Below are 60,948 nucleotides of genomic sequence, written 5' to 3'. Positions count from 1 at the left end.
ATATAGTATATATATATATATATATATATATATATATATATATATATATATATATATATATATATATATATATATATATATATATATATATATATATATATATATATATATATATATATATATATATATATATATATATATATATATATATATATATATATATATATATATATATATATATATATATATATATATATATATATATATATATATATATATATATATATATATATTCATATATTCACAGTTATTACTTTACACTTATATAATAGGACACCAATTTAACACCATTTGTAAACTTTTTACTATTTGAATGCTGAAACAGAAAATGGGAAAACTATTGTTTTATATATATTTTATGCAGATACCAAATCTAGGTGTTTACATATACATGTTTGTTTATTCTGCGTAACTAGAGCCAAGAAACGGATAGCAGTCCGATCTCGATAAATTAAAAAGAGTGTGCGATGTTTAAATATTGTCATTCAGTAACATCTAATTTTCATAGTTTGGATAGCATCGGGTGCGACTTATAGCAATGTTCGTTGTGTGTACATGACAATAGTAGATATGAAACGAAAGAAAATCCCTAACAGTATTATTGCAAATATTCTACCAAAAATTCAATAACAATATTGTTCATGATTATGTGCTAAAGGTATCTTGAATTTAAACATCGTGATTTTTATCGTCGTCATCTTCTTCTTCATCGACAGGAGTTCCAAACCGTGTTGATATCGAAGCCAATCTCATCGCTGCTTTGAATCTAGCAGATGCCTTTTGTTTGGCTAATTTTTTCTTCCACTGCAAAGAAAGAGAATTATCAATTACATTCACAAAAGCAGTTTGATTCAAATCACATTAGCATCTCTCGAAGGTAATTGCTTGAGAAAGTCTTGCATTTCTGACTTTTGCTGGTCGGCTATGGCCAGCACGGAAATGCAACCATCAACAGTTCCCAGAACTAGGCTTTTTCCATCCGATGTACTTTTAATGGCGGTCAACTCAGCCTGCATCCGGTAATTTGCAATCATTTCAGTATCATTAGTGCGAAAAACTCGTAGCGTTTTACGACCACTGTGATAGTACAAAACGTACTCGTCCGTATCTGTGAACATGCAGATGACAGTGAAAACGCCTTCTGCTACTTTTGGAATAAACGTCTTTACAGTAGATCCTTTCTTAAGTTCTAGTAGCTCCAGTCCTCCACGTGATGGAGCATAGAGACCAAACTTCCCATCCTTTGTACTAGTTCCTCCCCATTTAGGTATAGAACGCACATGTTTTCTTGTTTTTATATCAATAATACTTCCTTTCTCATTGGTAATAACTGTTACTTGTGACGACTTATGAGGAAAAGGTAACAAAGAAGCAACTTCTTTAATATTACAACTTTTCAAAGAAATTTTATGTTCGTGAGTTCCGTTGGCTACGTTGTATACCCACAATGAATCTTTGTTGTTTTTATCCACGGCGGCGCAGACTATATGCTGACCATCGGCTGTAATAACAGCACATCGAAATGGTAGTCCAGGTACCACTCGTATTGGGTAATCAAAATTGAAAATTGTCTGACCATCAGGAATACTACGAACAATTGCCAACGCCATCATTTTTTGCTCATCTCCACTTGGTGATGAGGTAGATGTGTTCGTCGTATTTATACAAGAAACTGATAAAAATTTGTCTCCATTTTCTAAAAAGTTTAGCTGTTGTATTCCCGGTTGGGAGTCTCTTGAGAGGACTTGTTCTGTCACCCGATTCCAAATAAGAATCTTTCCGGTTTCTGATGAGATAATATAGCGTCCATCTGGTGTAATTTCTGCATGTGTTACAATGGCCCCGAGAGGGCTGTCTGCAAGTTTGGATAGGAGTCTTCCGGTCCGTATTTCCCAAACCCCAACGCAACCACGTGTCACAGTGACGGCTAATTCACCATTTTCGGATAGGCTGAAATTTAGTACTCAATTAGATCAATATGTCCGTAAACTTGCATTCGTAATATATTATACCTAATACTATCAATTTGAAGTTCGTGTCGATCTATAACGTGTACCTGTTCAAAGATATTATTGATATTCCATATTTTAACGGAGCGATCAATACTGGAAGTGATCACACTGTTCCAGTTTCCAATAGTAAGTGCTTCTAGTTGCATTATTCGTCCAAAGTGCGCATCTAATACTTTCATCAATTGTTTTGTTCTGATACACCACACGTACAAATTTTTTCTACAAACCAGTTTTCATAATCACTCTGATCTGTTGAGATTTAGAACATTATTTACCTCACGCCTGCAACAGCGTAATCGATTTTTGAACTGATCATAACTGAATTTGATTGAGTTATCTTAGTAGAAATGTTTCTAACTCCATGAGGCAATGCAAGATAAATGGCTTCTTCTGAAATTATATCTTCAGTAGAAAAGTCCCATACTACGAATCCATTAGCTGTACTGGCCAACAGAAATCGATCATTTTGATCCATCTTCAACTGGAGAGCCATTTCCTTTTCATCATTTTCATAACGAGGTAGATCTCTGACGTGCCTCCATTCTGCTGTTTTGTTTTGACTGTCTTCATAGTATTGGAATTCACTTACCTGAAAGTAAACACTTTTAAATTTTAGTATATCTGTAAATTTGTGAGAATGTAAACAAACTTGGTATAAGTTTTCTTGATGACAACAATAAAAGTATGATCTATCTTTTTTCATTGTTATAACACTGTGCATGTTAACCGATGGAATGCTGTAGCCATCTTTGCTAGTGTATAACATCAATCTTGTGTCGCTAATAACACCGGACCACAGAATAGCGAAGAAATCTGTGAATTCGGTAAATTCCATAACTAGAAATAACATATGTCAATTGTATATTTTCAGTTATATTCAGGAAATGTTATCTAGCTTACACAAAAGCTCCCAATCGTCATTAACACTATCGAGGTGGAATTTTTCAATCAATGTACCCCGCATGTCATAGTAGGCATAACGAAGTTTCGTGTGTAAAAAAAGATTTTTGTTCAACAAATACAGCCCGGTGATTGGTTCATTTTCGTCAAATGGATTATTTATAATAGCCAATTCAGCGGACAGCATATTCAAAAGTACGCTTTGACTATTGTTAGTGTATGCCGCTGCCCTGAAATAAAAAAATAACAATATTATTACCGTATACAGTCTTTAGAGACATACAAAAAAACTATAAAAAACAGCCTTTTAGTATAAATGAAGGTTACTCAACCATTTATTTGCCTGAAGCTTTCGGATAAACTCAACAACCAACAAGAGAAGACGAATCACCCTCCATCATTACAATGCGAGCTCTCACACATCAGCGCCTATTTTGGTCGGTCAAAACATCGAATTGTACCAGACAGGTTTATTTGTACCACAGAAACGGAGCATCTAATGTCATACACATAACTGCAAGATCAACGTAGAACTGCATACGAATTATATACAAATAGTTTGTGGATTGATACTAATCATGTGTGTACAGATTGTGTTTTAAATTTTAAATAAGTTTTTGTTTTTCTCATATAGTGTCATATACCATTCGACTCAGTTCGTCAAGCTGAGCAATGTATGTGTATGTATGTGTGTGTATGTGTCAAATAATCTCACTTGATTTTCTCGGAGATGACTGAACCGATTTTGACAAACTTAGATTCAAATGAAAGGCCTTGTGGTCCCATATGGAATTCCTGAATTTCATCCGGATCCTACTTCCGGTTCTGGAGTTATAGAGTAAAGTGTGTTAAATATTGTACACCGTCACTTAAAGCGGCGAAACAAAAACCGTGGAAATTTTTCTAAACTGGATTCAGAACTACACAAATCGATAACCATTATCAGTAAACAACCAAACGAACCGATTATGGCTATCCGGTTTCTCGGTTTCCGGTTCCGGAAGCAACGGAATTAGTGGTCATATATTCCAAAAAGGATCTAACTCACTTTTCTCAGTGATGATTTGACCGATTTTCACATACTTTGATTCTTACTTACTTACTTATGTGTCCTGTGTACCGGCAGTGGGGCAAAGGGTCAACGATAAAGATTTCCATCCTGGGCGATTATTTGCCTTCGCCTTGACCTTGAAATACTTTGTTCGTCATGAGTTCCTAGGTCTTCCCTGCTGCGATGTCCGGCTGGATTCCAGTCCAGCGCTTGCTTGCATATTTTGTTTCCGCTCTTTCGAAGTAAGTGTCCGACCCACCTCCACTTACGTTCCCGAATTTCAGTCAATATCGGCTTCTGATGACAACGATGATGGAGCTCGGCATTCGAAATCCAATTGTCAGGCCACCAGGCACGAATTATATACCGCAGACATCGGTTGATAAACACCTGCAGTTTTTGCGTGCTTTCAGCTAGTATACCCCAGGTTTCGCTGGTGTACAACAGTATAGATTTCACGTTTTTGTTAAAATTCGGATCTTAGTGCGTAGACGAATCTGATTTGATCTCCAGATATTTCGTAGACTCGAAAAGGCAGACTTGAGATCCACCGCCGAGGAGCGTTCGACGAGATCGTTGAGCTTACTCTGCATGTCAGAGCGCACAGGATCTTTCGGCACGGAATCCTGCCTACTGCTGTCGGACAGTCGCATCGATCTTCTCCTGTATCTGGTTGAGGATAACTTTACACAGAACTTACAGAACAATACACAGTAACATCATACCTCTTCAATTGTCGCATGCAGTTGAGTCCCCCTTCTTCGGGCCCGGACGCCCTGCATCCAGTCGACCGCAAATGTCGCAGTGTCGCAGATATTCCGAAATAGTTGATGCAACATTTGAGCAGATAGCGTGGGGTCAGCTTTGAGCATCTCCGCTGATATGCGATCGACTTCGACTTGTTGGATTTCATGCTTTGGATGGCGGCTTTGATCTCCGGTAAAGATGGCGCCTAGGAGCTGATACGAGAGATGCGTCCCACTATTGGCGGCTCATACCGAGATGTTGATGGCTGGTTGACCGTCGAAACTTGAAGAATTTATTCGAAGTGTTCAAACTAGCGATTGTTTTGGCAGGTCTCTGTAAAGGCATTCTTGAACGCCGCTCACTGTTCCTCCACGCTGCCACCACCAGGAATACCCGCAGCTCTGGTTTCCAGTTCTTCCGCGAATGACCTCTTAACTGCTGGGTCTTCTAATCGGCGTGTGTTGAATCGTCGCCCGAGCCTCTTCTCCTGTCGCATCCGCGCAATACGTAGGCGCACGGAGAACCCTTCGATCATAAAATTGCGATATCGCAGTTTTTGATTTTTGCGATAGTTGATTTAACTAATTTCTTTTTGATTCAACCAATATGGTTTTTGATTTGCACATATTCAAGTAGTTGAAAAATATGTTGTTTTGAATGCTGTCAAATGCCGGAGACAGTTGAAAGCAAAACAATAATCGCAATGCAAAATCAACAACTTTTTTAGTTGTAATCTGTTCGCGTCGCTTCAAAATGTCAATGAAAACAACATCGATGATTAAAGCGTTTGGTGAAATTGTGCCCATTCGATTTAAATTAATGAAAATTATGATTCTATAACAAGTGTTTATCTAACAGCGGTGTTGTTAGATAAACACTTGTTATAGTTAACCTTGTTTAAGATAAAAAAAGATTTGGTGACAAATTAGAAAATGTTAATGTGAATAATCTCGTAATCTTTCAGGTATGCGCAAAAATTTTATGCTTCAAATTCGATCATTGATTTACTTCCAGCAGACTGTTTTACTTCCAGCTGTTTGATACCGATGATGATGTTCATGCATTAGCAATAAAACGCTTTTGGACATGAATTTAATTTATAAAAGTAACAGGAGCGAAGGGTTTCAAACACACAGAACGCGCTGCTATTGAATGGTGCGTTCGAATTGCCGTCGCAAAATTCCAATTCCCAGCGGTTGATGCACCCAAGCTCATATAAATTGACTAAGTGCATAACTTTAGTTCAACCGTTTGAAGGCATCATCTTTCAATACTCATTCTAGGTTAATTTAATAATTTCGCTAATTTACTCGCCCCTCCGGGCACTTTTGCTGATTAAAAACGTTTTTCTACATCAATCATTTCGGATCGAATCAGAAGTATTTTTTTAGAATTAAGATCTTTACTGATCTCGACTTGGCATGATCATGATCATACAAAAATCAAGATCACTTAGAAATCAGATCAGTTCTGATTTCGTAATGATAATTTATTCCTTGGTTAAGATCACTTGAAATCAGCAGTGATCGGTGGTTTTCCCAGCCCTAATGATATTATATGTCAATATAAAATACTGTTTATATTTTAACAACGATATTTATTTCATGAATCTCAACATACCGAACTTATTTCAAATAGATCATGACGTGTATCAGTAAGTACATTTTGATTATTTTCGCAAATCAATAACATTGTTCGAGTTGATTCAACTATTTGCAATGTCTAAAACAAATGAAATCGATTTATTTTTCAACTAACAGAATTTTGTGTCAATAACAACACCAATTATTTCAACTAAAATATGAGTTGAAATTGAAAGGTATGTGTCCTCACTAATTGACAGCATTTTTTTCAAACAGTTAAATTAGTTGTTTCAACCATCGTATCTGCTAATCGAAAAACAAAAATGACAGTTTAGTTAGAACAACAATCGATTAGTTGTACCAAATTTTAACCAATCGAATTCAGAAAATCAACTAATATTCTGGTTGAAATGGGATCGCGGGTGGTTCCGTGTAGAGATCAGATCAGTTCTGATTTCGTAATGATAATTTATTCCTTGGTTAAGATCACTTGAAATTAGCAGTGATCGGTGGTTTTCCCAGCCCTAATGATATTACATGTCAATATAAAATACTGTTTATATTTTAATAACGATATTTATTTCATGAATTTCAACATACCGAACTTATTTCAAATAGATCATGACGTGTGTCAGATTTTGATTATTTTCGCAAATTAATAGCATTGTTCGAGTTGATTCAACTATTTGCAATGTCTAAAACAAATAAAATCGATTTATTTTTCAACTAACAGAATTTTGTTTCAATAACAACAGCAGTTATTTCAACTAATATATTTGTTGAAATTGAAAGGTATGTGTCCTCACTAATTGACAGCATCGAAAAACAAAAATGACAGTTTGGTTAAAACAACAATCGATTAGTTGTACCAAATTTTAACCAATTGAATTCAGAAAATCAACTAATATTCTGGTTGAAATGAGATCGCGGGTGGTTCCGTGCATCCAGAATTAGCAGAGGACATCGACAGACAACTAGATGAAGTTGGATGTGCCATCGCCAGAGCTCGTGAAGTAAACATAAGAGGAATACCAATATTCCGTAAATCTATCACCATTGATTCTACCACTAAAACATTGATTAGCTTAAGAAATATTTATTGAAGGCAGTACCAGAGAACAGGACTTCAGCTAATAATCTCTCTAACATAATTAGGCAAAAAAACGATATTAAGAACAAGGATTTTTCAGACCATATCAGTAAGCTAGATAAGGGGCTGTCCATAAAAGACGTCACGCTTTGACGATTTTTGACTCCCCATCCGCCCTTTGTCACAAATTGTCACAGAAGAAAAGACCCCCCACCCCCCCTATGTCACATGTCACGAATTCAAAATAAATAAAATTCATCTCAATACATTCTCAATATCTATGACAAACCATACAAATTTGATGGAAAATGGGATTTATAACATGCTGTCATTAGATTAAAAAATATCCCTAAAACTACAAAATCATTGGAATTATTTTATTATTATCAGTTATATAAATTAACAAAAGTATTTCGTTGGAATTGATGAAACATTTAAATCATCTGTTTTGTTCTTCCTAGGGGTACACAGATATATTATTGTATTAGGTAAAGAATAATATTTTCTGAGTGTAGCATACAGGGCTGAGAAAATGAAGACCAAAACCTCATCAAAACGAGATCACTGCCGGAGATTCTATTCATGATCAGTTGATCAGTGAATTTTAAATCACATCGATCAATATCGGTATTGATCTTCCGTCACACAATGGGTAGTGATTTTGAGCTAAAATGATTCTTGATTTATGTAAGTTCAATCATTGGATGATTCGATAAGCTTTGATGTTGATGGAGGAAAATCACATATGATCAAGATAAGACATGACATGATCAACGTCTGAAATCGTTGATCTCCCGCTTTTTTTCAAATAGAGTACAATTGAATAAACTGCATCAGAATCAGATAAGAGAAATTCTTATGATATACTATTATCAATGCTAGAAAATCAAATTACTGAAAAAATTGTCAGTGCATAACTTAAATTAAACCGTTTGAATTCATTTTTTTTTACCCATATTAGGCATATTTATTAATTTCGCTTATTTACTCGCTCCTCCGTGCACTTTTGCTGATCACAACAGAAATGATTTCCTGCATCATTCATTTCCGAATTTACAAGAATAAACTTTTACATTAACAAATACACGTTTTCCTATAGAATGTAAACGTTTATTGTGGAGATTTTTTCAGGAAATAGCGCAAAGCAGTAACATAATTAGGTATTTAAAAAATGCGCTCATTGAAAATATTGGACGTCACATTCCAAAAACCTCCCCCCCCCCCCTTCCCCCTGTCACAAAAGGTCACGTTTTATGAAACACCCCCCTCCCCCTTGCGGGTGACGTCTTTTATGGACAGCCCCTAACTATTCTAAAGCTTTTTGGAAATTGTCAAACTTCTTAAAAACAAGCTGAAACCGATACCACTTCTTCGTCTGGATGACTGTTTGCTCATAACAACGGTTGAAAAAGCTACTGCTTTAGGTCAATACATTGTTAGTTCCCACCGTCTCGGTCAAGACATGGTCAGTCCTCACGAAACTACTGTTTCACGCCCTTATTACCGGTATCACTTCACGGTAAAAACCGAGTAAAGTAAATTTTACCTTATTGTCGTTATCACTTCACGGTGAAAACTAAGTGAAGTGAATGTAGGTCTTTATTCACAAAAGTCACTTCAGAGAAAAAAGTAATTACTTAGATGAGCTTGTTGTTATTACGAACATAACATCAACAAAATTTTGTTGGAAAAATGTTTTTTTTTTGCTACGGTGATTATTTCACTGTGTGTGATACTGGTAATAGGGAAAATCAAGTGAAGTGACATGTAAGTGAAGTGAATGTGAAAGTGGAAGTGAGAACGGTAATAAGGGCCTCAGCCACTGTTGAAACTGTTGATAGAATTCCTTCTATATTTGCTGCTAATCACAGAATCACAGAAAAAGAATCGAAAAATGCATCAAAAGGTCAGAAAATATGAAAGCTCCGGGTGCTGACTCTATTTTCAACATAGAGCTCAAACACCTTATCGTTAGATTTTTTCAACATCTTGCTTTTATTTTTAACCAATGTTTGGTGCTTAGCTACTTTCCCTCTAGTTGAAAAGTGGCCAAAGTAATCCAAAATAAAAAAGCCTGGAAAGGATCCTATCTGCTCGAAGAGCTATCGTCCGATCAGTGTCCTATCTGCACTGTCCAGAATGTTCGAAAAAACAATATTGCTCCGTTTGTTAGAGTTTGCAGACACCAATAACACTTTTCCTGAAGAACCATTTGAGTTTAGAATAGGTCGTTCTACTATTCACCAGTAGGTCAGAGTCAACAACACCCTCTCAAGGAATAAAGCTGTTTCGAAAACAGCTGACATGATTTTGTTAGACGTTGAAAAAGCGTTTGACAATGTCTGGCACGATTGCCTAATTCAAAAAATGCATCATCTCAACTTTCCAACCTCCCTGGTAAAAATAATTAGAAACTATCTGTCAAACAGAAGTTTCGAAGTCTTTGTTAACAACTTATCATCAGATAAATTTCATGTTCCCGCTGGTGTTCTTCAAGGTAGTATTCTTGGCCCAATATTATTCAATATTTTCACGTCAGATATTCCGGCCCTTCCGGGTGATGGCGTACTCTCACTGTTTGCCAATGGCACCTCCGTCATCTACAAAGACCGCGTAATTTGTTCATTAGAAAACAAAAATTCAAAGAGGAATGGATTTATTGGTTGATTATTTCAGCAGTTGGAAAATATGCATCAATGGAACCAAGGATGGCTTTTATCGTATCAAAGAATGCTCACTCGCAACTCTTCCACGATTAAATCGGTGCCATCAAAGAGAATCGGAAATCATCGCAACAACAAAATAACCGGCATGGTACATTTAACATAGAATAGACACTAGTGCGAGAGTGAATTTCTTTCGGTGAACCGTCTGAGAATCAACGGCTAGCACACTGCTGTGGGGATTCTCTCTGAAGCAACAAACGGTCGCTTATTCTCGTTTCGCGATCCGATTCTGTATGGGCAGTGGATAATTGCGATAGAATCATTTTACTATTGCCGCTTATTCTAACTATGTGCTTATGACCTTTGTATAATTTGTGTCTATGAAAATGTATGTGAATGCTCCACACAAGGGTTTTTAAATATTGCAACCAAGGATGGTTTTTATCGTATCAAAGAACGTTCACTGGCAACTCTTCACCGATTGAATCAGTGCCATCAAAGAGAGTTGGAAATCATCGCAACAACAAAAACCCGGCATGGTTCATTTAACATAGAATCGACACCAGTGCGAGAGCGAATTTCTCTCGATGACATTTCTGAGAATCAAAGGTTAGCACGCTGCTGTGGGGATCCTCTCTGAAGCAACAAACGGTCGCTTATTCTCGTTTCGCGATCCGATTCTGCATGGGCAGTTGATAATTGCGATAGAATCATTTTACTATTGCCGCTTATTCTAACTATGTGCATATAATCTTTGTATAAGTTGTGTCTATGAAAATATATGTGAATGCTCCACACAAGGGTTTTGAAATATTGCAACCTAGTATGAGAATCATCAAGTTGAATCATCGACTCGATTTTCTGCGATAATTGTCAACTTGCGATTCTCTCTTGGTAAATTCCACACAGCGGCGATCATTATCAGACTGAAATTTTTTTTAAGGGCCATGAAATACCCAGAGTATGATGTGGAGCGAAGAAATGTAGAAAAATTCTCTCGAGGTTCATGCATTGAGAGACTCGAATTCTTGTAGCATCTTCTACCGGATTGAAAATGTTGTATACAATATAGATAAAAATCGAGCAGCTTCTGTTAAATTTTCAGCAATCACCAACACTGAATGGAACTAAAACTCAAGCTGTCATATTTCCCCACTCTAAATCTCCCTTACTTTTTCCACCTGTGAATAACAGAATTGAAATAAATGGCTCCGAAATAGATTGGTTGAATGAGGCAGCTTATCTAGGACTGACCATGGATAGCAAGTTTCTCTTTAGGTGGACAAAATAGTGTTAATATGCAACATTTTATTGAGATGATTAACAGAAAATCTAAATTGTCACCTCAAAACAAACTAGCTGTTTTTGGTAAATAGTTTATTTAGTCAATGAGTATGCAGTTTCAGTTTGTAAAAATTGCGCAAAATGTAACAAAAACAAGCTCCAATTCGTTCACAACAAATTTTTAAAAATGATTCTGAATCTACCTCCATGGACTAGAATTTCTTATGTACATACATACGATTGCTGAGTAAGAAACAATCGAGCAGAAATTTTAAAACACACACACAACAGGTTCAAAACTAATTGTTCAACTTCTGAACATGCCATTATTAGAACGCTTTACAGATAGAGTTAGGTTAGGTTAGTTTAGATTAGGTATACACATATACAAACTTAGATTTATATGAAAGAATCCTTCCAAGACAGGACTCGAACATACGACATCTGAATTAATGAACCAGCGCCCTAGTCTATGAATCGTCGACCTAGAACAAGGTAAGTTGGGCTCAAAACTATTCCAATATGTTCGTCATGTTAATTCATGGCGATGCGAGCAGTTTTGGGTTACACTGAATAACGGTTCCGGAATCATTCTAAATAGCCAATGAACCAAACCTCTAATGCGGAACTTACTTTGACATCTTAGGGGAATGCTTATTCGGTGTTCACCGAGATTGGCGTTTCATGCGAAGGGCATTGGGCTTATAAGCCAGCAGTCATATGTTCGAATTCTTATCTGGAAAGATTCTCAGTGTAAGTAGGATCGTAACACTAGTCATGCAACGGTTCTTTACACTTAGAATCGGTTGCGAAGTCTGTTCCAACAGAAGGTCAAATTCCAATAAAGGAATATTTTTTTTTCATTTTCTTAATAAATATTTATTGGAATATGAATTAAAATTAAATTATTAAGATTTAAATTGGGTGTTCAGTCACAAGTGGAGACATTTCAGCCCTATTATATACATGATTTGGTTATTACCATTAAGCATCATTTACTTCAGCAATTCTGTGATTTTTGTGTAGGAACAAAGGAATATAATACCGAAGCTTTGCTTTTAATCGATTTGCACACACCAAGATTCAAAGGGATGGTTTTATGGTTTCAAATATAGAGTATTCTCATACTTTGTAGAAATAATTCGAAACCAGGTGGGCCGAGTTTCGTATGCCACTCAATTCTGCTGGTTCTTCGCATTCGAGGAAAAGGCATGATGACTTCGATTGTGGAGTACTGGATGAACATGATCAGAACCTTTCATCATTAACCCCAACAAACTAAATGGTCCATTTCAGGGCATTTGATATTCTCAAAAAATTTTTCTCGAATCGATATTTCGCATGGATATTAATAAGTTTACATGGAATATAAAAACTGCTGCCTAAATATTCTAAATTTTGATGAGGTATCATCTCACTGCTAGGTGAATTAATCATGTTTTTGCATTATCGCTCTAAATGACGGGTTGCAATTTCATACACTTTTAACTCTATAGTTCCGGAACCGGAAGTAGGATATGGACAACATTTTATACTGACTTTGGGAACATAATACCTTTCATTTAAATCAAAGTTTGTTTCTGAGAAATTATAGTGATTTCCGGTTTGGGGTACACGATTATCTTTTTCGGTACTTCCAAAACCGGCAGCGAAGATCCGGTATACCCAAATTAGTGTGTTTGGTTCAACCCGTTTAATTGAAGTATTATACAGTTAGTTGGAAGTATTTTGCTCTATTTTTCTGTGTCATGTATAAAAACACGCTCCTGAAAATGAAATTTTTATATTAATCAGCCTATTATTCCGTAATTGGAATTTGTATCTGAATAAAAATTATTAGGGTTCTATGGGATTGACCTTTCATTTGAACCTAAGCTTGTAAAAATTGGTTTAGCAGTCTCTAATAACATCGAGTGCACATTTTTTTTTTATTTTCTGCTCATTTTACTCCGTCATTTAGGAACCGGAAGTCGGATCAGGTTGAATTTATATAGCAAGCTTTGGGACTTAGGGCCTTTCATTTGAATCTATTTTTATATGGTATAGAGGGAACCTTAGTACTTGATTGTTTCAAGAAAGGAATTAGCTGTTAGTCGAATTCAGTCAATCTATGACATATTTTTGTATATGAAAGTTGATTACGCCTTGATTTTTTATATTCGTTTAAAATATGAACTAAATGGATTCAACCGGAAGTCGGATCAGGCTGAATTTATGTAGCAGGGTTTGGGACTTAGGGCCTTTCATTTGAATCTATTTTTATATGGTATAGAGGGAACCTTAGTACTTCATTGTTCCAAGAAAGGAATTAGCTGTTAGTCGAATTCAGTCAATATATGACATATTTTTGTATATGAATGTTGATTACGCCTCGATTTTTTTTTATATTCGTTTAAAATATGAACTAATTGGATTCAACCAGCTGTTGCACAATTCATGAAGACAACGTAAAAGTTCGTAACTAAGTTAGTGAATCGCTATAAAATGTTGCTAATGTCAATGATTTTAAATCGCTGAAGGGCAAGCATAGTTACAAAAAAAAGAAAAATAAAAAAAATCTCGTTGCTATTTCCAAGGATGTAATTTTGATTCTACACGAAAGTGTGAAATAGAAGGCAAAAGGTACTGTAAAATTGAAGGTGAAAGGAACACATACGTAACGATTCTATGGTACTGGCTTATGACATGACACTTTCTGTACATGTAGACTTTGTCACAAAAAGCCACTTTGCAGACATTGTTTTTCTAAAACTGATCTAGACTGTCTTTTGGAAAAGGTCAAATTATTTCACCTTATTTTTGAAAAGGCGATTTTGAAAATGCAAAATCCTGCAAAAAAGTTAAGTGATTTTTACAAAATTAATAAAATATTCGAAAAAAAATATTTAAAAAAATCCTTATCGACTTCTACACTAAAAAAAACGATTTTAAAAATTTAGGTGAATCCCTAACTAAGGGAATATAATTACCTATCTTGAAATAAAAGATGACTAAATCAAAAACACTCTTTTTTCGATTTTAAATTTTAGGTATAATTTAATACACATTTTAGGCTTAAACACGATTAATTTAATTTGAACGAATAAACAATTGGTTAAACTAGCATATTTTGTTAAAAATCAGAAAACAGATTGAACCGGAATATTTGAGAAAGAGTGTTTGAAACACTAGTCTTGCGAATATGAATGAAATGTCTTGAATTTAGCTTATATAATGAATCCACACAAAAATCATAAGGGGAAATGAAGGCGCACGAATCTCAAATCATTTAAAAAAAGTTACCACTCCATTTCACTTTGACAGGGTCTTCAGTTATGCCGATTTAACGATCAAGCAAAATATCGAATTCAGTATCTGAATATAGATCAAAACATAGCTTTGATTTAGTTTCAATAGTATTATGTTTGTAGGAACTATTGTTTAACCCTTATTTGCACGATTTTTCCAAAACAGCCAGAAAATTATTTTTCGATAGTTTAAGTGGTCCTGAACACGGGAAAAATACTAAAAAAATTCCCCGACAAAACTACCCCTTTAGGGGTGTAAAAACAGTCTGTCCTATATATGGGACACTGTGCATTAAAAGTTCCGAAAATCACGAGGTTCAAAGTTTTTTTTAATTATTAGTAAGATAAGTTACAAAACAAAAAAAAATTCAAGTTATTTCATAAGTATAGAGTGCTTCTGGATTTTTTTTTTGAAAATAGCAGAAATCAGCTGTGTGCGAAATTCTCGATTTGTGTCAGGTAGATGCCGCTAACTTCTCTCGATATGAAGAAAATTCTAAGAAATTTTTTTTGTGAGTTGAGAATGCGTCCCAAATATGGAACATCATGCAATCGGTGAAAAATATACATTTCAACGCTTTGTAGAATTATTTGAAATGTGTGTCTCATATTTGGGACCCAATGCAATAGTTTTAGAATTAGCCAAATACATGCAATAATAATGTTATGCGTGTCAATGATAAATTGGAAGATAATCGCAGTTATGAAGTACGTCATCGTACCTAGTACTCACCATTTATTATCCGGACTAAGAAGCAATTGCTGCATGATTCCTTCTACTCCAGGATTTACATCACGTGTTAGGTCGGAAGTGGACAAATCCCAAGTGATAAATCGAGTCGAGATTGAAACCATATAGCGATAATCACTAGTAAGACAGAATCCAAACACAGCAAACTGATGCCCTTCGAGCGAGTACTGTGACATCAGATACGAAATTTAGCAGAGAGATAAACAGAAATGATTATACATTCCGATAACGACCGTATTACCTTTAGTGGACCGCCCGGTGTGTGAAGACAATGGTTCAGTGGAATCAAAGCAGAATCTTTTGGGCCCGATTTATCGCACGCTTCTAGTAACATCTTTATATTAGGATTTCCACCAATTTCCGGTAGCAGACGACCGACCAATTGGGCCGCCAGCATGTTGGGGTAAACACCGAGTATGGCGCCACCCAAACGTAAAGCATCAGCTACTAGCATTAGTTCTCGCTTGGCATCTTTATCATCGATGTTAATTGAAGCGTCTTCGAAATCTGCAAGTACAGCTTGCAGAGGGCAACTAGAAAGTTTGGCATGCAACCAGTCATAGCTGAATAAAACATTCTCATATAAATCTGTAAATCGTCGTGACCTGACCAAGTGGAACGGTAGCTCACCAAACTAATTGAAAGATTAGTGTACTAATATAGAACATTATCAAACAAAGTATACCTTTCTCAAATTGTATCTTGTAACCTTTCCTTCCTTATTAGTAAAAACTAATGGTTGAATCGGAACTTTTCTGTCTGCAATACCTTCTTTATCGGTTAAACCGAAACGATGTCGCTGGATTTCCGTATATTTGAACGGTTTAGGCCTTCCACCCCATATACCAAGATAGTAATCGGCTATCATCGAGTGAAAGTAAATTGCCATGTTCATGTTTTTAAAATAGCGCTCTTTAGCTGCATCTCTAAACTGCCTGTGATACCAGTTCATAACGTTCACTCCGTCTGCCTCACGTTCACTAAGATAGTTGGGAAGATCGTTCCGAATACGTGTCCAAAGAAGTGGGGGAATTCGGCGTACGGGTGGAAGATGATATTGATAGACATCATCTAGGACTCGATCATCAAGCGATATTAAATCTTCCAACTCGCTCTCCGATAAACCCGATTTAGCAGCAGTTATGTAGGCTAGAGCATGAAATACTAGAATCCGTCCATGTTGTATTTCGATCCGTTCAAAGAGCATCATTATACTGTCCATTACTGTGGAGGCAAGATGAGTATCTTGTGGTCGAGTGTAGCTTCTCCATCTACAGATTTCGGCAAAAACTAATTTCACGAAAATCGGAAGAGAACATTTTCCTATTGCGTTCGCTACCAATCGCCACTGATAGTTTGAAAGATCACGACATGCTGTAGCCATCCACATTTTAATTACGTTCATAGCCAGATCTTCCCCTAAAGCGGTCACTTCAATGAAGTTTTCTTCGATATCAATCATGCGGCGCAACAAGTGGTATTCTTGAGAAACAACTGGATTGGATTCCTCAGCCGCACATGACACGATAATCTATGTAAGGAGTACAAAAAGAAAACTGACAGTTTTTAGCACGTGAAGCCAATAAACATTTACCTTGCATAGCGGTGGTAATCTTGTTGGTAACCACGAAACTTTGCTTGAGTCTTGTGTTCCCGTAAGCTGATCAACTGAATCAAGGAAAAGCAGCAGGGGTTGCTGCTTACTGGCATATGTCAAAAGTTGTTTAAAATGGGCTGTGAGTGGTACTAGATCGTCAGGAATTTGGTCAAATGGTAACATAAAGTTATAGGATATCTGAAAAGAATAGGAACATTATAAAAGTTGATGTCAAATTATTGCTTTACAACAAGCCTGTTGACAAATTGATATCAAAGTAGGAGTCAGTGCACTAGAATCAGGTGTTGTTCCAAGGAATCGTATGATACAAATAGGTCTAACTTTCGCGAACCATTCGGTAAATGTTAGAGCGGCACTTTTCGATAGCAGTGACGTCTTCCCGCAACCACCTTCTCCAAACAAAACCAGCGGTTTGTCACTAGGTCCTAGCATATATTGTTCAATACGCTTTAGTTGATCCTCGCGGCCGTAAAAGACTTTAACTGAATTATTGCATGCGTGTAGATGCTGTAAAATCTCTGTTACTATCTGTCCTTGTGCACTGGAATCTTCCTTGCGCATAGCGCGGTCTACAAGCTTGACAATATTTTTGTAAAAATGAGTTATGAAGTGGTTTAGATATTCCTCGTGAGTTTCCACGTCCAAGCCTTCTCGACCGATCCACTCAATTGTATACTTTTGTAGATTGGATGCTTCGATCCTATTCGGTACACGAACATCTCGTAGATCAGCCAGAAGCTTGCATGCTTCCGTGTCTAAACTTCTGTTCAGAATATCAACATAAAGGGATGCCTTCTTAAGGTTTTGTAGATTGATATTGTTAATGTATCGGAGATAGGCAATACAATGATTCTTGGTATTCTTTACACTTAACAGACCGTTAATGACTTCCCTTTCCGTCACTAAAAAAATACGGCTATTGGTAGTTATTAATAATATTTTCGCATATGTAACGTGAAGTTTACCGGACATAAAATAGTTATGTGTTTGATCTTTATCCAACTTCCCCTGTGCATAGAGAGAAGCTGCACCTTTGCGGAATAGCTTTTGCATTTTCGTTAAAGTATCCCACCATACCGCTTGATCTTCTGCTTGTAACTTCGGTACGCGCTGGTCGTAGGAATGTTTTCTGTCACTTTCTGTGCAAATCTCAAACGTCATCTACGTACCTTATTGATGAAATTGGTTAGAATTGACGATATCGGTTGTAGTATTGAAATTGGCGGCACGGCATTGCTATCTTTTTTGTACCACATGTCTAATAAGGTGACATCGATTCCCATGGAGGCAAGATCGTCACTTAAAAAAAAACAAAATCATTATGAAGATTGTTTTTTAAATAAACTAAATAAAACTGAGAGGGTTGTTAAATCATGCGGAGGCCTAACGAACCGTCATCGATGACATGCAAACTGTTTCTGACCGGAAGAAATGTGCAGGCCTATAATTTGACCGAAATGTCCATCCATACCGCAATGCGAAGGACCGAGTTTTTAAGAGGCGTATGCTTGATACCACGAAAAAAATGATGAAATTTACAGGACTTGTAAATTAATAGTACTACGAAACAGACATTAGTTGATTAGAAAAAATGATTTAAGATTATGATCAATGTAAAATTAGATTGGAAATGCATTGATTATAGAGCTGTTGCCTGCTATTTAATTTCATCTGAATCCGATTTTCGGTTCCTGAGTTACGGGGTAAAATGTGCAAAATCAACTCGTGAACTCTATTTCTCCAAAGTCCGTTCAGCCAATTTTCACAAGCTTAGGTTCGAATGAAAGGTTTTTTCTTTGTTTAGGTTACAGAGGTTTTAACCTTGGGATCATTCGGCTCTTCGGGTCAGAAAAATTTCTGACCCAACGTGCGGGGTCGGGAATTGAACCCAGGTGGGCAGCGTGAAAGGCAACGACTTACTCATTGCGCTGTACCCGTCCCCATAAAATAAAAATGAAATGAAAGGTTTTACAATTCCGCATAATCCAACCGAATATCATCTGGATGCGATTCTGGGACTACTGGATGATCATTTCAATTTCTCAGAAACGACTAGACCGATCTGTTAGAAATTGCAACTTGTAATATAGAGCGATAATGCAAAGACCTGTTTTAATCCACCTAGTGGTGTTATTATGTCTTTCTCATATAACTCATGTTTTCATTATAATTACTAAGGGATTCATCAAAGAAACTTTTCTTTGAATTTTAAATACGAACAAAAAAGTTTGTGTGGGCATACATTTCTACTACTATTTCCGGTACTTCCGGAACCGGGAGCTGGAAACCGGCATAGCTGAAATCGGTTCGTATGGTCAGCCACAACCTAGAAATCGAAACAGTGAACCAAATTTAGAAAAAAATTACGTTTTTTGCATTATCGCTTTTTACATGTTAGGTTGCAATTTCATACACACTACTCTGCATTTTCGCAACCGGAAGCCGGATCTACATCAATTTATGGAAACATAATACTTTTCGTTTAAATTTGAGGCTTGGAGCACACGAGCACTTTTCTGATACTTCCGGACCCACAAACGATGATACGGTATATACAAAGTCAACGTATTTGGTCATAAACTAACCATACATGAATAATTGAAGAATTATACGGGTATTTGAATGTAATTGGTTTTAATTTCTGTGTTATGTATAAAAACATGCTCCTGTAAATGAAGTTTTATATGGGAGTTTTATATGTAATATGTATTTTTGTTACATACACACATACATACACACATATTCACACACATATAGACACACACATACAGAAACACACACAAACAGACACAGTTCGTTGAGATGAGTCGAATGGTATAGACACTCTCGGGACTCGGTCAAAAAGTCGGTTTTCTCAGTGATTCCATAGGCAAAAAGGTTTTTTTTTGAAGAATACCTTAGTAATAATAATGAAAATATGAGTTATATGTGGACTGCATCATAACACCACTAGGTGGATTCAAACAAGTTTTTTCGCTAATAACTCTGTAAACTTGAGATCAGATCTAGATAACACTCAATAACAGCCTTTGCGACCATAAGACTATCAATTTAAATTCTGTAAAAATAGGTATAGCCATATCTGAGAAAATAGAGCTCACATTGAATTTCGAACACATGTAATTCTGGAATCTGAAGATGAAAAAAAACATATTGTTATCTCATTCTGTGACCGATTAGCTAAAAAGCTTAAATCTGTTTTTTTTTTCGAAATTATCAAATGAATATGCTTATTATTTTACTTGATTGCTTCTTATGAATAGTTGTCTTCAGTCGAATGGAATATTTTTTTCTACCGATTAGAAAATAAACCAACCGAATTAATTGTAGTTCCGACGACAAGATGTATGTAGGAATCGGACGATAGCCGTATTTTTGACCTAGAAAGACGACGAAGTTCGGACCCATAGAGAGGCGTTGACAGTTTTTAATTTCCCGCATGCAAAGTTCGGTCGTCATGTGATCATCAGTGGCTTCGTCTCGAACACCCCATCTCATGTCGACAACCTGCAAAAGTGTAATTTTATAACGTTATTCAATAATGCTAAACTATCTGCAGAAAATGGTTTTCAATGTGTATATTACATGTAAATTACCTATGATTAAAGTTTACATAACTAAAATATGAAATACTAGGTATTGAATGGAGTGGTAGATGTTATGTTTTTACGACTGAAGAATTTGTTTGATCAATACAATGTTAATCCACTCAGTAGTGTAATGATTCGTTTATCATATTACTCGTACAATTATAAATGAACAAAACAAACTTTTCATTTGTGAAACTCGGTTCAGCCATCTTGGAGAAAGGAAAGTGAGATTTATTTGCCAGTTTTTGACCACCAATTCTGGTACTTCCGAAACCGGATTACATCTATATTAAGTTTAAGATTACATCTATATTAAGTTTAAGATTACATCTATATTAAGTTTAAGATTTCGAGTGGGACCATAAGTCCTTTAATTTGAGACGATGTTGAGCCAGCGACTGGCACCAGTAGAGAAGGTGACAAGCGATTATAAATACACTCTCCTACTCAGTGCTTGAGCGGAAAATATGTATAAAGCGAGAAGACTAATGTTTGATGGTCAGAGAAGATGTTTGGATGTATGGTACCGGTCGGGTGACCGTCAGGATGTAGACCATGTTCGATGTACATTCTACCATGTCTAACCGTGTTTTAGAGCTGTGTCTATAACAAGGTTCAGAGTGGCGAAATGGTAGCGCGTATGCACAGAATGAATAAGAACGCATGTTCGATTCCTGTCTCTGAGCGTATCTTTTCTATTAAGGAGGGGGTAGGGTCTGAACGATGAAAAAAAATCATCATTTTTGCGATTTTTTTCCAAAGTTTTCGTACAACAAAATAAATTCAAATGTTTTGCATGATAAAAAGCATCATTTGAACAACATTTTGTGAATTTTTCGTTTAAAAAATATTAAGAAATAAATCGGTGAAGAGGTATTTTTTCGAACGCTTCTTAAAAATCATGATTTGCGGTGTCCACTGTATCTCAGCGCAGACTAATCAGAAGTCAACAAATCAAAGCAGCATAGTTAGAGTAGAAGTTTTTCTAGACCCCAACGTTTCTGTTTGATTTTTTAAATTTTTTTTAAATTTTTGGTGGTTGTTCAAAGTGAAAACTGTGATTTTTCACGAAAAAATCCGCCATTTTGTAGCTGTTAAACTCCCCCAAAGTAACTAACAACGAAAAGAACAAACGTTGGGGTCTGGTTTTTTATATGTAGAAAGTGTTTGCAAAATTTGAAAACAATTGGTTCAGTAGTTTTTGAATGAGCCCGTAGGATCTAACATTTTCAAAAAATCATATTTTTTCTTTTATAATTTATTATAACGAAACATTTTAAGAATGTTTTGTCAAGTTTTGAAGTCAATCGAAGTAGAAATCTTGGGCCTGTGCGCCAAGCTCTTGCTTCTTCGTTAAATGAGATAGCCATAGATAAAGGTCCATAACTTTCAGTTTCGTTCCAATAGCCTTGAAAATTTTACAGAAAATTCTTCAAATGTTTTACTATAAGAAAATATGAAGAAAATAATAAATGATTTTTCAAAAGTGTTAGACCCTACCCGCCCATTAAATCATCTTTTCTGTTAGTTTTTCATTCATTTGGCTTCTCCAATATATGTTTCCACTCAGTCATTGCAAAACTAAACTTAGTTATGGCGGTTTTACGTCAAACCAACTAATATTAATAAATCGAGTTTTCTTTTGTTCAGCAAACTTTTGAAAAGTAGGAACCGAAATTTCAACTTTGCTTTTAGGGGACGGGTGTAGCGTGATGGAATAGTCGATGCCCTTTACGCAGCCCGCCTGGGTTCGATTCCCAACCCCGCACATAGGGTCAGAAAGATTTTCTGGTCCGAAGAGGCGAATGACCTAAGATGTTAAAGCCATAGAGGCTTGAAATAATAAAAAAAAACTTTGCTTTTGATAATCTTTATAATTATATAAAACTAGCAGTCCCGGCGAACTTTATTTAAATTTACACGCTGAGAAATATGCCTGTCTTACCCATTACGCTTTATCCGTCCCCTGTATATTTGATATTTAAGACAACTTCAGATATTTGTTTGAAACAAATAAAACAATCTTTAAATTATAATTTTAATCAAATAAATCTGTCTTTGAATTGAATATGTTGCGGAAATGCATGATATACTGAAATATTTTTAGATTTGGATCAAAATTTAATAGTTTTATGGATAAAAATTTAAAAATTATGTTATTCTATTGATCTATTCAAATTATTTAGCTGTTTTGATCTCTCTGCGATCTCAGCTTGGAAAATATATTAAGTCAAATGGCATGATAAAATGCTGTTCCAAAGAATTCAAAGCATTCGAGTGATGGATGCATCATGACTATGGTTAAAGATAATCTCTGGAAACAGCGTACATCACTATTCTTTACTTTTCATTTTCGACTCGTCAGTGCAGAGCAGTTCAAACTTAGACAGTTGCTTAGTGCAAACTTAAACAGTTCAATTTGAACCGCTAAAAAGAAGTTTAGTTAACGCTATTTGCAAAACCTTTTTATATTGCGTCTTTCCAGACGTACAGAAGGAAACGAATAGGCGACTGAACTGGCCGAACACAGAGTTTGGTTATTTAAGGGTTTGATAAAAAGCCGTTTTTGTGCTATGGACACATAGTCGTTTTCATTATTCTTCACTTTCCGTCTTCGACTCGTGAATGCAGAGCAGTTCAAATTTAACTGCTAAGTGCAAACTCAAATAATTCAATTTGAACCGTTAAGCTTAGCTAATTTATATAAAGAATATTTAATATGCTTATTTGCTAAAAAAATAAAAGGTTGTATGCAAGACACGACCGAGCATGATTACATTAAAAATGAAATAATTCTAAGGTACCCATAAAAAATACAAAAAAAAGATGATCATGGATACACTAAACTGTGACAAATTACAAACTTACTCTACTTTAACCGTTTAGATTTTTTGCGATTGATAAAATTGACATTTATCTTGAGTTTATCTTTGATACTATATGATATTGAATCTAATAATTCTATATATGTGAGTCTGTGCAACTCATTTGTACTAAGCTTTGAATCATTTGAAGCGTTTAATTCCTGGTGGGACAACAACTGGTTCAAATTGATACTGCAAAAGGATTGGCATTGCATTGTTTTTGTTTCACTTAGTCTGGAGACCAAAATGTTATGATTTATAAGACTAAATCAATTTCTAACTATTCAATTAGGTTACACGATTATTGTTTGGTTAAGTATGCTGAGAGATAATTCATTGTGTTTAGCCATATTTAATGAAAAAGAAATATCTATGATTATCATCATAACACAACTTTGTACTGAATCCATTTGCGCGCCACTGTTTGATTCGTATGTAAATGGAGATTTCAGATGACAAATTAAAACATTTTGAAACGTACAATATTAAAACTTTCGAATCAAGTTAAATGAGGCAATTCCATCAACAAATCACTAAAATACAAGTGCTTCAAATTAGGTTCTCTGATAGTTCTAAATTGGCCTGCTAGTTACCAGAGAATCAAAATAAACAGCCAACTGGTATTCAATATACTCAAGTGAATATGGTATCGACACAACGCACACATACAAAATCCACCGAGAAAGGATGTAACTTTCAGTTTCGTCACCCACTCACTACTCAAAAAAAACCCTTCCTGGCTGCCAGAGAATTAACTAAAGCAGAAATGTGTTCTAGCTTATATTTATAGATTCCCGTTTAAGCGATAGTTAATACTGCGCAAATCAAACGAGAGGATGACATCATTGAGGCACTGTGTTTGCGATCGTGATTGGCTCGAGGTCTATTCAAACCAATTTTTCAATAGTATGCATATGAAATACTGAAACGATGTTGCCATACACATTTAAGTTAAATGTTTCCGAATCGATTGGTTGTTAAATTATATCAATCCATCAACAAATGACAGATTTTCTATCGTTCAAAATTATGACAGAAAAAGGTTACGCAGCTATTTTTTGAAACTTTGAATTGACTCCCAGCCACGTATAGTGAAGAGTAAGGCATTTTTAATGCCAAAAAGAACATTTACAATAATCTGTCAAAAACTAGTCAAAAAACAATATTCTACAATATCTAGCATCGAATCTACACACATTCCCACGGAAGCCTTTCCCTAGAAACAAAACCTTTTTGCTATGAATCAAATAACAAATGTATTTGATTCCAAGTGAAAATAAATTAGATCCAGATTTAAATAAAACATATTTTTGAATTCGAAGCACAACATACTAGAACTGAATATGGATTTTATTTACCTTTCTACTTGTAGAAACAAATAATTGTTGCTTATAACATATTTAAACATAAAATGTATTTGAATTGAGGGGAAATGAAAATATGCGCTGATTCTATAATATTCTATGCACAATATTTTCAAATTTGAAATCAATTTTTCTGTGTGTATATATTAATAATTTCGAGTACTTAGAGTTCCACTTTCGTAGTATGAAATGGGTGATCAATTTTGGATTTGTTTGTACGCGGAGTAAAAAGATTGAGAAAAGTGTGTCACGTAGTTCTGATGCGTTTTTGTAAACTATGTTTTTCGTATTGTTGTCTGGTGCATGAATAAGCAATGATGAATGCTTTCTAACACGCGTGCTGGCCACTTATAATGTGAGAAACAAGGACACTCGAGATTAATCCCACAAGCTTCCGTGACTGAGTGCAAATGAAAAAATATCCTTTTTGTTTATGCTGACCTAACCTAAGCAAGAAAACCTAGTTTTGAGTAGACCGGAAAAACGGGGCAGTTTCAGGTTTGTATGCGAGAGGCCGCCGCTTCCGACGATGGGTCGGCAGCTAACACAGCTTGCTTGTTCCAAAGTACAATTTTGGTTGATTTAGATTACCAAGCATGATCAAAACGGGTGGAATCTCTGCAGATGGGTCGTTTTCCAACACCACTCGCATATGTGTCATCTTTTCATAACGCCTCAAGTATTCACTTTTCTCCGAGATGACTAAACCGATTTTGATAAACATCGGCTCAAATGAAAGGTATAACATTTTCTCGAAATAACTTTCAAATTAAAGTTTGTATAGTTCCATACAGTTTTTCTGAATACGAAATCCGCTTCGACCCAGTCAACTCGTCGGGATTCCGAATCAAATGCAAATTGCTACTTATATCGGTTCGGAATCGTTTGTTTTATCTGATTTGGAATCGGTATGGAAATCATACTGTATTCTAAAAAAAAAGTTCAAGCAGACGATAAGTATATATATAAATATATATATATATATATATATATATATATATATATATATATATATATATATATATATATATATATATATATATATATATATATATATATATATATATATATATAAAAGGCGTACAACTTTGCTTCCGCCGTTTTCCTATAGGTGGCTGTAGGCTAAGGCTGGTCAAAATACATAGATGATAATACCTTTTAAGTGAGTGTGTACAGTGCCTAACGAATTGTCATCGCCGTTTCAGTGACAGTTGTTCTTGTTTTCGTATTATTCACGCTCGAAAATGTCTGTTTTTGTGCCCAATTTTCGCCATTTGCGGAAAGTTTCACTTTTATGTTACAATTCGAAAAAAAATGCAGCTGAAACACATCGAATGCTTTCAGAAGCTTACGGTGATGCTGCTATGTGTAAAAGAACGTGTCGGGAGTGGTTTCAACGTTTTAAAAATTGTGATTTCGATGTCGAAGACAAACATGGTGGTGGAAGAGAAAAAACCTTCAAATATGAACAACTAGAAGCATTGCTTGATGAAAATTCGTGCCAAACCCAAGAAGAGCTTGTCGAATCATTGGGAGTGAGTCAGCAAGCCATTTCAAAACGTCTCAAGGCCCTGAGCATAATTCAGAAAGAAGGAAACTGGGTGCCGTACGAGTTGAAACCGAGGGACATCGAGCGCCGTCTATTTGTATGTGAGCAACTGCTTCAAAGACAAAATCGTAAGGGGTGATGAAAAGTGGGTTCGATACGATAATCCTAAACGCAGAAAATCATGGGGAAAGCCCGGGCATGCTGCTTCGTCGAAGGCAAAACCGATCGATGGCACACGACCTGGCAGATCAACATTTTCAATCAATCCTTCGAAGAGTTGGAAAATGGATTGCTTCATGGATAGCGTCAAAAGAGGACTCCTTTTTTTCGAGCGGGATCCGAAAATTGCCGAAAAGACGGGAGAAAGTTGTCGCTAGCGACCGACAGTACTTTGAATAAGCACTTTTTCGCAACAAAAAAAAAACGGCGGAAGCAAAGTGGTACGACTTTACACTGATTCCGAAAGTACCGGAAATACTGGACAACAACTCGAAAACGGAATTCACTGTCTTTTCACCTCAGGAATGGCTTTACAGATTTTCTCAAACTCAGATTCAAACGATTGAGCTCACTCACTACTCTCCGAGTTGGCTTAACCGATTTTCTCGAGCTTAGATTAAAATGAAAGGTCTTATATATATATATATATATATATATATATATATATATATATATATATATATATATATATATATATATATATATATATATATATATATATATATATATATATATATATATATATATATATATATATATACTGCGAATCGTTCTGCATTCTTCCGGGAGTGCAGAATGGTGTCGCTTTTGTAAGATCTCTAAATCCTCTCGGGGGTTGGAGCTTTTATTAACAGCAGACTGTTCGGGACCTCGTTTATATATATATATATATATATATATATATATATATATATATATATATATATATATATATATATATATATATATATATATATATATATATATATATATATATATATATATATATATATATATATATATATATATATATAAACGAGGTCCCGAACAGTCTGCTGTTAATAAAACCTCCAACCCCCGAGAGGATTTAGAGATCTTACAAAAGCGACACCATTCTGCACTCCCGGAAGAATGCAGAACGATTCGCAGTATGTACGAGCAGAAGTAAATTCGGTACCCCCTAAAGGATGCCAAACAATCTGCTAAACCCTATTTAAGGTGAATACAGAAGGGATTCATTCACTCCACGAAGAACGATGAACCCCTCTGACTATAGCTCCTTACCACATTGGGTGAGAAACGAGAGAATATCCTTCAATTTTAGCTCCGCATACACAGACTCAACCATGTATGGAGAACCAAGAACCCGGATACGTAGCTGCGTCAATGCGGGACAGTTACATATCAGATGATATGAAGTACCATAATCGCATTCACACAAATCACACGAATAATACTCAGCACGTTGAATAGTAGCCATGTGATAATTGAGTTTGCAATGTCCAGTCAGAGCTCTGACCAGAATACTGCAATGATGCTTGGAGAAATGCAGTAGACACTTTGACATTTTCAGATTTAAATCTGGTAGAAATGCTTTTGTCTGAGCGCAAGTTTGCAAGCTGCGCCAGTAGCTGGCATGTTTGGATGCAGCCCAAGAACGAATCTTGTGCTTTATCCAACTAGTTGAAAGTGGTAAAGCTGGTTCAGGACCAACGAAATCATTCGTTGCACCAGCTCTAGCCAACTCATCAGCCCATTCATTTCCAGTAATACCAGAATGGCCGGGTACCCATAAGAAGTAAACAGCATTTGAAATGCTGAGGTCTTCAATTTGAGTTCGACATGCGATCACTAGATTCGACCGTGAGTCATTCGAACTGAGTGCTTTTAAGGCTGCCTGACTGTCGGAACAAAAATAAATTCGTTTACCACAGATCCTCTGCTGAAGTGCCGATTGTACTCCACACAGAATTGCGTAGATTTCTGCTTGGAACACAGTACAGTATCTACCAAGTGAATGAGACTGCTCCAGTCTCATTTCCTGACAGTAGACACCAGCACCAGCACGACCATTCAACAGAGAACCGTCCGTATAACAAACTATGTGTTCATCAAGTTGTCGTTCCAGACAACCAGACAACCATTCCTCACGAAGAGGATAGCTCACATTGAATGTTTTGAAAGGAAAACTGCATGTGAGAGTTAGGTCACTAGGAGCGAGTAAATACTCATCCCACGTAACCATTTGAGATCACAAGCGAGTGTGGTAGCATAATGAGTTACTGTTCCAAAGCCCTGTAACCCTAAGACGGTATGCACAAGATAATGCTTCTTATTTTAGGAACACTTGTAGTGGTTTAATACACAGTAGCGCCTCTAGAGCAGCAGTAGGAGTTGTCGTGAATGCTCCTGTCATCGCCATTAGGGCCATCCTTTGGAGATGATTTAGCTTTGACTGAACTGTCGCGACTTCTCCTTTCTGTCACTATACAAGACATCCATATGCTAAAATTGGTCTAACAATAGTTGTGGTGAGCCAAAAACTAAAAAATTGAGCTCACTCACTATTCTCCGAGTTGGCTTAACCGATTTTCTCGAGCTTAGATTCAAATGAAAGGTCTTATATATATATATATATATATATATATATATATATATATATATATATATATATATATATATATATATGTATATATATATATATATATATATATATATATATATATATATATATATATATATATATATATATATATATATATATATATATATATATATATATATATATATATATATATATATATATATATATATATATATATATATATATATATATATATATATATATATATATATATATATATGAAATTCTTGAATTTAGCCCGGATCGGACCGCTGGTTACGGAATCATAGGATGAAGTGTGCTTAAAATTTCAAACCTACTGCAGCGCCCTCACCAAAGTCTTTCATTGAATTTAATTGAACTTGCAGCGTTGCAAGAATAGCTACCCAGCCCTGAAGGAAAAACTCGTCACCGACGAGCAGCAACAAAAAATGTCTTTTAACGGGCACCGGTCACTGCCATTGACATAGTGACAGTGGTTTCGGTTCGCGGATCTCGGCATTTTGGTAGAACTTCGGGAGAATGTCGGATGAATTTTCTACTTAAGACCGCAAGCTCAGCTTGTACTAAAGTCTTCGGGCTTAATCCGAAAGAAAATGTTAGGAGTTTAAAAACTCATAGTTGGGAGGAGTAGGGGGTCAGTCAGTTTTAAAGAGTTCGCGGAGAGTAGCCGCAAGTCACGGACGTCATAGTTTAGAGCGTAGCCAGTGAAATTTTAGGACGAAATGAAAATATTATTCATTGCGCGATTAACACTAAAAAGAAAAAGGTCGTTCTCGTGTTAGTAATCGTTTTCAAGTAGTACCAATCCGTGTACAATATCCTTGTAAGAAAAGAATCCGCTGAGTGTGGCTGACAGAAAAGCATGAAAGCAGTTTTTGAATAGTGACAAATAAAAGTGAATATCGGATTTGTCAGCACATAGCCAGATAGTAGCAAGTGGAAGAAGAAACATTCACTGAGGGATAACAGCTATTTTTCGTGAAAAAGCACAAGAAGCGTAGATCCACTTTAGTGTTACCGAAAAAAGATAATAAGTGATAACAGTTTTTTTGCGAATATTTTTCTGTCATTGTGTAGTTCACCGCCATTGTGTAGAAACCTTAATTGTGAAGTAATAAAAGTAAATAAAAGAAGTTCAAAGAAGAACAGAAAAAAAGAGATTAGTATTTCTAATTGTGAAAAAGATCCTTCCAATCCTCGACGCACGCCGCTCGAACTGCGCGGCAGAATACAGGCGTTAAAAGAATTCAGTACAGAGCGACGATGTAAAAAAACGGATTTTTTTTTCTGATTGTTCAAAACTATTTCAATTTGTAGGTCATGTTAGTGCACACCCGAACAAATTTTTATGCTTTTGTTCAATGAACAGTTTTGCCACTATAATATTTATTATACGAGCAATATGAGAAGGCATCAACACACTAAAAGGTGAAACACAGAGTTATTTTTATATACATGCACAACGCATGTTGTTGTAAAAACTAACATGTGAGTTATAGCTAAGTTCGTCGTCTGATCAACAATAGTACTTTTAACTTCCTTGGTCCTTACTTGCATAGTAAAAGTATTTCCGTAGAATGAGAAGACAGTTCCCTAAGAAATAGCGATAAGTTCACTTGCCAGCAAGTGCGCTGTGATTACGATTTATTGGCTAGGATCAATCAAACTAATTGCCGCCAACGGATTGAGTAAAAGCAGTAAAAAGTTTCCTCCCCAGCATTACAGCAATCAGTTCCGTGATTGCCTCACGGTATATAAAGGCATAAACTTCCTCTTTGTCGCTTGCAAAGGTTTAGGTGAACCTTTTTTCAGACTGGACGTGCCCGTGATTTGCGATGAGAGTAAGTTGGTGCGTCAGACTGCGTGAAGTTTCCATTGCCACCTCCTAGGGTAATTGCACCAATAGTCATCTCATTAGTAGACCCACCGCTTTGTTTTGCAGATCACTTGACCTCGCTCTTACCAACAATTTGATATATAAAATGAATGGTGGAGCTGAGATCATCTGTGGGGTGCAGTTACTCTATTCTAAACGTAGAATAGTCGCAGGTATACATAGAGCAAAAAGCGTCTGTTCCACCCGGTGATAAAATGAATGTGAAGGTTCTCTAGCCTTTGCTCTTGGAAGCGAATTGGCAATTATGTGCTATGATTAGTTTGCTGCTATTATAGTTATTTGAGCTCATTTCGCACTTCCCAATAATAAATTAAGGTGAAGGTGAGGTGGATGAGATTGAATTCAATAATCAATAAAACAAGTATTATTGTAATACAAAATAGTAATCTCGTTGAAACATTGTATACAAAGTTCGTAATAAACGCGCCTAGTGCGGTAAGAAACATCTTCGGTTGCATGTAAAAATTGTTAATATTCTTCTACTCGAACTCTTCTATGCATTATTGTTGAAATCTATCGAATTTATCTGTAAATTGAAGATTTATAGTAGATCTCAATCTATTTCAAGGTTACAGAAAGCCTAAAGCATTTGTTCTTCATATCACACTCCGTTACTTCAAGGGTTGAAGTTGCTAGGCTTCAAATTACAAATACTTTCCGAGTCGATTTATCAATAGATGATAGAGTTAGATATCGAAATATAATGTTTTTCCTTCGAATAATGTTAAGCGTGTATAAATAATATTTTTTCTAAAAATTAAAAAAGATGAAAGGTAATCATTTCAATTAGGGATTGTATCGATTCCTGTTCTACATATATAATAGATCGAGAATATTATATGGTATGAATGAGCAATGGATTTTTTATACATTCAAAACATTTACGAATATTGTTTTTGTCTTGAGCGAGTTTTTCTACTAACACAGAAGTTTATTGTAAAGTTCTATCTAAGTGGCTGAATTTGTGACGAAAAGTTAAGTGTTATGCTTATTTGTTCAGTGTTTTAATTATATTTATTATATTATATCGATCCAGTATTGGTTTATGTCGCATTAAAATTGTAAGTAAGTGTGACTTTATGTTTTTGTCCAAAGACAAAAAATAAACATTCACAGAACCATCGCATGAAGATTCCTAAAATTGCTGAAAACGAACTTCTAAAATAAATTCCCAAAATCGAGCCTCCTGTAGAGCAATTCCAGAAATGCTTAGCAGATCATCAGACTCGACCTTCTCAGATTTGGATGAAACTTTACACATGGCTTCAGTATGGCAAACCATAAGTTTTGAACCGATGGAGAGGTCAATCCGACTCACGACTGATTTTTAAAAAGGGCGTATGCATTTTTGCATTTCACCAAAAGTGCCATTTTCAAATCGTTGTAACTCGGAAACCGTTAATTGTACAAAAATGGCGTTCAGGAAGAAGTTGTAGGGAATCGATTGGGCACTCTAAAAAATATATACACTGAAAAAATTTGGTGATTTTTTTCTCAATAATTACAAAATAATCCGAAAAAGTTAAATTAAAAAAATATCAGGGTTTTAATTTTTTTGATAATTTTAATTTTAAAGCTGTTATTAAAACCTACATATTAATGGCTAGCCCATCCGTGCCTTTTGAAAAATGAAGAAGTTACAGCTAAAACAGTCCACGGGTGCATGCAAATGATCAAGTTCTACTCGTTGTAATTCGGAAACCGTTCATCGTACAAAAATGGCGTCCGGGAAGAAGTTGTACACGCTTACTTGTGGCTACACAAAATTGAGTCAAAAGTAACCCAATTTCCCCAAAACCATACCTACTGAAAATTGAGTAGAACGGGAACCACGTAATTTTGGGTAAATATACTTTTCGCAAAGTTTGAGTAGAACTTACTTTCTCTTGTTGACATTTTTAAATGAGTATCCGGAACAGTCTTGCATCTTTGGGTATTACTATCAGGCAACAGGGCACGGGACATTGGAAATCTATTTACAATGTACTTATATTTCACAATGTAAACATGCATAAACATAACCTATTTTACTTACCAATTCGCTGTCAACACAACTTTTTATTTTCTCCATCCTAAAAACACTTGAAAATGTCGGTTGGCGCGATTAGATAATTTTGCCTCAGTGATAGTTTTAAATTCTACTCATTTTTTGACGTCTGTTCACAGCTGCCGAAAAAGGGGTACTTCTGATTCACTCACTGAGTAGCCAAAAGTAAGCGTGTAAGGCATCAATAGGGTACTCTAAAAAAACACTGCCTTTAACCTGTAGAATAATATTCTACTGTTTAAATGATTAGCTTTCAACGAAAACTTGAAATTTCGAATATATCTGTAAATTGTTTTAGCTGTAACTTCTTCATTTTTCAAAAGGCATGGATGGGATAGCCATCAGTCTGTAGGTTTTAATAAGAGCTTTAAAAAAAATTATCAAAAAAAAAATCGAAACTGATATTTTTTAATTTATTTTTTTGATTCATTTTGAAATTATTGAGAAAACAATCAAATTTTTTCTTCAGTGTATATTTTTTTAGAGTGCCCTATTGATTCCCTACAACTTCTTCCTGAACGCCATTTTTGTACGATGAACGGTTTCCGTATTACAACGAGAAGAACTTGATCATTTGCATGCACCTGTAAACTGTTCTAGCTGTAACTTCTTCATTTTTCAAAAGGCTCGGATGGAATAGCCAGCAATCTGTAGGTTTTAATAACAGCTTCAAAAAATAAAAATTATAAAAAAAATTAAAACCCTGATTTTTTTTTATTTAACTTTTTCGGACTACTTTGTAATTATTGAGAAAAAAAATCAAAAATTTTTTCAGTCTATATTTTTTTAGAGTGCCCAATCGATTCCCTACAACTTCTTCCTGAACGCCATTTTTGTACAATTAACGGTTTTCGAGTTACAACGATTTGAAAAATGCAATTTTGGTGAAATGCAAAAATACATATGCCCTTTTTAAAAATCAGTCGTGAGTCGGATTGACCTCTCCATCGATTCAAAACTTATGGTTTGCCATACTGAAGCCATGTGCAAAGTTTCACCCAAATCGGAGAAGGTTGATTCTGATTTTGTCACTTTTTCGTCTACTCATTCCTGGAATTGTTCTGTAAACAAATGCTGTTTTTGCTTTCCAAACAATTATGAGTGATTTACTTCGATCTTTCTGAATTTCGTTTACGTGGTTTACAACGCAGTCACTTTTCAAAAACAGCCAAAAATCACGTCATCCGAAAATCGGTCGCAGAAATTTACCGAATGATCAAATGCCAAATCCGTCTTAATAAAAAAGGCGGGTGGGTAATTTAAAAGACATAACTGGATGTCGTGAATACGGAAACAACTGGCATGTTCCTCAACACTTCCGAATATCAATTAGTTGATTAATTATATATATTATGCAGGTATTCCCCTTTTCCACTACTAAAATTTGAAACGAAACACCTAAACTAAAGTTCAGAGTAGTTACATTAAACATTCTAAAACACAATTAAATATTATTAAAGAACCAGTATAGTTCTTAATAAAAATACATAAAATACAGAGTTTTTAAAACGACCAACTCCATTTTTAAGTAAATCATCGGCTGTCAGACTTGCTTCAGCGACAACACCGTAAATTCTATATTCAACAGCAAATAACTTACAGGTTACAATTTCGTTTGCCTGTTTCAAATCGTTAACAACTCGAATTTAATCTCAATGAACTTTAGAGATTTCTTCAACTTTTGGAAATTGTGATGTCAATTCCTTAGTAATTTGCATCAAATTTAATACCTTTTCTTTTTTTTGAAAATAGACTATCCATGGCCCAGTGGTACCTTCTGGATAATGTTTAGCCCTTGGAGTATTTAAGATTTTACTAGTGACCGGAATCGGATTCGGTTGATCTTTCATGAGATCATCCATTACATTAACTGTTTTTTTTGTAAATTAATAATATCAAAATGAAAACTTATGTATAGTAAAATTTCAGTTATAAGAGAAATAAAAAAAAATTAAATTAAATTGAATCTACCTTGTTGCTGTTGTCTTTGTTCCTCTATCGTAAAGAACGACGTGAAGCTCATCCAACGATTTCCGCTAGGTAATCTTTTGGTATCGTCTTCTGCTATCTCAGTTGCTCTGCCGTCGTTGTGGTAACCACTGAACTTGGTGGACTGCTTGTACCTGACCCCAGGTACAGTGCTATTGCTCTTGGTGGTGAACAAATGTGTGTAGCACCTCGCGATATATGTCGTCTCTTTCGATCCTACGCAGCGTACAAATTCTGGTACCTGGTAGATCAGCACTGAGTTGCTTCAGCACCTCTGTGCCTTTGCACCCCTTCGTTTCCGCACCTTTATGCGATGGCACCTCTGTGACTTATCGCTTCTATGCGCTCGCACCTCTGTACGTATGAACGAGATGGCCTTCATTGCTAGCTTTCCAGTAGTGAAACGCCCCGAATATTGCCTTGGCTATTAGTACCAGCAGTTTTAACTACCTGCAACAGTTAACTCATGAGCAGTGTAATCGAAACACAACCTCTTCGCTTGAATGGTTTTTACTGAATGATTTCGTAGTTTTGTTGTCATTGTTTCAAAAATGATGACCAGTTGTTCAGCAGAGAATAAGTCACCAGAGTCATCCCTCGCCATCTGCAGTTGGCCATCCGTAACGACGAATAGTTGAACAAAAAACCCGTCCTTTTCAGGACGATCACATCACTGTGATAAAGAAATATTTAAGATTGCTTTAAGTTTATCCAGTTGTGATACGCCTGGTAAGTAGAATGCGCAAATCAAGTGGAAACCTTTGTTCTAACTATTTGTTCATTTTTGTTTTCGGCCCCGTACTAAAGTATTCACGACAAAAATACAGATTGATCTGTATACGTGGCAACTCTGTTTCGCACGGCAAATTTCCAAACGACACCCATACTAGTATAAAGATGTGTTCTCTATCACCAATTTCATTTTCGCATTGGGTGAGTCGTAATAGAATGTGTTAGTGACGGTGCAAACTTGGTCTATTTCCATTTGGATAAATCTGATGCTTTTGGTATGAAAGAGAAAATTCAACTAATTTTTTATGATTATCTGAAAAGTGCTTTGAATCGTCACGACCAACACGATCTGCATCTAGATCCGAGGTAGTTCTGCACACTGATGACTTCAGCTGGCAGGCTTTTGATGTCGTTGTGTGGCCGGCCCCATGTTACTGTAGTGTGTGTCTTCCTTCTGTTGCTCACAAAATGATAGAAAAAGTTGCAAAATCACCTTTTATATCGCTGGAGTAGCATATATTTTGTTCTCTTCCTCAGATCGCGTTCTGATTGGCTGGTGCTGAAATGGATCAAGTCAGACAGGTTTTTCAATAGTGTACTATTGAAAAATTTCAATGTTGTTGCAATATACATTCAAGTTGAAAATCTTCGAGTCTATTGGTAGTTAGATTATATAAATCCTTCCACAGATCACTGAGCTATGAGCTTTCGAAATACAAGAAAGGCAAACAATCGTCATGTGTTTGCCTCTCTGATACTCGTTGATACCAAACATTTCAGAATAGTTTAATTTTGAGCTTTTTGAGGTTATGTCACACCACTGAAAATTTTATCATCAAATTGAGATCATATTTCCAATGGCACGTAGCAAAAATTATGTTGATACATTAGATGCAACAAGAGATATTCACGATCAAAAACTTATCACTCTTTCAAAGGGTAAATTTTGAAAAGGGGCCGCATAGTAAAGTAAGTCCACTACCACAGAGAATATTTCTACACTTTGTCACGGCAGTGTATGCATGGAAAAACTTTTGCCAATGGCTACCATTATGAGCAGGGAATGAAATATTCATTAAATTTGAAAAAAACTGCAATTTTTAATTGTTGCGATTGGTCAACTGTTTTCACTTTGGTTCATGAAAAACTAATATTAATCACAATAAAGTTCTAACTGAACACATTTCGACTTTTTAGCTGTAAATTTCATATGACTGGAATAAAAATATAAATATTATTTTGTATGTCGATGCTCTGAAACCCAAAATATCGAAGGCGCGCACGTTTTCAATAAGTACAATGATCAACTTCACCATAAATATCGAATAGCACTTAGAAGTTGAGTATATATAGTGAATTTAAAGAATATTGAGTTTTATATTTTAGCTCTCATTATCGGATGCCAATTTTTGGTCGTAAATGTTGAATGGGAAAAACATCAACAAATTGTAACTTGACACAAACTTATATTTTCTGTTTCATTGTGACGCGCTGAATCAAATCAAATACTCTTTACTGAGAAGTTGTTTGGCAACCCTTGGTAATTCGCACAAGCTCCGCCTCTTACGCTTTTCAGGTTACATACCAGTTATAATGCACGTTGCGACGTCTTCAACTTGTTCCATAAATTTGTATCATATAAGGTACTGTCATTGAAGTGTAATAACGTGTGCTACTTGGGTTATTGAATAAATTTAATAAGCGCCTTTTGGCAGTCAGGCAAATTTTTCAACAAATTGAATTTGATTTTGTCTAACCGGAGCTTTATTGTTACACGACAAGAGCGCAAGTGAGAATTCTACCATCGAAAAAGGTATTTCGTTTCTGTTTGCTGAGGCGACGCGCATGATCGTCTGTTCCGGAACAGAGTCAGGACATATATTTTTAGCGAAATTGAATATCCAGCGGTTAGAATATTCTTCATTTTCGTTCCTGGTGTTATGGTTACGCATTCGTCGGGCCGTGTTCCAAAGAGTGCTCATTGATGTTTTATCCGTCTACGAATCGACGCCAATAACCGCTTTTCTTCGCTTTAATCAAGCTTTTCATTTTAGCGTCTAATGCCGCATAGTTTCTATAATTCTCAGGTGTTCCTTTTTTCCTAAACTCGATAAATGATGAAGCCCTCTTCGCGTTTAATTCTTAGCACTCTTTGTCCCACCAGGGGTTCGGAGGACGGATGCTTGTTTTTGCGACGGGTACACGTTTTGTCTGAGCTTGAATCGCGGAGTCGAGAATCAAGCCAGACAAAAACGTGTACTCTTCTTCCGGAGGAAGTTCTTGTGTTGTTTCTAGTTTCTCAGATATCGAACTTGCGTAGCACTTCCAATCAATATTTCGTATGAGGTCATACGAGACATTGATTGTCTCCGATGGTCTTAATCCGTAGGCGATTGAAATCATGATAGGTAGATGATCGCTACCGTGGGAATCAGGGATTGCCTTCGACGTGCAGTCCAACCGTAGCGATGTCGAGCAAAGGGATAAGTCTAGCGCACTTGATCTTGCTGGTGGTGCAGGAATCCGTGTCATTTCTCCCGTATTCAATATTGTCATATTGAAGTTGTCGCAAATATCATGGATCTGTTATCGTCGTGAAGACAGCCCCATCCCGTACCATGTGAGTTAAAGTCTTCTAAAACCAACGTCGGTGCAGGAAGGAGCTCAATGATATCACTGAGCGGCCGATGCCTAACCGAGGCTCTTGGGGGAATATAGATGGAAGCAATGCAAAGGTCCTTGCCTTTGATTGTAACATGACATGCGGCAACTTCAATACCTGTTATCGAGGAGAGATCAATTCGATAGAAAGAATAGCACGTTTTGATCCCTAAAAGTACTCCTCCGTAGAGATCATCCAGGCGAATAGTGTTAAAATCGTGGAAATTCAATGGTATTTCGGAAGATAGCCAAGTTTCGCACAATGCAAATGCGTCACATTTCAGATTATTTTAGATTTAAAAGAATCTATTTTTGGGATGACACTTCTGCAATTCCACTGTAAAACAGTGATTGTATCCGTGACCTCGGTGGGTGACTTAGCCATCGAAGGATACGATCGCTGAAAGAAGGGGCCATTTTGCAGTCGACTGCTTCTAAAATGTTTTAACTGTAGGAATAAAAACCATTATCAGACTTTTAAGAGGCTTAGAAATATTGAACCTAGACATGATCCAGTACACAATATCAGAGAATTTAACAAATCCAGTATCTGATAAATTTTCTGATTGATCTTTAGGGACTCTCGAGGGTTTTGAAGTTCCAGGAAGTGATAAAAATTCTTGCTCGGAGTTTAAGTTTCCAAGGCCTGGAGCTTTTTTCTCCGGTTCTTTGCCATCATTACCATTTGTTGTAATTTTTTGAGACCCATCAAAGGACATCTTCGAACCCTTACTAGGGAGCTTTTGAGAAAATTTATTTCTTCTCTTTCTGTTTGATGAGCTAAGAGGGGCAGCCGAAGATGTATCTTCGATGGGGTCATCAGCATCGCTCTCGTCAGTTGTCAAACAAGCGTAAAGGTTTACTGGAGGCGTAGCACTCTTCAACATTTCAGCAAAAGAACGCTTGGAATGTTGCTTAAGTGAATCTTATCCTTGCGCAATTCGTACGCGGGGCATTTTGAGAGATCATGCGGTCCCTCCTTACACTAGAGCACCTTTCAATGTCACCACCACAGGAGTTATCCGCATGACTTCCTCCACATTTGATACAACAGGATTTATTGCAACAAAGGGATGCTGTATGTCCCAGTTGTTTGCAATTGGTGCAGTTCAAGACCCGCGGTACAAAAAGGCGAACAGGTAAACGAACTCGGTCCAGGAGGACGTAGTAGGCAAAGTCGAGCCAGCGAAAGTCACCCGATACGAGTCTGATGGGATATAAGACTGGGAGTCCCATCCTCAGCGGTCGATACTGAACGCAATTGCTTGCAATCCAGTATCTTGACATTTTTGAGTAGGAGGTTTTTGAAACCGCTTGCCTCATGCTCTAGAACGTCCTCGCAAGTCAGACTTGGATCGGTGATCACGCCGTCTATCTCGACTTCGCGAGCTGGAGTGTACAGGCGATACTCCCGCGTGAAAAGCTCGCATTGAACGATCAGATTAGCCTGTTTTGCACTGGCTAACAAGATGAGGACGGATTAATTCGAATTATCACTCGACCGCACTGATGATTGGAGATTAGAGATTGGAGAAAAACGAATTCACGTCCGATCGTCCGATACATTATGCAGAGTACCAATAATGTATGCAATGAACAATTTATTTTTATATTTGGCATATATCAGAGAATGTTGTCTCAAGTTTCATTTTGTATCATATAAAGTAACGAGATTTCGGATTTTTGAGTCAAATAATGCTTTTAACGATCAACACAAAGTATGTTCTTTGCAGTATATAGTCATTCGGTTCTTTAAAAAATGACAGATTGTGGATGTTGCTAATTGATAACATTATGCAACATAGCAGCAATAAGCGTTATATTTCATATTCATGTCAAAATGTACACTGTAATTTTTTGGGAGAAAGCTATTTCGTATTATTTTGCATCGATAGAAGCTCAGAGGATGAAGCTATTACAGATATGATTGGTTTAAATTACTAAAACAATCGAGTCGTAAGAAGATATCATACAATTAACTGATAACTGAGACTTTAAGTGCAACAGTTTAGGAAATACAATAAAGTTAATGTCCTGCTGAGCTCTGAAACACCCGAATCGGCGGTTTAAAGTATACGACGTTGAACTCGCCAGCCAATTGTCGTATTTTTGATCCTATACCTGGATGAATTCATAGTATCAGTAGGATCGTAGCACTTCTCATGTAACTTTTCTTTACTCTTATGGATCGGCTGTGACGTTTGACTAAACAGAAGGTCACGCGTTGCAATGTAGTACCCTTACTTTGCCTTGCTTTAAGTTCTGAAACTGTATCAACTCTTATAGATTTGAAGATATAGACGATTAAACTTTATCCTTTAAGCAAGCTTATCTTCCTGCGAACAAGGTTCCTCAGCCTATTTAGCCGATGCTTAGTATTGCGCTCTTAACTGTGACAACTGGCTCACGATAACTTGTCTCTTGAATCTCTAGTTAAATGCACTGGATGATATTACTTGTACTTTTTGGTAACATATAACGTAAACGGCAATTTTGGGAGAAAAAATATACAATTTATCATAGTTTTGTAATACGACAAATATTTTTTGTTATGACGGTGAAGATTTCCTTGCGTTTGTGTTTTCCTGTTATTTTAAATTAAACTCTTATTTTAAATGAAACTGTTATTTTAAATTTAAACCAATTTTGAAATTTTTAGAGAAATTTCATGAGTCTCATAAAAAGTTGAGACTATGTACTTTTCCATATAACTACGGCTCAACGTTAAAATCGGATAAGTGCTACTTAGTTTGGCAAAATCGCTTAATTATTTTTGTATGCAAAAACTGGATAAAAACATTTAGTACAAAAATCGGATATGGACACGAATCGTTTAAAACATTTTTTGCAAGAACCGGACCTAGAAACTGTGAATGTAAAAACTGGACAAGAATTTTCTCTGAAACCAATATTTTTATCCGGTTCTTGCATTCAAAATTTTTCTGGCGACTCTCACTGTGAAACGCAGCATGGATCTGGCCGCCCGTACCAAACAAGTGAACTATGCTTCGTTCGCAACGGCAGTCGGCAAGAAAATTTTGAATGTAAAAACCGTATAAAAACATTAGTTGCGGAAGAACCGGCTAAATTTTTGACCGGTTTTTGCATTCAAAATTAATAAAGATGTTTTAAAACGATTTCTCCATTGTTAATTTGTTTTTACACTGTTTTTGCATTCAAACATACTCAAAAGGCTTTTTCGAACTAATCTACATTTATCCGATACTTGAATTCGGCCCCTCAACTGTTGCTATAAGCTTAGAAGAATATGCCCCCAACATTGTTTGTTGAACAATTCTGTCGTTGGAAAACAAAATTTTGATTGCTCTAAACTCTACCATTCTAAAGATCAAATTTGAGTAAGACGAAATACGATATTTAGTCATCCAGTTTGAACTAAAAAACGTATAAATTAGAATTGCATATGACGAAGGTGTTGTATGTATTACATTCCAATACGCAATTTGACCTTCTCATTTCACCAGCCATTGCATCCAATTTTTGTGTAGTCATTTTTCCGCATGCTATCAATGATATAACTTATTCTATGGTTCCTGGTTGGAATGTGAACAGGAAAGTATGTAGAAAAGTATTGTTGCTTTTTGGGAACTTGTTAGAATCAGACATTTTGTCAGCTTTGCGGAATGGTTCATTCGACGTTTCCAAGACTGTTTAATATGTAACAAGGAAAACAAGGTTAGTTGTACAATACTGGTCTAAACATTCTAAATTAATGATGAACAAACAGTATTATTCCGGATATACAGGTCCAGATTTCATGAACACCGGAAATAGTGGTAAGACGACTCCGAAAGGTATGAGTTCAACTCATATCGAACCCCTAAATATGGTGAAACCGTCGTCCAAAATTCCAAGTAAATTTTGATGGAACTAAGTTAAAAAGATAAAGAGTGTAATACACTGGAACCTATTTCAAATATAATGCAATTGTGGATAAGTGAAGATGGAAAATAAAACTAATAATGTTGTGTCTTATTTTTATTAATTCTCGATGATTTTAGAGTAGCTCGATTGCTAGGTAAACGATACTCTCACAGTCAATACAAGTTTGTGACACGGTTAACAGGATGAAAAGGAGTCTCGAAAGTCTTTAAGTACTGTTTAATAAGAGTTTAGTTTCACAGCTGGAATAATTTGCTCTTTTTTTAGTGTTTTATCCGGTAATAACAAAAATCTTTTAAAAAAATTATGTTTTTCATTTTAAGAGTATCCAAGTTCCTTATTAGTTAAGATTCCGTGATCGCTTTCATTACCTGGAATTCCAAACCGTGTTTTTCTCGACAATAATCTTTTATTCTCGGGTAACATTTCGCCATTAGATTATTTCTTTCCATGGTAGTGTCTGCAACAAAACGTAGAAGATCCAGAAATAAATCTTATGCTTATCATTATTATGAACGAAATAGAATATTAGTATTAAGATACTATTAAATAGAATAATATTATTGAGATACCATCACAATAAGGAAAAAATGATTATAGACATACGAAAATAGTGAAAATGTCTTAATATATTATGAGATTCATCAAAGTTCATGTGGGGTTTATTTTAATCTATAGAGTTGGAAAATCAATACACAGCTATTTCGCAACGTTGTTAAATACCGGATGCATTCTGACAATCAATAGTTCTTGAACTTAGTAATAGTAGCAAAAAGTGAACGATGTGATGTTGTAAGTTATGCAACCTACCGGTAAATGTTGAACTAGTGAAGATTCTCACAATTTTGGAACTCACTGGAGGTAGATTTTCTAGAGAACCAGCAAAAATAGTATCGATTGTGCGATCATCCATTTTAATTGAGGACTTGATTATCTCCCACCACTTATTCTTTTCACTTAATACTCAGTTTGAGAAATATAATGCCGCAGTGTTTTTTTAGCGATTATTGACTGCGATTTACCCAAAAGATTGCTTTGAACTGAATGTAAATTCGACTTGTGTGTGTTGTTATACCATACCATAGCCAACGACAGAATTTGTTTAGTCGATATTCAAACGATAGAATCGTGAACAGTCTCTTATTGTATAGATATTGTTTTAGCAAGTAATATCGCTATGAACAAAAAGTGAAAATCTTTTATCAGTCTGATAGGAAGATTTTAATTGGTTGTTTGTATTAATAATTTCAGTTTAGTTTTGTGTCCTACATTTATCACGGATAGAAAATCATGTACTACCAAGCGGCTTCGTTTGTGCTGCAAGCAGCAGTGTAACCCCGCAAGTGAGAAAGGTTCGAAAGCATGCATGTTATTATTTTTTTTGCTTTTGACTTGATATTCATGTCCAAGATTGTTTTTCTATGAACATTCAATGATTGCCTAGGATTTTTATTAGCTAGAACAGGCAATGTTTATGTGCGACAACTGATACTTGGAAAAGTCAAAAGAAACATACACAAAGAAAATAAAAGAAATGACTGAGATGAGTGATAGTATTAACTCTCATCATAATTTTCCTTATAAAAAAGCTCAATACCAATATTTTGAGTAGATTTAAATGATCTTAGCAATTCATTTGTAAAATAAAAAATTCTCAAGTTCTTTCGTATTGCTATCAGGTTTTTATGGTTTAAGCTGATTCGCTAGACTGGAGTATGTGACATGAATAGAAGAAGTTCAGTTTACGATTACCAGATCTCGAAGTTTCATGCATTTCTAAGATTTGCTCCCAAAAAAATCGTTTTCGGAAATTATATTTTGTAAACTTACCCCTAATCCATGTCCGATTTAGTTCAAATTATGCATATTATTGTTTTTATTGGGACTAAAGGTTTTAGGAACCGTCATGAACCACGTAGAAACACTGGAAAAAATGGAGGTGGATGGGACTCACAACTTTTTTGTTCTAAGTTGGTTTATGCCTATTAAAATTCAATTTTATTTATTTATACATTTGTTTCTCGAACGAACCTTTTCGTATGAACAACTATCGGTCTAGTTAAGTGGTCTTCGAGCATGGACAAATGTAGCTACGGTTTCGAGCTCTGTCCTTGCGATAACATTTTCGCGGTTTTCATCAAATAGTTGCATTCGCATGGTAATTTTCCAATCTGTTTTCCTCGTAAGATACTGATCATATTTAAACTTTTCCATATTTTTCCCATACAACCTTGTTCCAACCTGCTGATCATCACCATTTTAAACTTCAGAAGATATTTAACTTCAAAATTCAGCTAACCTATATAGATGGGCCAAAACGTTCGTTTTAAAGATTTACTCAGAGTTAGGCAGTCTCATCGAAGGAGACCAACAATCATTCTCTCTTGGGTCTTTTTTAAAGGTCGCAATTTCATGTAACTCCTACGTTATTCCTAAAACCTGCTACCGTTCCGAAGAACGCAGTTAATTTGTATACTTTCTTGAAGAATTCGATTACTTTCGATTATTTTGCAAAGGATAGAGAACAATCATTCTTTAATAAAGAACTCCAGTCCACTCATTCTTCTAGTAGAACTAGTTCTTTTGAGTCGTTCGCGAACATAGCCTCATTTTATTCCTTTTTCTTATTGTTTTTATATAAACATATATACAATCCACCGTTCCCTTCTATCTCTCCGGACGATCGCGGTCCTCAAGTTTGAAATTATCGCACTCCGAGCTCAGAAACAGGCCGAAGCCAAGGATTCTGAAATCGCCCAACTCTGCGCGGCACTCGAGTAGTTGGGTAAGTAAATGGCCGAGATGTGACAACAAATAGAGCAACCACCTCAAAACCAAAAAACCAACACCATCACCCCTAGCGATTTAAAACACTAAAACAACCACCTCTCGGAACTCGAACTGGAAGGATTCTTAGTGTCAGCAGGATCGTAGCACTAACCATGCAATGATTCTGTACGCTATGAATCGGCTGCGAAGTCTGTTGGAATAGAAAGACCAAATTCCACAAAACGGAATGTAATGCCAAGACTTTGCTTTTTTCGGAATTAGATCCCCTAGCCAAACAAGCCCGTCACCAAACCCCACCAGCTCTACCGGATCCATGAAAATAGACGTATCCTAATAAAAGTTATCTTTTTTGAAAGAATATAACCGTTTAATTCCCTCCCATAGAACATTCAATACAAACCAACCCCCAAAGGGGACGAGGACCACTGAGTCAACCCGAGCACTGCCACACAAAACACAAACCCTATTCCCACCGGGTCGCTTGGCTAGTTAACAACAACCCGTCATTCGAACCAGCCATGACGTAAAGTGTACCAACCAACGTGCCCCCCCCCCTAGTTTTGGTGGGCTAAATGGTCCACAGCGGAAGACGGAAACGCACAGAAAAGCAAGTATCTAGCTACCCGCCCCCGGACAGCTCATCCTACACACCACCGGTCACCAATAACTACCCCCCCCCCCTCCTAACATCTAAACTCAGTCAGCGACAGCGCGGGCCCCAGGTCATCCCCCCGCGGCCAATCAGCCAGAACAGCCCCCCAACCCGCAATATCAAATGACAGCGAAAGTTAATCTTTCATTGCATATAAATGAAATACATATTTCTAATATATTTTTTAAACCCACTATATCTACTCAAAACCTATGTCGTACTCGATATTTATGGTGAAGTAAATCATTGTTCTTTTTGGAAACGTGCGCGTCATCGATATTTTGGGTATTATAACATCGACATAATTTCATAATAATCCAACATGTGCAACTAGGAGCTGAAAAATCGAAATGTAATCAGATAGAATTTTTTTGGTATTTAACACGTTGACTGCCACGACCATTCGTTTCCGAACGGAATATACGAGTTATCTCGTAGGTTGGCAGTCAACGTGTTAATATTAGTTTTTCGTGCATCAAATTGGAAATATTTGACCAAATGCCATGAATAGATTGCATTTTTTGTAATCTAATGCATATTTAATTCACTGGTCATAATGGTAGCCATTTGCAAAAGTTTTTCCAAACATACACTGCCGTGACAAAACGCACAAATATTTTTTTTTAGAGAAAATACAAAAAAAAGAAAACTTCAAAAGCGTGTTGTATAAGCATAGACTCAACAATATCTGTTTCTTTTCCAATTGAGTCATTTTTCTTTACTTATTGACGTAATGTTACTGTCCGGGAAAATGTACAGAAACTTACAATCCTGTTTTTCTTTTTTAAATCACATTGTTTTTCCTTTTTTAATCACATCGTATACACCGATATGAAATTACTATTTCAATTATCTTACCGTGTGTTACAACAGTAATGCGAATCTACCGTAAGAATTAGTTTACCAAAAAGTCAAGTTGGAACTTATTGTAACATGATGAGATGTGAATTCGTAGCATTATTTTGACTTCGTCTATGAATAAGTTATAGGTGCTACTTGGGTCGCTGGATAGGCGTCCTCATCAATTTTTACGTTTCGTCTTTGACTCATCAGTGCAGAGCAGTTCAAATTGAACTGCTTAGTGCTAAACTCGGCAGTTCAATTTGAACCGCTAAGCACCGCATCGCAGTAAGCAGTTCAATTTGAACTGCTCGGCACTGACGAGTCTAAGACGAAACGTAAAGATAGTGAAATTGGTTATGTGCCCTAGCACAAAATAAGGTTAACCCCTAAATGACCATCTGAATCGGCCAGTATTAGTCGAAACTTGTTTTCGTTCGGCACGTCAGGAAAGACTTAGCACTTCGGTGCTTATTACAAGTGTGTTGCAAATAGCAATAACTTTACGTCTGCTTAGCGGTTCAAATTGAACTGTTTAAGTTCGCAGTAAGCAGTTCAATTTGAACTGCTCTGCACTGACGAGTCTAAGACGAAACGTAAAGATAGTGGAATAATGAAATTGAAAACTACAAAAAATATTTTATTTTTCAAACCCCCTAAAAATTTTCATTTGAAATATATGTGAAGCAAAACGCCTAATTGTGAAAAAACATGAATAATATACATGTTGAATTACGGAAGTCATACGTATCTGAACATAGAGGCAAGAATGATCTTCAACAATGGGTCAACATTCATCAAAACAACAGGGCAATACGCATGACATCACCGGGTAATATGCACTCTCGAAAAGATTCTTCAATTTTAAAAAAAGTTTTAGTCCTTTTGTGAAAACAATACTTCATAGATGGGAGATTGTTCTTTATTATTCGTTGAACTTATAACTCATGCATTTTGCCCCGCTAATATCGGCTGATTTTGCTCCCATAAACTTTGACGATTATTAAATTTTGTTGAAAATATATTATATGCAATTGTACACCAAACATTACATATCATAACAACATATTTGTTTTTATTTTTTTCAAATTTGGTCCATCTATCACTACTAAATTTTTTAGCAATATGTCACGCCTTTTCGAAATTAGATATACCCTCCTTTGGCATCCTATTAATTAGTTATCTCACATTTTGACGAACAGGTAGTAATACCATACATCATGCATAAATCAATTCGTATTACTTTCCTTCAAGCCATTCTCATAAGGACTATACCCGTAAAAGTGTCAATGCTTCCTAGCCTGATTAATCGTTATTTTGATCGAGCGACTCGTGGCTTCTCGGTCTTCTAAATATATATTCTCAACTTTCTTTCAAAGTTTTGCACCTTCCTCACCTTTTGAACCCCCTCCCTCCCTTGAATCCTCACCCCCCTTGAACTTCCACCACCCCCTTTTGACCCTTCCCTTGAACCCCCCCCTCCCCTTGAATGATTCCTGCGCACGGGCCTGCATGGAAGTAATAAAAGAAGCTGAACAGATTACGCAAAGGCTATGTGCCGCAAGCCGAATTGTATACGGACTTGATAGCACTTGATTTTCTGGAAGACTTTAAGAAGCTTCCCGAATATATTTCATTCTTCCATGAAACGGAACGGTGTAGAGGAGCATTTAAGGAAGGCCAAGTTACCCAAAAATATTTGGTTTGACAGGCAATATGCAGCTGTGTTCGACCAAGCTTCATCACTACCGGAACGTCAAACAAGGAACTATACCGTGAATACCTAAAGAACCCTCTACGAAAGACCCCTCGGATAAAGCCGAGGTTAAATAAACTTACAATCAATCAATACCTAAAGAAGCGATTTTTATCATTTCTACGCAGCCATGATGCTCCCTCGTTATTCTGTCACTACGGAATGCCATAAAACGAATGGAGCCCATGTCGTAGCGAAAGAGACGAATGAACTTAACTGCCTGGAGTTGCGACCGCTAAACCGGTTACAAAGAAGTCGGACAGACCCTAATAGCTGGAGTAAACTAAAAGTCCGTAGCTTCATCATGCAGCGTAATTGAATAGCTGTAATTAGTTTTAAATGACTAATACTGCACAAATTAATGAATAGAAAATGCTTCTTGGATTGAACTAACAGTAAATTTGTTTTTGTCCAGATTTTGTTGTGTACAAGCCTTTTTTAATCATAATGTATTCGAACAATATATGAATCCATAATTATAATGTCTTCGAACAATGTATGAATCCATTAGTAGTTGTGTTCTTAATAGATTATCTTCACACCAATCATCTGATTTGAGCTTCCGGAATATGTGTAACATATAGGCAGTTATCGCATCCCTTCATCGTTGCTCGTCTCATGTTACTCAAATGATCGTTTCCCGTAATTTGTTTCTGTTGAATCAAGTAGATTAAATTAGGTAACAGTCACCCAGTAGTAATGATCTCCTTTAGTGTAATGATTTTCACCCACATTTCGGTGGGGCCACTAGTACTGTAAATATACGATAACTCTCTATATTAATACATAGAACCAAGATAGAAAGTTTGCACAATCGCTGTGGGATTGTAACCGCAACACGATGATGATGCGCCCTCCTGATTTGTACATTCAATTGAGTTAATTTTCGACGGAATGTGGGATATGTGAGTGGTACCTATAATAGTTAAGGAATATCTCAATGAACGGCTGGCAGTTGGGTTGATGTTATAAAAAGAGCTTGTTTGCCGAATGGATGACCAGTTCGCGTTTGGTAGTTTTCGAGATCGTTTGTTACGATTTTCTGAATATTTGGTTTTCTAGCTAGAGCTCATCGGAGATAATTGCTTGGTTACCGCTAACTAATTTGGATATTAGTTCATAGTGAAACTCGTAAGTATTTTGTTTTTTTTTTGTCTTTTCAGTACAAGCGAGTCAAGAGGAATCGACGTGTGTGAAATATGGTGTTTTCTCATATATTTCTATAGTACCTAATTTTGGTTTCAATATACAATATTATCCGGGAAGTAGTGAATGAAATAATTTTCATAATCGGTTTAAATAACAATCTGAAGATATAAACGTATATAATGATTAGTGCCTACATATGTGGTTGAAGTGAAAGAAAGCCTTTTGGTTGAACAAACATTAGTGCAGGTTGCTATCACGTAGGTGAACTATTGGAACCTCGGCTGAATCCATACTAGCTATATTGATGTTGAAGTATCACGTCACATTGATTAATAATTAATGGGATTTGTATGGTAAATTTAACTTCAACGGCAATATAGCTAGTATTGAATTAGTCGAGGTTCCAATAGCAAACGAATAATAAATTTTTTCTCAGTCTCATATTATAGTTTCAAAATAGTGATTCAGATTATTCTATTATTCTAGATTATTCTATTATTCTAGAAACAAACCCTAATCAAATGTATAGATTAATTAAAAAATATCTTCTATTTTTGTGTGAGATTACTAATTATCTCGATTGAGATACATTAACATAAAACAACGAAATGCATTAGTTAAGCATATTGTGACATGAAATAAACAGTTTTGTTTAATAGAAAATTTAGAAGTTCTAAATATTTCCACAGAGAACAGATTTTGAAGCTAGTGCATTTTTTTGCCTTCTCATTTTACCATTCGACTTAGTTCGTTGAGTACGCAAAATCTCATACTAAAGTACGAGTCATTGACGACAAACACTTTCTGTCATACAATTAAATAAAACGTATCAAAAAAGTTTTTTTTTTGGCTAATTTACATACTCAGTAGAAGTAAACTTCGCATAATCCTTTGAGAATATTTTGATGGTCCTAAGAAGAACCGATTTGCGTAATTTATCCGTTATTTTCAACTGTTGAGTACTTTATGTTATATATATATATATATATATATATATATATATATATATATATATATATATATATATATATATATATATATATATATATATATATATATATATATATATATATATATATATATATATATATATATATATATATATATATATATATATATATCAAGCCTAAATTCCTGGACTTGGACTAAATTCATGTTCGGAATCCAGATCAAGAATTCAGGTCAAAGTTCTGGAAATTAATCCTGAAACTGAATTTGAATCCAACATTTAGTTTCAGAATCCAAATCTAAAACTCATATTCTGAATTTTGAAGTTGAAATCCTAAATCTAGATTCGAATCCCGACCTCAAATTAAGGAACTAAATTCAGTTCAGTTCCAAAATCTAGTCAACGGTTTCCAGAAGTGGGATACATTTTCAGAGTCATAGTTCTAAACAATGAACCTGTAATCTGAACTAACTTCTAAAACTGAAGAATGAAACTAAATTCAAAACCTGTCATCAAGCTCAGAACTCAGGTGGGCCAGAAATCAGGATTTGAATTCAGTTTTAAAATTCAGTTCTAGAATTCAATCCTAAATTCAGATCCTGAATCTGAATGCATCTACTGATAATCTGTTGTTGTCGCTGCTGGTTGAAGGCGTCTGCTCGCCACGACGTCCGAGAGACGAATGAGAGCACAACCTGAGTGCTCGAGACTCTACACCACACAAAAGGTCTATTGTTGCTACTGTTTGTGGAAGATCCTGACCCAGACGTCCAGGTCCGTCCGAAACAAAGGGAGAAATGATTTTGGTTCTACCAGTTGAACATCAGGACTGCTATGTTATCTCAAAGTGTTGAAAATTGCTGATCATATTGCTGACAATATGGAAAAAGAATTATGTTGTGACGTTATGTACAACTCGAGATATTCACGATTAAGTTCTACCCATTCTTCCACAGGGCGGATTTTGAAAAAACGTTCCATAGTAAGACGTATTCACGTCAAAATCGGTGAACATTGCCGTTACGTACGAATTTTCACGCATGAATAACCATATGCAAGCTCGAATACAAGATTTAAATTTCTTAATATCAGTTCTTTGTATGTCTGTTCTTTGTGATATTGGTGGGTAGCAGCGATTCTAGATTTATAAAATGAACTTTCTTTCTAATCGGGTGTGTGTTTAGAGTGCTACAGTCGTAATGTTAGCTTAAGGTACATAAAGAAAATGAACTCATTAATTCAAGAATATATTTCACCTAAAGTGTTTGATCAATATTCAACTCTTCTGGCATAGTGAACCTATGAATGTTCCTACAAATTGGATAGCATTTCTTACAGAAGATGTTCTTTCAACTAGCGTCACTGAAGAGTAGGCAGAAGCATAAAATAGATAGCTCGGAAACCGTCATTATCAGTCAACATCAGTTCACGGAAAGACCGAAATCAGCATTTTGGCGAAAAAATTAGTTGATTTTCTGATTTTAGTTATTTATTTTTTAGGACAACTAAAAAAATCTTTTTTTTTGCATTACATTCCTTTTGTGGAATTTGGTCTTTCTGTTTCAACAGACTTCGCAGCCGATTCTTAGCGTACAGAATCATTGCATGGCTAGTACTACGATGCTACTGACACTAAGAATCCTTCCAGGTCGTGGCTCGAACATACGACAACTGGCTTGTGAGACCAGCGTCCTATGCATTGAACCGTCAACCCGGGACGAATAAAAAAATCTTACTTTTGCCAATTTAGGTTTTTTATTTCTAATTCCCTTAATAATAATAAAATATTTGTTAAAATGGCTATTTTTTTAGTTGAATTCACCAATTAAACGTGCTGTCATTTCTAAGCTAAGCACACTTCATTTCCATTCAACTAATGTTTAAGTTGAATGATAGAAATAAAACGTTGTTTTCAACCAACATAAATGATAGAATGGCTCCTGCAATTTGCAGCTATATGGCGCTCTGTCATTGAGAAAATGTTAACACCGTAATGACTACTAGCCACTAGATGGCACACTACTACCGAAAAAAATTCAGTCGCGGTTGTCTTTTCTATATTGACAGGTATAAATACGATGTTGTATTGGAGAAAAAGACATAAACGAAACATAAACTTCTTTTTGAAAATTTTTCTCCTAAATCGCTTTCGACTTCGCGAAATCGACTCTCTCACTGAAAACTTTGAGCACTCGTAAAACAAAAACCGAATACAAGTAGCACACCGGACGGCGTAGCCCTAAAGGTTGGAAGATACAAAAAACATCATTTGACATATACAATTAGAGTGCAACATTCGAAACTCATTTCACTCTTCCGCGTAAAAACATTATTACGCGCAATCGCTTCAAATGCGCACAAATTCTGAATAAATACACTTTCTACTAAGAGTTTACGTCATTTTTACAAATCGGTTTAGAAATTTATATATGGATATATCGTAACACATGCGAAAAACATCTAAACAATTTGCAAGCAGTTTCAACAAGACTGTCCTTTCTAGCTTTTTAATGGATTGTTTTGCTTTGACACTTCTCATGAGTCTTTGGCTGATAAACTTGTTAATAAAACCCATTTCATTTTCGTTTTCTTTGTGCTGCCCTTCAGTAATGATGGTGATAGATAAATAGAAACAAATTTTCTGATTTTAATAACAAAATTAGTTGTCAATGAGAATTTCGTGTTGGATTGAAATATTGCTGGTTTGTGTCCAGGGTATTCGCCAACTAAACACATTCTCTAAAAATAAGAGTTTTTTTTCAGCAAAGTAAATTCTCAATTTTAACTAATTTTATATTTATTTTGGAAATTCTGTTGTTAAATTCAACTAATTCAAAAACAGTAATACGAATTAGGCGCAGATCTAATTTCGGTCGTTCCGTGTTCATTATCGAAGTTTCATATTAAAATACGATCCACAAAGCCTAAAACTTACGCGTTTATATATTTACTTGTTATTGTTAATTTCCATGTCTGATGGGCTATTGTACCATCTTATTAAGAAGTGTATCAAAAATAAGCTATCCATCAATTTTTTTTCAAATTATGATAAAAACGATATTCTATTCAAACTAAAAATTGATCCTTTATTGTACGAGGCATAATGAAAACCGGATGAAATTTAAGATATTCATTCACGAATTTTCGATGTTTTGATCGAAAGCTCTTCATCAAATTCCGGACAAGTGTAGAATCGCATTTTTTGGACGCTTGAGCCCAAATTTTTTTGAACTCCTGCATGTTCCCAGCTGCCTTACCAGTCTTCTTGAAGACCTACTTTACGATTGCCCAGTAACGTTAGATGGGTCGAAGCAGAGGGCAATTTAGTGGATTGATATTTTTCTAAACGAAGTTTATACCCTTTTCCGCATGCCAATTGAGAGTGGTTTTGGCATAGTGAGCCGACGATAAATCCGGCCAAAACAGTGGAGGTGTACTATGCTTCTTATATAAAGGCAGCAATCTCTTCTGGAGACACTCAGATCGAATATTTCTGCGTTTATAGTTCCGGTATTGTGGACCTGGAAGGGTTTTGGTGTCCTCCTTTACATAAGTCTCATCGTTCATCAAAACGCATGCATCCGGACACTGCAAAAGACGCGCATACAATTTCAGGGCCCTTGTTGCTGCTCGCTTCTTCTACACTTTGTTTCGAGATTTTCTGCTTCTTGTAGGTCTTTATGTGATTTCGCCTCTTGATACGCTGGATCATTCCGACACTCGTTCCCGCTTTTTTGGCCAAATCACGTATTGACATTGATTTGTTCTTCATGATTAGAGATACCACTTTCTGGTCCAGTTTCGGGTTGGAAGAATGGGGTTTTCTGCCTCTTCCTGGTAGCTCATCCAAAGAGTAGTGTTCCCCAAACTTATTAATGATGGTTTTAACACTGGTATGATGAATTCTAAACCGCTTCTCCAATTTTCACAAATACATGCGTACAGCACAAATGTATATGAATAGCTTATTTTCGATACACTCCTTAGTAGAGTCGCCTTGCTATTTTGTTGATTGCTCAACGTTCTAGTGGGAATGAAAAGTATTCATGGTCACAAACAATTTCAGAGTAGATATAGATGGGGCATTCCACGCAAAATCAGCCACCCAATATTTTTTTACATCCAACTATTTTTTTTCGGTAAAGAACTCGAAAATATTCGACATGTATTTTTTATTTCAATATTGTACGTGGAATTTTCGAGACATGATTTTTTATGTTTCGCGTTTACAAAAATGAGCCTTTTTTCAACAGCCTATACTGTAAAATCTAATAAAGATACAAAAATTAGTATAAGACATGAAATGTGCGTCTTTTATTTAGCTTTCAAGTAAGCGATTCCATTGAACAACCTTTATAGTTTATTTAATAAAAAAGTTAAAAATAAATAAACAAATTAAAAAAATTTCAAACTATTTTTGTTTTATTTTTAGTTAAAAAAAGATGCCTTAGGGCATTCAGGGGTTAGCCAAATTTTGTGCTAGGGCATAGGGGTTTAACTCAATCTTGGCAAAGTTTCAGAGTGGAAAGATTAATACTTTCGGAGCAAGTGAATTTTTCAATCACGACCCGCACACGCGGAGTGTACCGCAGCGCAACTCACTCTAATACGGGCTTAACTTGTCGACACATGTCGCGCCACTGATCGAATCCTAACTTTGACAGTTTATAGTTAGCAACGTTACAATTAAGATCGCGGTGAAAAAATGAATTCAAAAATCAATAATCCCCAAATGGCAAAACCGACTTACCCCAAGGCGATCTAGAATAACACCGGTGTTTTTGGACCATATCAACACCGATTAAGACAGAATGAAATTAAAGAATACCCGGTTTTTCTGACACCAAATGCATCAAGATCGGTCAATTTATTCAGTAGTCACAAATTTTTGAAAAAAAAAATCGATGAAAATCCCAACCCGAGCGTTTGAGTGTTATTATCGCCCCGGCAAAGTTCTGGCTGCTTCAGCTGCTTATAGGTTGGAAGGTTTTTAAAACGAAGAACATTTAGCTTTGAGGTTACAACTTTGATCCACGTTACACACCCAGATCCACATATGCACATATGATATTTTGCGATATCGACGAACTGATTAGTATGGTACGGTAAAAAATGAGTTGATTTTTTTCACTTAAAACGCATTAATTGATAAAAGATAAAATTCAATAACAATATATGGGACCATAACACCTTTTATTTCCTTCTAAATTTGTGAAAATCGATTCAATCATCTGAAAGAAAATTGAGTGTAAATTTTTGTCACAAAAAACTGACATACTCAGACATAGATACATTCACGGACATTTTTTATCTTCACGTATTATATGAGAAAGTCATAAAATATTTAATTTGTCCTATTAGGTAGCTACATCAATCCGTTGAGTAGTTAATGCAATAAGATGTACTAACTAACTTGATTGATTCATCCGGTCGTAAATCTACAGCATATTATCACTACATAGATGAAAGACATTTCAATGAAAACGGTAGAATCGACGTAGCGTGTCTAAATATATGTTGAGTTTTGAATTTAGCGTTGTAGCCATTCTTGAATGAGTGTGCTTATCTATACATTTTCCTCGAAATAAGCAAATGCATTCGCGTACAATTTCATGTTGTTGTAACTCCCTACATAGAAGATGAACCGAAAGTAAATCCGTTGCAATATGTCATATAATACTTGTTTGTGTATCGATTTCAGAATAACAAATTACCTTAACATATGCTGCGACCATTGCCTTCCGGCTAATATGCATAAGCTGAATATGGTCCTATTAAAAATCAATTGTCCACAGATATCACATCCCTATGTTTCCGGACACGAACCACCTGCAAAGGATGAATCACTAGAGAAACGAAAAAGACGATACATTGCATAACTCGCATCACAGAATAGAATAGAAAAAAAATCGCCATTCACTGTCATCATGATATCGGGAACGCATTCGTTTGCAGAACAAATGCTGAGAGCCAATTTGCACAATAGACACATCAGTTCAGTACCTTTTCCTATCGCTGAATTCGATAGGAAATGAAAAAATAACACCGATGAGAAAAAATCTGCGTGTTCCTTTATCCAGGCAGTTCTGGTCGAGTGGCTCGAAACCATTGACGATAATGGCGAGGGGCTGCTTTTCAGTTCTCCAGTCGTATGCAAGCTGTTCGTACTCGGACACCATTATCAGTCCATAAAGCGGTGCATTCGAAGTTCAGAGGGAGAACAAATAAACGTTACACCGTATTTGTAGTGCTATTATTAAAATTTATTCACTTTCCGCATGCTTCTTTCGCACAACCAGCTGTGGATAGTACATACTATACATCGGCCCACTTTTGATGCAGTTGTGACAAACCAAATAAAAATCTGCTCGCTACATCGTTAAGAGCAGTGGATTGAGATATGTTGGAAGTAGCATTTAGATAATAAATCACTCAATCCACATATTGCATATTGAATAGTATTTACTTTTGATGTCATGGTATGTGAAAAAACATTAATCTGGTAAGAATTTAAACTTGTAAAGAGAATCAAATGTGATCGTAATGTCTATGTCTAAAGTCTATTAACTTGGCAGCAAATTTGATAAGCCGAATTCTATGCCACCGGTGAGTATTTTTAGCTACGGTTCCTCTATTATGGCACAGGAGATCAGTATATTCGAAGGCATCAGAAGCAGCGGTGAAATACTATACATCAATTTCTCAGAGGAGGATAAACTGATTTTTACAAACTAAAATTCAATTGAAAGGTGCATAGATTTCAATTGAATTTTAATCCGGATCCGATTTCCGGCACCGGAAATGCAAGGTGAAGAATAGTAATAATTTCGACCCGTCATTTCAAGTGAGGATACAAAAACCTGTTTTATTCCATCTAGTGGTGTAACGATGCCCTTGTCATAACACTCGTATTCTCACTTATAATGTAGTGTTCTTCGAAAAAATTTTCATTGTTTCCTGAAAGAAAACAAAAAAGTTTGTATGTCCATCAACTAGTACAACCAACAAAATATAACAGTTCTATAAATAAACATACAAGTAAACAAAGAAACTATTTCCGGTGCTTTTGGAAGAGGAAACCAGGATTGTTGTATGGGATCATATGACTTTTCATTGGAACTTAAGTTTGTGAAAATCGGTCAAGTCTTCGAAAAAAGTGAGTGAGTTCCAATTTGGAGAATATGATCACTGTTTCCAGTGTTTCTGGAAATAGTTGTGGTTTTAAGGTAAGAGGAAACCATTTATTTGATTTTTAACCGACAATGACTACCAATTGTAATAGTTTTGACTCCAGTTTAGATTTTTTTTAACGTTTTTTACCTCGCCGCTTTGTGCGGTATACAATTTTTATCACCCTTCCTTGTACACACACAAACATATACATACAGACATTTTGCGTACTCGACGAACTGAGTCGAAGTCGACATTCGGCATTCCAGGTCTCAGCTCAAAAGTTGGTTTTCGCAGTGATTTTTTGATTCTGTTAATGACATATTTATTCCAGTTTCACTCTGACTTGAATTTCATGTGCGTCATTTTTTCGTAATATATGTAGTTTTTTACTTTTGCTAGCTAGTTTTTAATTTATTTTGAAATGATTTTGCAATGAAAATTGTTTAGAAACATAATTGAACGAAAACTTGGATTAAAATTATTTAGTTGTTAGAAATACTCGATTTATAAGGAAATGTATGCCTTTTTTAATCTCACAAAATTGATCGTACACCAATATCGACACAATTTACTATAAACTCGTTTTGTGTGTAAGCTGTCAGTGTTAGAGTAAACAACATTAATAGTTCGTTTTAGCTTTGGTTTGAGAGTTATAAATTGAAATACAGAGAAAACCGTTATTTTTTTGTAATGGAAGGCAAAAGAAAGAAAAAAGATATTTCTATAAGAAAATTGATCATTTCTTTGCGTTGTAAAGGAAAATCCTTACGCGAAATAGAAGAAATCGTTGGACGACCACGTTCCATCGTACAGAATATCATTGACAACTGGAAATACGAGGGAACTCTGAAGAAGAAGGCAGAAAGGGGAAGAAAACGGATCCTATCGGAAGTTGACGAACGGTTTATAGTTCGCAAAATACGAAATAACCCGAAAATTAAGTGAACCGAAATTGATGGCGGAAGTGTCTCAAGATAACAACCGACCTATTTCAACTGAAGCTGTTCGTCGCGTTCTCCGGAAATCTAATCTGCATGCTCATGTTGCCCGTAAAAAGCCATTCATATCAGCAGTAAATCAGAAGTAGCGGCTTGAGTTCGCCAAAACCCACGTAAACAGAGTTTTGAAATCAGGTAATATTTACTGATGACACAAAAATAAATTGCTTTGGATATGATGGCAGACAAATTGTTTGGAGAGAGCTGAATACAGAGCCCAAATATAAAAATTTGAGACCAACAGTGAAACATGGTGGTGGCTGTGTTATGTTGTGGGGTTATATGGCAGCTTTCAGGCACAGGAACACTGGAGTTTATCGACCGGAATATGGATAAAATGCTATATATGGACATCCTAAAACGTGACCTAATACGAAGTGCACAAAAATTAGGACTATCATCAGGATATTGTTTCCAACAGGACAATGATCCAAATCACACCGCACATGTTGTTCGGGAATGGCTGTTACATAACGTTTCTAAGCAGTTGAAAACACCACCACAGTCACCAGACATGAATCCCATCGAAAACCCAAGGGATAAAATTATTCGGCGGTTCAAGGGTACTAACACATCAAACAAAAACACGCTGAAACAGAAAATAAAATAAGTATGGGAAAACATCCTAGCATCTTGCGCAAAGAACTAGTGGCCACAATGCCCCGTCGTTTGTAAGCCGTAATCGACGCTAAGGGAGGCCACACTAAGTACTAAATTTGATATTTAAATCCGCATTCATCAGCTACACTTAGTAATGCAGATTTTCATATTGAGTGTACGACCAATTTTGTGAGATAGAACTAAGGTGTTTTTTGTTGCAATCGAACCACCATATGGAAAAAATCTTAATATTTAAATAAAATGTATATTAATCCAATTCAAGAAATATATAACATTGAAATTACATATATTTTGTTACTTTAAACTTACTAATTGAACAGCAAAATGTGAAAATGTGATATTTTTTCGTATGTACGATCAATTTTGTGAGTAACTGTATAACAATATCGTTTATGACAACTGGTGAGAAGATTTCATGTTTAAACAAAATTTTGAACCTGTCATGTTCAAACCAAACAACAAAACCCAAACGCATTATTGGATTGAGAGTTGGTAAAACAACTTATTAATTTATCAATACATACTTTTTTGTTATTAGCCTCTAATGGTTCGATTTTGCTCAGCAAGCTTACATTCCTTATATGAGTGATTACACTTTCTACTCTACCTCTCACTAAAGTAAACTACTAAATAAATTCTCAGAACCAATTAACCCTTTCATGAAAAAACTATGTAATTTGTATTGAATTGTGGGAATGAAAGACTACATCAAATTTACTGATTGATTTGATTTTCTTTGAATAATTTCGGATCGAAATTTCGGAAATAACCTGTCCGATTTCACGAAGCGTAAAATTGACATTGCGGCAAACAAAATCCATCCATTGTTTTCTACCAAAATTGTGGGTACTGGATGTCACGGAACCAACATGAATTTTTCTTCGTCTGATTTGAAAATGAAATTTCGTCTCCCTCAAAATGTCAAATTTTCAACTTAATTTTGAATCAGTTCCATATAGCTGAAGGAACATATTATTACAGGGTCCGGCACTCGAAGTGTAACCAACTTCAGACCGCTCGCGCAGCTGACGCACGGGCATCAGCTCTCTAGAAATTTGCTAAATGACAGTTCGGAGTTGTATTGTTTACAAGCGCAAGAAAGCATTTTGCTAAAAGTGATCGCGAAAAAAAATCTTGACTTGAGAGAGCGAAGGAGTTGCTTCGTTTGGCCGAAAGCGGTCAATTTCCGAACATTGTATTTTCTGACGAGAAAATTTTTTCAATTGAGCAATTCGTAATCTCTCAAAACGATAGGGTTTACTTGACCGACCGTTCATACGAGAATTTGAGTCATCGATTGGCCACCAGGAGGCAGCACCCGCAACAGATAATGGTTTGGGCCGCTGTAACCGCAGATGGGCGCTCTCCAATCGTTTTCATCGAGCCTGGCGTCAAGGTAAATGCGACATATTATCGGGAAAGTATTCTGGAGGTTGCTTTGAAGCCGTGGGCAGACAAACATTTCGGTGGCAGACCATGGACGTTTCAGCAGGACTCGGCACCGTCTCACAAAGCTCGAGTGAACCAAGAATGGCTGAAAAACAACGTTCCGAACTTCATCACGTCCACACAATGGCTCTCGAATTCACCAGATGCGAATCCAATGGATTATTCTCTTTGGGCCATTTTGGAGAGCAAAGTCCGAACTAAAAGATACACCAGTCTCGAGGCGCTGAAAAAAGTTATTGTCCGCGAGTGGGCCTAAATACCTGCAAGTCACATTCGGCAGCTTGCGATTCGTTTTTTGACCGTCTCAAGGCCATAGTCAAGGCAAAAGGTGGTCATATCGAGCAAAAGTGATTTGATTCTGAATTTTGTATTATTTTTACA

At 35.9% G+C, this 60,948-nt stretch overlaps 1 protein-coding gene and 1 long non-coding RNA gene across 5 annotated transcripts; both read right to left on the bottom strand.

Annotated features, from left to right (window-relative positions):
• Nucleotides 1-338: 338 nt before the first annotated feature.
• LOC131435825 (NACHT and WD repeat domain-containing protein 2) lies at nucleotides 339-43,220 on the bottom strand. 3 transcript variants are annotated; one of them, XM_058604045.1, is made up of 16 exons: nucleotides 43,001-43,220; nucleotides 42,562-42,650; nucleotides 20,306-20,496; nucleotides 18,159-18,288; nucleotides 17,955-18,099; nucleotides 17,224-17,891; nucleotides 16,966-17,166; nucleotides 16,057-16,902; nucleotides 15,613-16,005; nucleotides 15,354-15,538; nucleotides 2,913-3,142; nucleotides 2,662-2,849; nucleotides 2,288-2,601; nucleotides 2,013-2,231; nucleotides 861-1,950; nucleotides 339-804 (listed from the first exon to the last, which is right to left on the bottom strand). In XM_058604045.1, the coding sequence occupies exons 1-16, from the start codon at nucleotides 43,101-43,103 to the stop codon at nucleotides 670-672; spliced, it is 5,127 nt and encodes a 1,708-aa protein (XP_058460028.1). In that variant the 5' UTR covers nucleotides 43,104-43,220; the 3' UTR covers nucleotides 339-669. The 3 variants fall into 3 exon arrangements, with proteins under 3 accessions (XP_058460028.1, XP_058460029.1, XP_058460030.1); XM_058604046.1 differs by having other exon boundaries at nucleotides 43,047-43,097; XM_058604047.1 differs by lacking the exons at nucleotides 20,306-20,496; nucleotides 43,001-43,220 and having other exon boundaries at nucleotides 42,562-42,656.
• A 10,223-nt stretch (nucleotides 43,221-53,443) lies between these two features.
• Nucleotides 53,444-56,822, bottom strand: LOC131434640 (uncharacterized). Of its 2 annotated transcripts, none has more exons than XR_009230375.1 (4): nucleotides 56,330-56,822; nucleotides 56,041-56,155; nucleotides 55,619-55,954; nucleotides 53,444-55,557 (listed from the first exon to the last, which is right to left on the bottom strand). It is a non-coding gene; the product is annotated as an uncharacterized LOC131434640 (long non-coding RNA). The 2 variants fall into 2 exon arrangements; XR_009230376.1 differs by having other exon boundaries at nucleotides 55,740-55,954.
• Nucleotides 56,823-60,948: the final 4,126 nt, after the last annotated feature.

This window comes from Malaya genurostris, chromosome 3 (genome assembly GCF_030247185.1).
Source record: "Malaya genurostris strain Urasoe2022 chromosome 3, Malgen_1.1, whole genome shotgun sequence".
NCBI classification, from domain to species: Eukaryota; Metazoa; Arthropoda; class Insecta; order Diptera; family Culicidae; genus Malaya; species Malaya genurostris.
Note: the sequence above shows the minus strand (reverse complement) of the source record. Positions and strands in the feature narration are given on the sequence as shown.

Excerpts from the sequence above, each read along its gene's own strand:
- LOC131435825 (XM_058604045.1), bottom strand. The coding sequence starts at position 43,103 with ATGGATGATCGCACAATCGATACTATTTTTGCTGGTTCTCTAGAAAAT. Across the intron at positions 16,903-16,965 it reads GATTACCACCGCTATGCAAG|ATTATCGTGTCATGTGCGGC; the intron begins GTAAATGTTTAT and ends CTCCTTACATAG. Across the intron at positions 1,951-2,012 it reads CTTCAAATTGATAGTATTAG|CCTATCCGAAAATGGTGAAT; the intron begins GTATAATATATT and ends ACTAAATTTCAG.